The 72,089-nt window shown below is 38.1% G+C and overlaps 2 protein-coding genes and 1 pseudogene across 2 annotated transcripts; 2 read left to right on the top strand and 1 right to left on the bottom strand.

Moving 5' to 3' along the window:
* Positions 1–18,291: 18,291 nt before the first annotated feature.
* On the bottom strand, positions 18,292–20,360 carry LOC149186662 (phospholipase D alpha 1-like). The gene is made up of 3 exons (XM_089409417.1): positions 20,268–20,360; positions 18,541–19,860; positions 18,292–18,456 (listed from the first exon to the last, which is right to left on the bottom strand). The coding sequence occupies exons 1-3, from the start codon at positions 20,358–20,360 to the stop codon at positions 18,292–18,294; spliced, it is 1,578 nt and encodes a 525-aa protein (XP_089265543.1).
* A 4,120-nt stretch (positions 20,361–24,480) lies between these two features.
* LOC149186661 (phospholipase D alpha 1-like) lies at positions 24,481–26,639 on the top strand. Its single transcript, XM_089409416.1, has 3 exons — positions 24,481–24,641; positions 25,049–26,368; positions 26,499–26,639. The coding sequence occupies exons 1-3, from the start codon at positions 24,549–24,551 to the stop codon at positions 26,637–26,639; spliced, it is 1,554 nt and encodes a 517-aa protein (XP_089265542.1). The 5' UTR covers positions 24,481–24,548.
* Positions 26,640–34,417: 7,778 nt separating this feature from the next.
* LOC149186660 (phospholipase D alpha 1-like) lies at positions 34,418–68,257 on the top strand (annotated as a pseudogene).
* Positions 68,258–72,089: the final 3,832 nt, after the last annotated feature.

The following is a 72,089-nucleotide window of genomic DNA, read 5'->3' as shown; positions in this document are numbered from 1 at the left end:
GGCACATCACCTATATCCTAGGTGCACTCCAGAGTTTCATCAATGTGACTTTTGTGCAAGTTTAGACGGAGATCATGAAGCCTGTCTCTGTAATGTTGAGGGTCAGGTTCTTGTTGATCACTGTTAGAATTTCCAGCCTAATACTTGACAGTGCCACAACCATCATCAATAAAAAAAACAAAGAACACGACCTTTAAACCTCGCATAGAAACTGAGAGCTCCCAAGATCCACCTACCTGGGAGAAAATCCACCGCATAGAGACATAAACACCTCTCAACATTACACCAGAGTTACCGATTTCATGTTGGAAGACCTCCAACGCTTCGAACCCTAGTTATTTTCCATCAGACCTCCAACACTTCAAACCCTATTCAGTGCCCATCAGACCTCCAATGCTTCAAACCCTCCTTCTCTCCCTCCAAACCCTCAATAATTATCTCTACTATAGCCCTTAGTGAGGGAGTAGTCCAAGACCATCTCTGGTATCAAATTAATATTTCATAAGCACATTACTATTCATTAAATAATGATCAAAATAAATACATGATTGTAATATCAAGATAGTGAAACTATCTCGGTAACACAATCAACCTGGCTAAGAAATTTTTTCAAACAAACACCAATATAGAAATCTAGTTAGCTGGAGAATATTTCTTAACCTAACAAAATATAACAACCTCCTAAGCACTACGAACAAACTCTTTTACTTAAAAAACATCACATCTCAGATAAGTATGAGTTATAATTATAACATATGGCCCATGATTTTAGGGTTGGAATTAGTTGTCCATTTTAACTTAATTAATTACTCAAAATAACAATCCATGATTAAACATATATATTAGTATATTTATTAATCACCATAGGTTCATCTTAACTCTAGATTTATCAAGCTTTGAGTGTAATCAAATCTCTCACGATGCAAACATATTTTTGGGTGAAAAACCTAAGGAAATGTTTACACCTCTAGAGATGGAATTTCCCTTAGCTCTTTGTAGCTCTGGAGTTAAGATGGATCTATGCTAGTTATTAATAATATTGTTTATATGTATATCAATTTCACATCTTTATATATAGAAAGTTGTTGTCTAACTATTATAAGTTTTGGAGTCTTTGGCTGTAATACAATGAAACAATTTTTTGGTCAAACTATGTTTTTTGTTGTTTAACCCTTGGACACTCTGTTTGTGCAAAGTTCACAATCCAAACTTGCCATTCTAACAAATTCTTACCATATTTTTGACAAATTTGAATGGAAAATATGCCCAACAAACCTTCCATGTGGACTATGACTATATAGAAATGTTCTTATTTGTAATTTTAGCAAAACTTTGATTATATATATATATATATATATATATATATTGATTTTTATATTTATTAGTAAAATTTAAATATAAATTTATTCATATAATGGTTCTGAATATGAATCATTATTTTAATTTATATGGTCAGGTTTATTTAGCCAATCACATCTTTCGATTTTATTCGTCCTCCACCTAATAATTTTTTACCACATGGGTGTCGTCATATTAGGTGTGGTTCACGTTAAAAACTTTGCTTGTGTGGACTCTCTGTAGTTGTTTGGGTAGAATTTCTGAATTAAATATATTGAATCGTGTAAGAGCATATAGTCCACTGTCAGCTGGAAAAAGTTCGAATGTATAGAATTTATGATAAACGGTTGTATTGAAGGCATCACTTGATCCTAATTTCACTTAGAACATCTTAATGTAGATTCTCCCATAGGCCCAAATGTTTTTGGCCTCTATACATATAGCCTTATTGGCCTTTCAAAGTCCTTTCCTTGCATACCATTGATATTGATAAATGCAATATACCTTCCTCTCTTATCCAAATATTTTTACTAAGTTGATGCATTTAGAATCACATACAAAAGGGCATGTAACCATAAAATGCATACATATAACATAATCGAAAATGATAGGAAATCATGAGAATGAAAGCATAATAGATTGATAACAGAGTTCACCTAGTGTGAGCTATGTCTCTAGGCTCTGCTCAAAGTGGGAGGCTTCTTTCATTAATATTCACTAAATATTAAAGTACATGCATGTACAAAAGGCACCTTATACCTCCATTTTTGGGGATGGCTTGAAAATTCACACCTCTGCTGAAGAAATGGATTCCACCATTGAATTCATGGTGCAAAATCGTGTCAAATGACTGTAAACTCGACCCCTTTCTCACACTGCCAAAATATGGACCCTTGGGAATCTCAAATATTCCTTCCTGTTGGTTGGCTAGAGTTCTACTTCTCGGATGACGAATATGGCTTCACCACTGGGCTCCTTGAAAAAAACTGAGTAAAATGACTATAAAGTCTGTCTAGTTTTGAAATTGTCAAAATTTGTCCCTAAGGGAATCTTTTAGATTCTTCATGATTCCACAAAACTTCCTCTATGCAAGTTGGTTGAAGATCTACTACTCAGATATGAAAATTGATTATGCCATTACACTCCTTGAAAAATTCTTGTTCGTTTGAGTATAAAGTTGGGATGATTTTGTCACTGTGAAAATTTGCGCCCAAGTGAATTTTTTAGATTCCTCGTGATTTCACAAAGATTCCTCTACAAGTTGATTGAAGATTTTCTACTCGTATGAGGAAACTAATTACACCATCATATTCCTTGGGGAAAACTGAGAAAAATGAGTATAAAGTTGACATACTTCTGTTACCTTAAAAAATTTCCCACCAAAAGGAATCTAAAGGTTCCTCACATCGCCAAAGAATATTCCCTGAAAATATTTTTCCATAATATTATTGTCTTGGAATTTGTGTCTGATGTGGACCCTTCAGTCCCGGTTCCGCTTCTTGTTGTGGTTCCCCTCTTCCTCGGTCTTTCATCCAATTACATGGAAAGAAAGGGTTCTTATATAAACTCAGCGGTGGATTTTTCAAAGCCCATAGGGCTGGCTTTATGGTTGGCAACATTTCAAGTAAGGCATTTGATTCAAGGGCAGGCTAGGTTCAAAACCCATTTCCGTAATTTTGGGTTCTTTGATTGTTTTGATTTATTCATTGGAGTATGTGTGGGGCCGCCCGTGGGTTGGGCCAACTGAATCGGTCGGGTGAGTTTGATCCCTGCCAACCCCACTTTATTATATACATATGGTCCTTGAAATGACTTGGTAGTATGGCCTTTTATAAAAATGCATATATATACCAACCTATGGGGAGGGTGGCGACCCACCACACCATTTTCTTTATTTATTTTTATATATTAAAACATATTGGTAAAACAAAATTTGATCGAAATTTTGGGGTCACTGGAAAAATTAACGAGGTGACGAATTCGCCCATCGCAGTTGCCAGAATCTGTCCCTTGATAAGTGCCAGATTGTTGCCTCATTAGTGGTTTCCAAGGAGCGTAATTTGACCAAAACTTTAACCAGCCATAACTTTCACATACAAACTTAGATTGAGATTTCGTTTGCACCATTAGAAATATTAGGATGCAATCTTCGACATCGCCCTAGTTTCATTTCAATCAATTTTTGTTTTATTTTTGATATTTTCCAAAGCCACTTCTGAATGCTGAGCATTTCTAGACCCACCTGGATCATTCCTCCCCACTGAGGATATTTTGGTCCTCCAAAAGCATGAACATAATCTACATCTATTGCGTTACACTGTCTGTAAAATATGTGCCCTGACAAGCCACACTTCCTTCTCCTTCACCCTTGTTCTTCGAAGCCATAAGTGATGAACTGACACCTACATCATCTACAAACCTGTAGTACAATATTTTCAAACTACATGTTCAATTACATGACCAAACATAACCCAATCATCCCCATACTTGCCAATAGTTTATAAGGTATACTCTTCTCTCAAGTGTACATCATAATAGACACCAATACCTCAGCTATCAACAAAAAGGCCAAAACATCATTTTTTCTTTAATAAGTGATGGAAAACACATCATCACTTTTATAATTATATTGCAACACATGATTTACAAATTGTGGCCATGACAAGCTACTATATTTAGTAAAACCATCTCTTACTCAACAAAGTGAATGGGTCGACATCTTCCTGTGGTAGATTTTCTTGTTGAACATCTTCACCTGCTGGTTTCTGCAGAAGTTCTTTGAAGGATAATCCATGCCTAGAAGAATCATTTTTTACCTCAATCTTGTTATGTTGTAAATTTTTCAAGGCATCCTCCTTGGCTTATAATTGATGTTGCAATGTTTCCAAGGCCTCATCCTTGGCTTATAACTGATGTTTCAACCTATGTTTCTCCTTCTCTACTTCTTGTAGGAGCCTCTTTAGTTCAACATTCTCCACCTGAATGCTTTGGTTGATCCCTTCAAGTTATTGGATCCAAGTAGCATTTGGTTTCCTCTTCATTTTTGGCACAAAAATTGTTGAAATATTTATCGCATTGCCCGAATCGGAACCCAAGTCAATAGGTCCATCTTCTATAATCCCAAGAGCTACAATCTTCATTTCATCACCTAATTCTAATCCTAGGTCAATTGGTCCAACACCTACAAATCTTGCAGTTGTGTTCTTCTCATCATCCTCAGATTCAGATTCTTGGTCTTGTTGCACAATTGCAGATTTATTTTGCCTCGTTTTTCTTTATTTTCTCTTTCGCCTCAATTCCAGATGCAATTTCTAGAAATTTTCTTCATCATGCTCTTCTTTCTCACAATGAGCACAAGAGGGGGCTTTTCTTCCTTTCTCTTAGTTGTTGTTTTCCACTTTGGGTGATCTTCTTGCTCGTGCTTCCCCCTTCTTTCAAGATGTAAAACATTCACACTAGCTTCATCAAGAGTCATAGGTTCAAATAATAACAATGAATAACACAAATAACTATGCAAAGAGCGAATATATTTCACCAGCATCTCAAATGTGTCTAGTGGAAAATTCAATGCTAATGCTTATTTCCTTAACGCCTCCGTGAAATTTTGAACATTTAAACCTTTACTTTGTTTCAAATGTTTCCATTCCATCATCGATTTATGTCTATATCCCAATTGGTAAATATATCCTCATAAAGTAGAAACAAACTCAGACCAAGATGAAAGATGTTTACAACTACTCTTATCACCTTTTTGCAGTTTGCCTTCCCACCGAATGAGAGCAGTGCCACTCAGTTGAAGGGATTCTAGTTGGATATTGGATTCATCCTCATTGATTCGTTGTATGTGACAATATAGTTCAACATGTCTGATCCAGTTATCTAGTTTTTCTGCGTGATTCCCCACTAAACACATGCAAATCAAACTTGACCTCCAACATAAAAAAATGGATTTTTAGATGCATTCCTATGATTCCTATTAGAATGAAGAGAAGAGGAAGGAGAATAACTTTCACTGGAGGATGGAGAGGGAGGGGGCTCTTCTCCTCCACCATCATGATTTACCGAGGCATGATCATCCAGTTCTTTCTTCTCTTGCTTCATTATCATCTCATATTCTGCAAACAATTTGTCCACTTTTTTTTCTATGGCGTAGAAGGCCTTGCGATCGTTTTCTTCTTCATCCAACCGAGAATTTTAATCTTCCATTTTCCTTCTTCGTTCTACATGTACCGCTTCTAGATCAAGGGACTTAAGTTTTCCTTAACCTCTTTGCATCTTTCCGCTAGTTATCATGCACTTACAATTCACATCAACAGAAGACCCGCTCTGATACCAAACTTGATCCAGATATTTTTACTTCGTTGATGCTTTCATAATCAAATTAAAAAGAGCATGTAATCATAAAATGGATACACCATAACATAATTGGAAATTAAAAGAAATCATGAGAATCAATGCACAACAAATTGATAACGGAGTTCACCTAGTATGGGCTACATCTCTGGGTTCTGCTCAAAGTGGGGAGGGCACTTTCATTAGTCTTTAGCAAAAATCGAAGTACATGCATGTATGAAAGGCACCTTATAACTCCATTTATGGGGATGGCTTGGAAATTCACACCTCTGCTGAAGAAATGGACTACACCGTTGAATTCCTAGTGCACAATCATGTCAAATGACTATAAAATCGATCCATTTCTGACACTGCCGAAATATGGACCCTCGAAAACCTCAAAGATTCGTTCTCATTGGTTGACTGGAGTTCTGCTGCTCAGATGAAAAATATGACTTCACCACTACGCTCCTTTCGAAAAATGAGTAAAATGAGTATAAAGTCTGTCTGGTTCTAAAAATGTAAAAATTTGGCCCTCAAGGAATCTTTTATATTCCTCATTATTCCACAAAGTTTCCTTTTTGCAATGTGAATGAAGATTTGTTGCTAAAATCCAAAAATCGATTACTCCATCAGACTTTTGGTGAAATTGTAGGTTCGATTGAGTATAAAGTTGCCATGATTTTGTCACTGTGAAAATTTTGACTTCAGGGAATCTTTTAGATTCCTCATGATTCCACAAAGATTCCTCTCTACAAGTTGAATGAAGATCTACTGCTCAGAAGAGGAAACTTATTACACTATCATATACCTCATGGAAAACTATGAAAAATGAGTATAAAGTTGACATACTTCTGTTATCTTTAAAAGGTGCCCTCCAAAGGAATCTAAAGATTCCTCATAGTGTCAAAGAATATTCCCTAAAAATCTTTCTGCAAAATACTTTTGGCTCAAAATTTGTGCCCAGGGTGGACCCCTTCGACATGGTTTCACTGGTTGGTGAGGTTCCCCTCAGCCTCGTTCTTCCGTCCCATCACATGGAAATAAAGGGTTGTTATATAAACTCGACGATGAATTCTTCAATGTCCATAGGCTTGGCTTTATGGTTGGGGGCATTTGAAATAATGCATTTGGTTAGGGGGTGGGCTGGGTTCAAAACTCGCCACCCCAATTTTGGGTTGTTTAATTGTTTGGATATATTCATTGGAGTATGTGTGAGGTTGCTCGTAGGGCTGGCTGGCTGGATCAGTTGGGTGGGTTTAGTCCCCGCTAGTCCCATTTTACTATATACATATGGCCGTTGAAATGGCTTGGTCATATGGAGTTTTATAATAATGCATATATGTACTAACCATTGGGCAAAGTGATGGCTTGCCTACCCATTTTTTAATTTTTTATATATTAAAAAATATTTGTCAAAAAAATCCGAATGAACTTTTCGGGTTATCAGAAAAATTAACGAGGTGACAAATTGTTGCCTTGTTAGTGGCTATCAATGGGCCTAGTTTGACCAAAATGTTGACTGCCCATAACATTCCCATACAAACTTGGATTGAGGTGACATTTGTGTCATTGGAAATCTTGTGACGAGATGTTCAATATGACTCTAGTTTCACTTTAATCTAGTGAATGTTGTTTTTGAGCTTTTCCAAAGGAACTTTTGAATTCTGAGCATTTCTAGAGCCACCTTGATCACACTCTCTCTTAAAATTGTTAAATACATCTGTGAAATGACAAGTGAATGAGAGCTTCTTTCCTACTAGGCTTTATATGCTCTTCAATTTGCTTCACGATGGGATCCATTTTGTTCTAAGTCATCACTTTGTTAGTGCAATCTATTATATTATGTGTTGGAAGAGAGTTGTAGCATCGTATGCTCTCATTTCGAAAAGGGTCTTCAGTACTGATTTGTTCAACAAAGGAATGAATTGCAATAAATCATTTTGTAATGAAAATATGAATAATATTGTTGTTATGTACTCGAATTGTCATCTATGATTAGTTCTTTATAACTAGTCATTGGAATGTTATGTATGCATGTTGTATGTTTTCTGCATAATTTAGTTTCATGTCTAGGCCATACAATTTCCAGTCCTTATGTCATTGGTTTTAATGTGAAATTAGGAGGTTAGTAATTTTGGAAAAAATGGTATTGCATTACAGTAATGTATATTGTGTCATATAAATACCAGTTTAGATTCATTTTGAGATTATTTTGAGATATTGTAAAGTATTTATAATAAAGTTTCCTCTTCAAACTGTGAAATAAACTATGTGTGCAAATTCAAGCTTATTTAAAACTGCAAAGTGTTTTGAATTGAAGTTCCACCAGTTATTCTCACCATGTTGAAGACAAGGAAGCCCGAGAAAAGGTTGTGATACTTCGATGTTGAACTACATGTAGACCATGCAAGTGTACAAAAAAGGGGCATCGTCGTGGACATGAGTTGTATACGAGATAATTTCAGCCTCTAATCATACAAAATCAAGTTGTTAATCCGTTGTAACTTTTCTTCGAAGAAGAATTTATTCCAAAAATCATTTCATTCAGTTTGAGGCTACTGATCTTAGTTTTAATAGTTTTTCTATGTTAACGTACTTAAAAGATATTCCCTTTCTAGTTCAACATGTCAAATTTGATCAGGAAATTTTACCCCAATCTTCGATCAATATCTAATGTGGAAAACTAAAATTGTGTAATAGAGAAGTTATTAGTTCTTTCCTTCGAAGATGCATCAAAAGCTTACTCTCCTTGAAGGATATCTCAAGGACTTAATATTTTTCCAATGATAGATTTTTTTTTTTTAATTCTATTTCTTTTCCTATGAAAATGCACACCCTATGATGGAGTTCAATTTGATTTTATTCAATGATATTTTTCTTGGTGTACTTATTACTATTCATATCTGATGCAACCCTCCATAAATTCTATTGTCTTGTGGATTTAACATTTAAGAGGTGGATGAAATGGAATCAACATTGAAAATGCAAGGGCTAGGATATTCTTTTCAGACTGCAATGGGTGGAGAGAAGGAATTCCATGAAAATGCTATCATATTTGCTGATTTGTGCTCTCATCTCTCTTTCCAGAGTGGGGACGTGGGAAACTTAAGTGAGGTAGATGATGGAATAATGGTAAAGGAATTAGAAACAAGGACGAGTTCTAGGACCTTACAGTTGTAGCATATCAAAATGAGCCAATTGAGGCATCACTGAGAAAAAGTGATGCTGGACAGGTTAGAACTGGTAAAGGGAGAGATAGTTTAAATCCATATTGTGAACAAAATCCTGGTGTAGCCACTAAAAGAGAGGACCAATCAGAAAAAGTTCCATATGAGAATAATGTAACAAATTCTAAGATATGTACATTTACTCATCGATGCACATTTCAATTATTTTATAGTATTCAATCAGGGTGATATTACACTATCAACTCATTGTGCTTGTATTGTAGGGAAATGCTCACTTAACATGGTTAAAATCACAAAAATCTGCCACAAAAAGACATGCAAAAGGTCCACATGCATCTTCTCAAGTTCAAAATCCTAGACTTCCTTAGAACTCAATTAATTCATCAAGGGGAGTCTCAAAAGTTGCATCAAAAAATATCTTGGATATGATTTGAAACTAGAATAATAATCACAATCAAGTTTCCCAAATTGAGAGCACACTCATTACATCTCCTACTTCAAATGGTTCACTTCCTTTATAAGCTAACCCTGTGACTGCTGGGACAAATTGCAATGTTTCACAACCCTTTGACCTTGCAATTAATAAGAGATTTTCCACTGGAGTTCAAACATCTGATGATAATGAAACTGGATGCATAAGCACAGCTAGTGCCACATCCTCCTCAACTATAAGAAAGCAACAAGTAAGGTTCTAAAATATATTAGCTCCCTTGAGCTCCAGATTTTTTATAGATATTAAAGTGTAGGGTGGACCCTTATAGGGAACTATGGCCTAGATGATCTTCACTATTTGAGTCATGAAAATTTAAAAGTGTGCCCTTAGGGATTAACTATTTACTATTTTTTGATGTCAACAAAATGTTGTTTTTTAATACTCCTTACTTGATGATGTAGCAAAATTTTATTTTTGCTGCTACGTTCACTTCCACAAACCTTCAATCTGAAGAATAACAAACAAGGATATCATTTTTAGCAGTCACATAACTAATAATCCACAATTTTGTGCTAATTCAATGATCAAAAGTTTATTGGATTGGATTTATATGTCAATCACAAAACATGTTTCCATGATTTCTTCGAAATCAAATAATTAGATCACACTTAACATAGAATTATTAGATTCACAATTATGCATGAAATCTCATTCATTAAAATAGCTTTGTACATACATATGCTTAGAGGCATTCTTTCTCTCTATTCTCTCTTTATGGCCCGATTCATTTGACCATTAGTTTTCCCCTTAGGTTAACAATATTTATAATAACATGTACAAACAAACTAAATTTCCCTAGATCCATAAATTAATCCACAAATCACTCATTCTTTTCAAGTTAGACTCATTTTTTACTGATTGACAAAATCTTGCCTATCCATAAATTTTCTAATGATCCTAAAATCACCCCCAATAGCTTCTAATATTTCTAAACTTTCTCTTATCCTAACAACTTGCTAATTGCTACCAATTTTTTTTCTCCTACAACCTCTCATGATTTATTTCCTAAATTTTTTATGCCTTAAAAGGAATATTTTTTCTTAGAAATCTTATCTCTATCTATAGTACTTTAAGAAATAAAGAAATTAAAATTTTTAACACTAGGGAAATAAAATTCATTTTCCATGTTGAATCTCCAAAAAACTTGATGACTTGGAAGCTCTAATGCTCCTGCATCAAACTCCCAAGGTAGGAAAAAAGATATGGTCTCCTCACCATGAGTTGTTGTTACTAACGTCCTCCTAGATCCCATATATAGTTTTTTTTTTATCATGGACTTTGTCATGTTGTTGTGCTATTGTTTTTGCATCTTGAATTCCACTATAATTAAACTTTTTCCTTCCTTGTGGCAAACCAATTGTTTTCACGATGTTGTTGGTCATTATTTCAAGTGAAAAATTTCCAAACAAAATATACAACATCCAAGCATATTTTTAGCCTCATTCCACACTTTTAAAGTTTCTCTTTGAATTCTCTGTCTCACTTCAATCTATTAATCGACCTATGTCTCCATGCTACTAACAAACACTTCCTCCTTTGACTTTATTGCATCCTCGTTCACAACAACTTTTTCAAGTTGTTCACCCTCGGTTTTTGATCCACTTGCATGATTTTAAAAACTAATAATCACTTTTGCCACAGCTACATGCACTCAATCAGTGTGAATATTGAAAGTTGTCTCTGCCTTTTTCTCAGTATTCCTTATGAGAATCCCATTCAAGTATTGCTCCTCCTCTGTGCTGAGAAAAAAATTGAATTTGGTTCACCTCTATCTTCCTTTATCTCCATGACAATTTCAAAAGATTGTCCATCCTTTACAATAACACCTGCAACCATAAACGAATCATCAGAAAAATGTAAGGCTTTGTAACCCTATTTGACGTCTCAAACATCCAATCTATATCAACCTTGTCACCATCCTCTTCAAGGATTTCTCCTTTGTTAGGTTCACCTTTGTGAGCTGCTTCCTCACACTCAGTATCTTTGAGTTCTTCCTTCAACCTATATCTCAAATTTTGTATCTTCTTCTTGGCTCATAATCTTTCAACAAGCCAGTTAACCCTTTTCCTCAGGTTCAACCCGTACCTCTGGTTATCCTCATTCTGTTGTAGCAACTCTGTAAGAACATTCAACCGTGCTTTTATCTCAACAAGTTCCTGCTCGTATTCTTCATCGCTCATTTTCCTTACACCAAATTCTTTGGCATCTCAGTGGATTCCCTCTTAATTCTTCAAATGACTTCCCATAGTCATCTTTATCTTCTCCTCTTCCTCTATGATATTTCTGCTACCCACTATGAACTGCAAATAACCTTTACATTAACATGTCTCCTTCCTGTTACACATGCCTCACCGAGCTTCCCACTTGTACTTGGTCTTTTGGCATTCCTAGTTCCCTCCTCTAGAACCCCTTTTGACTACTCCTTGCTCTTCAAGTTTCGACAATCAGTCTTTTCCCTCCATCACAACTATGCTAGTTGTTAGAATTCCTTTTCCACACTTCTCATATCATTTTTTGCTACTTGTCATCGATATCCTCAAATTGTAAAAAAACCAAAATTAATTTACCTACCACTCTCTTAATCTCATTCTAATTCTTTCTCCATACTATTGCACACAAGTCTTTTGTTGTCTCCACATCTCCTTCTCTGATACCAATTTGATGTAGGAAAAATTGAATTTTCTTGCTATGTTCACTTCCACAAACTTGCAATCTTAAGAATAACAAAGAATGATATCTTTTTAGTAGTCAGAAAACTAATAATCCACAATTTTGTGCTAATTCAATGATCCAAAGTTTATTGGATTGGATTTATATGTCAATCAAAAATCATGTTTCCATGCTTTCCTTGAAATCAAACAATCAAATCACACTTCACATAGAATTCTTAGATTCACAATTATGCGTGAACTCTCATTCATTAAACTAGCTTTGTACATACATAAGCTCAAAGGCATTCATTCTTTCTATTCACTCTCTATGGCTTGGTTTCACATTCATTTGGCCATTAGTTTTCCCCTTAGGCTTACAATATTTATAATAGCATATACAAACAAAATAAATTTTCTTGGATCCATTAATCAATCCATAAATCACTCATGCTTTTCAAGGTAGACTCGTTTTTTCCTTATTGACAAAATCTTTCCTATCCATAGTTTTTCTAAATCCTAAAAGCACCCCAATAGTTTCTAAGATTTCTAAACTTTTTCTTACCCTAAAAAATTGCTAATTGCTAGAAAGCCTTTTTCTCCCACAACCTCTCATGATTTATTTCCTAAATTTGTGATGTAAGAAAGGCATATTTTCTTCTTAAAAATCTCTATTTATAGTTTTTCAAGAAATAAAGAAATTAAATTTGTTTAGACTAAGGAAATATAATTCCTTTTCCATGTTGAATCTCCACAAAACTTGATGACTTGGAAGCTCTACTTCCTCTGCATCACTTGAGTGGGTGGTCACGAAATCTGCCTCAATATGATCAGATACAAAGTTTTCACCCTCTAATAGCATGAAGTAAGTCAGTCATTAATCTCTTAGTTATTAGCGGTGATATTTATCTAAGAACACAGTTAATATTTCTCAGGGTTGAATATTTTCCTTCCATTGGCTTAAAAAAATGTAGTTATTCTTTAAAGTTGAATTCTTCCAAGCATGAGGAAAACTCATTAATCATCTATTGTAGATCCAATATAAAGAATGAGAAACCTCTCAAGTAAGACAAAATGAAGGAGGTGTATGAAGATATTGGTTCAATTACCTCATCGTATCTATTGACTGGCATGTGATTAATTTACAGGAGCATGAAATAATAGACCAATTTAGTTTAACAAGTATTTCATTGGTGTTACATGATCAATACATTAATTTTTTCTTGTACTCATAATTTTCAGAAGAAATACACTTGAGATCCTTAATTATTCCTAGGACTTCCATTGCCATAGGTTCTAAAGCAAGACGACAGTGCTTCTTCTTCTTTTGGTTTCAATTTTAGATGTAATAAATGAGTTAAGAAGTGAAAAGAGGTCATGCATTTTTCTAGGATTTAGCTTCAATTTTGTCTTTCGAGTATTGTCACTTAAAAAATGATCTATTTGACTGTTAAGTTGTGGAGTACTATGTTGATGGTTGTTCTCAGCACTTGTTGAGTTTTTGTTAAAGGTAGAGGAAAATATTGAAGGAAGGGAGATGGAAAAAATCCATTTCCAAGCCAAGTCAAAGGTCTTCTTAATAATGCATGAGTAAACTCCAAAACAATACAAAAATTCGAGGTAGGAATTACCATGTGATGAAGAAAGTACAGATGACTAGGTGTGACACACCTGAGGCAAGGTCTGTCGACGCTTTGTGCTCATGCATAGGTCGTGAGTAGTGGGCTCGCCTTGTGGTCCTTCCATTAGAGAGTTTTGATAGACCTTATACACATGTATTCAACAATTGACTATGTTCATGGCAAGATAATCTTTCCAAATATTCTATTCCTTTTATGTACCTTTGCACCTTTAGAGGCAATTGCTAATAATTTATAGCTATTATTTATATGTTATAACATATTTCATATTTTTATATTTAAGAACAAATTATTTTTAATTATACATTTTTTAGTTAAATTTATTCATCTTGACACTATAACCCTCTCATTTTGAGTGGAATTTCAATGTTTAGGTTTATTTATGAACACTACATATTGAATTATAAAATATTTCTAAACCAAAAAAATATAATAAATCATTTCTTCAATATTTAAAAATCAATATAATGTTGATCTAATTAACATTTTATGTATCAACTTTGATAATTTTTAAGCAAAATGTTAACCATTTGCATCGAATCACGTTACGACGAATAATTTGCCCATAAAATTCTATCACTTACCCGAATAAAAAACAAGGGTTTCTAAACCCAAAAAAATATTTTAAGTTATTTCTTCAATATTTAAAAATCAATATAATGTTGATCTAATTAACATTTTATGGACCAATTTTGATAATTTTTAAGCAAAATGTTAACCGTTTGCATCAAAACACACTATCGACATACCTACTGGAAGAGTGCCACAACAGAGTGTTTGCCTCCTGAACAGTGAAAGTCGTCCTTCATTTTGAGCACGAATCCGTCGAAGCTTTCGAAAGAAGGGGCCTGGCAGCACAGAGAAAGTGAAAGTCGTCGCGTTCATTTCTGACCGCTGGAGATCAAATACTTCGAACATTTTTACGTTCATATGTGGCAGTATAAAAGGGTAGTGGAAACGCGATATATGCTCACAATTTGGAATACTTTGCCAAACCATTATACATCCCTGTGAGTGTTTTACAAATTTGATATGGTTTTTATTAATTTTTAGAATTACATGTAAATTTATAACATGGTAAAAAAGTATAATACAATTAACTAAATGGTGAATCTATATAGTATAGTATAGTATAATATAGTATAGTTTAGTTTAGTTTAATGTAATGAAAAAAAACTTGTAAGTGAATTTATTTTTGACTCTGGAATATGTTTTAAAATTATTAAGAATTCAGAAATGAGAAAACAAGTTTAAGGCCCAAGACTAAATGATTAATCTGCATTACATTTATTTATATTATATATTTTTTTAATATATGATTTGATTTCAATTTATTGATAAATTGTCTTTGCATTACTCCATATTGATCCTAAAAGTTATAAAAGAATTATTGAATACTGGCAATCACACCGCATAAGGACATAAAATGATGAATGATGGACTGATGGGAGATACAGATCCACGAATAGAGAGAGATTCTAGCTATAGAGAGAGATTTTGAGTGTTAGTAGCCACCACTAATTGCATTCTATTTTATGTAAGAAACACCATGTTTGATGATGCTCATCCTGGTTTAGTAGCTGGACTGTGCGGCGCCTTTATTTCCATAATCCTCAACAAAATTCTTCATGGCATCTCTGTTTTCTGTAAACGTCAACAACTTGTGGAGTCTATGCAGGTAACTCGATGACGCTAACTCCATAACTGTATCATGGTATAATGTTTTTAACCTTCTAAAGCTAAATGAAATAATCAATTCCCCCACTTCAGGCATCCATACTACAATGAAAGTGGCTCAGTTGGTGGCAGCGGAGGCAACATTGCACGCAGCGGAGTCAGCAGTTCACAAAGAGAAGAAATGGGTTTCGGTGCAGCGGGACGGATGATGGGACTGGGAGTGGGTCAATGTCTCGCCTCCGCGCCCGCCCACACCCACGTCGCTCCCGGACTACCCGCCCGCCCCACCTAGTGGTGAGAGAGAGCTGTCAGAGTTGGAGTGGAAATGGGTTGCGGTGCCACGATCGGGAAAGTGGGAATGGCAGTGGACGCGTGTCCTGCGCCGAACCGGGATGAGTGTGGGTGCCAGTCACACTGCCTTTGACACAGAGATGAGAAGGGATGGAGATCAGCCAGCGGCGGCTCGGCCGTAGCGGATGTATCTCCCCGCGGGGGCTCAGCCGGGGCAGATGTATTCTCCCGCGCCGGATCCGTCGGAGTGGATGTATTCTCCCGCGGGGCAACATGGTCGTGGGAAGGAGAAAAAGCAAGAAAAGTCCAGAAAAGGGGAAAAGAATAGGGATAAAGAAGAGAAGGAAAATAAAAAGAACGAAATGGAAAAAGGGGACAGTAAGGACCAGGAGGGGAAAAAAATTAAAGAAGAAGCAAAGACGAAGGAAGAGGAACCATATAAGTGAAAGTCATCACAGGAAAACAAGAAAGAAAGGTGTCAGGAAGAGGAGATGCCGCACCATCAGCACCACTGAGAGGAGGAAGAAGCCCGTACGGAGGAGAATGAAGAGCAGATGGCGCCCTATGAAAAGAAGTGTAAGAATCTCCTCTCATCTTCGGAGGACCCTCTGCATACAATCTCATCCTCTCATCAGGAGGAAATGCATCCACAGGGTCTTCCTCCTCTTAGTTTATCTCATTCTTAGTCTCGGAGGAGCAGGAGGAGGAGGGGCGGCGGCATTGGAGAATATGGGCATGGGAATGAAGCGGATGCTTCCGCCCATCCACATTTCCCTTAGTTGAAACACACAGTTGACATAACGTCGTTTGATATGAGTCGAGTCATTTAGATAACGCTTCATTTACGTCTGGTTACGTTACAATCCAGGGTTCAATAGATTTGGTATTTTTATGGTTGTTTTAATTTTCTATTTTTCTGAATCCAATCGAATCGGTAGAAACCATGTGATACAGTTCCACAACCATGTGATACAGTTCCAGATGGGAATCTACCCTGTAGATTCCCATGTGGAACAACCATGTGATACAGTTCCAGATGGGAATCTACCCTGTAGATTCCCATGTGGAACTGTATCACATGGTTTCTACCGATTCGATTGGATTCAGAAAAATAGAAAATTAAAACAACCATAAAAATACCAAATCTATCGAACCCTGGATTGTAACGTAACCAGACGTAAATGAAGTGTTATCCAAATGACTCGACTCATATCAAACGGCGTTATGTCAACTGTGTGTTCCAACTAAGGGAAATGTGGATGGGCTGAAGCATCCGCTTCATTCCCATGCCCATATTCTCCAATGCCGCCGCCCCTCCTCCTCCTGCTCCTCCGAGACTGAGAATGAGATAAACTAAGAGCAGGAAGACCCTATGGATGCATTTCCTCCTGATGAGAGGATGAGATTGTATGCAGAGGGTCCTCCGAAGATGAGAGGAGATTCTTACACTTCTTTTCATAGGGCGCCATCTGCTCTTCGTTCTCCTCCGTACGGGCTTCTTCCTCCTCTCGGTGGTGCTGATGGTGCGACATCTCCTCTTCCTGACACCTTTCTTTCTTGTTTTCCTGTGATGACTTTCGCTTATATGGTTCCTCTTCCTTCGTCTTTGCTTCTTCTTTAATTCTTTTCCCCTCCTAGTCCTTACTGTCCCCTTTTTCCATTTCGTTCCTTTTATTTTCCTTCTCTTCTTTATCCCTATTCTTTTCCCCTTTTCTGGACTTTTCTTGCTTTTTCTCCTTCCCACGACCATGATGCCCCGCCGGAGAATACATCCGCACCGGCGGAACCGGCGCGGGAGAATACATCCGCACCGGCGGAGCCAGCGCGGCAGAATACATCCGCTCCGGCGGAGCCGGCGCGGGAGAATACATCCGCCTCGGCTGAGCCCCCGCGGGGAGATACATCCGCTCCGGCCGAGCCGCCACTGGCTGATCTCCATCCCTTCTCATCTCTGTGTCAAAGGCAGTGTGACTGGCACCCACACTCATCCCGGTTCGGCGTAGGACACGGGTCCACTGCCATTCCCACTTTCCCGATCGTGGCACCGCAACCCATTTCCACTCGAACTCTGACAGCTCTCTCTCACCAATAGGTGGGGCGGGCAGGTAGTCCGGGAGCGACGTGGGTGTGGGTGAGCGCGGAGGCAAGACATCGACCCACTCCCAGTCCCATCATCCGTCCCGCTGCACCGAAACCCATTTCTTCTCTTTGTGAACTGTTGACTCCGCTGCGTGCAATGCTGCCTCCGCTGCCACCAACTGAGCCACTTTCATTGTAGTATGGATGCCTGAAGTGGGGGAATTGATTATTTCATTTAGCTTTAAAAGGTTAAAAACATTATACCATGATACAGTTATGGAGTTAGCGTCATCGAGTTCTTTAGTCCACGGAATATCTGCATCATATTTCGCCATTTGCCTTAGTACAGGCCGCAATCTGTTATCCAAAACCTGCATAGACTCCACAAGTTGTTGACGTTTATAGAAAACAGAGATGCCATGAAGAATTTTGGTGAGGATTATGGAAATAAAGGCGCCGCACAGTCCAGCTACTAAACCAGGATGAACATCATCAAACATGGTGTTTCTTACATAAAATAGAATGCAATTAATGGTGGCTACTAACACTCAAAATCTCTCTCTATAGCCAAAATCTCTCTCTATTGGCTTAAAAAAATGTAGTTATTCACCGGCCACCGGAAATCTCTCTGCCTTCTGCCACCATCCTCTAGCTGAGCCGCCCTCTTTCTCCGCCACCCTCCCCTGACAGTCCTGACATTCTCTGCCATTCACTGCCATTCCCTGACAAAAAAATAGCCTGACATCCCCTGAGCGGTCAGGGACGAGCTGGAATTCATGCCGCCGAGTTTAGAGTGCCTGACATCCCCTCATCGAGCTGGAATTCATGCCCCCGAGTATTATGGCCGGTACCACTGAAGCATCGTCTATAGACCTAAAGATCTGAACATTCCAGGTCTCCAGACCTTCAAAATTTGTTCCAGGCGGCAATAGGCCCGGTAAATCCTCAAGATTTAGGAGCAGTGTGGGATCGGCCTGTTTTGTCCAGCGCTGAGTAAAATTGGTGACCACATCGTAAGCAGCAGGGCCCTGGATCTTAGAATGGGCATCATGCCATGGCTCCCTAGGGCCTCCGTGCCGAAGATCTGCTCCCTTGTAATTGATCTGATGAAAATCATCCCTGTAAACAGTATCCAGAGTCCTAAACAATGGATGGATCTCGTTATCATACCTTCCATCGCGGAGATCGATTCCTCCAACGAAGCTCACGACCTCGCGATTCTCAGAGCCATGGACGCGGGCATCCAAGCACACAGTCTTCTGGTGATGGGTAAACTCTGCAAAAATCTCCGCGGTTTGGAATGCACTCATCGAACGATCTGCGTATCTGGGACATTGAAAGCAGTAGACGTTGGTGCCCTTGAAATATTCAAATGTCTCGTCACAGTGGGTTTGCATGAGTCCTTGGTAACTGAGAAGCTCCATGGCCGTTATATCCTCCCAGATAAGGACCAGAACTCTTACTCCCTGATCTGCTTTCTTCTTCATAAGTTCACCCAATGTCACAGTTTCTGCACCAGGGATCATCCTTTCCTTGTCCCTCGCAAGCGTAATCTTGGTATTTACAGACCATCCAACAATGTATATAAATTGCTTGGCTCCATCAATGTACTGGTACACTTCCTCCCACAGTCTCGGAGGCCTGTATAAGGCGCGCTCCTCGCCATGACCTAGCTCGATCCTGGGACGATAATTTTCTGATAAGTGAGAATTCTGATACAGATTGACTCTGCATCCTTTCCTCTGCTTGAAATACACATGCTGGACTCCTGGGAAGTTTCGATCTCGAATCCCGGAACCCCAGTATGGATCTTCTGAGACTTGTTTGAACTGGAGGCGGGCATGGATCTGAGATTTCTTCAGCTGTTCGGAAAAGTCTTCATTATATAAGTCATACCAGCCCTCGATGACCTTGCCGCTGAGGATTTCTGAGATTGGGATCTTGGCTCTTCCAACCACTTGTGCAGAGATTTCCAATCCCTTCTTAACGCTGATAACCAGAGAAGGCGATGTGTAGGCGCAGAGTATGTGAAAAGTTTCGTTCCAAATTGGGTTTGTAGGTTCACGGGACAGAACTTTGGTTCTTGCAATTCTAGCAATACCAATATCTATGGTGGAATATAATCCAATGTGCTCATCTAGATGGAGAAGCTCCTTAACTTCCTCCCCCACCTGCTCAACAAAAAATCATTAGTCCTACTTCAAAATTTTTACAAAATGATATGCATTCTTAAACAAAAGACCAAACCTGGGCTTCAGCAAGGTCCTCACAATCATTAGTCCTACTTCAAAATTTTTACAAAACGATATGAATTCTTAAACAAAAGACCAAACCTGGGCTTCAGCAAGGTCCTCACAATCATTAGTCCTACTTCAAAATTTTTACAAAATGATATGCATTCTTAAACAAAAGATCAAACCTGGGCTTCAGCAAGGTCCTCACCTTGTAGAGAAACAAGAATCAATAAACCAAAACCATGATCTTGGAAAATTCTCCACCTTGTTTCTCAACAAGATGTACTACTGTTCAGTAAACATCAAATACAAGATCCATAATCAAAGGTGGTTGACGTCATTACCTTTCTTAGCAACCTGGGTAAGCCTCCATGACTGAGGTGCCTAGCTTCAAATATAGTGGCAGTAAGTGTACCATGAACTACTTGGGATGCCATTGGAGACCTGTATTAGAAATATGTAAATCACAAAAGTAATGCAATCCACTGACTATGGAGATGTTTCAAGCTACACAAATTTATAAGAGTACAGGGAATTTGAAGACCAACAGGTTTTTAGACCACTGTTCATTGGAACATCTTTTTCTTGAACACTTTAGGTCTGTGAACATTCTGTCATATGGTATTGATACATGAAAACTAACTCTACTTTGGTAAGGAAAAAAATTATTTTGAATGATGTATTCCACACATCTTGTGGATCAAGAGGTATCTAGTGATAAATGGACTTCAAGTAGATTCTTTTGATTAGTTTCACTCCCTCCAATGTGTCGTGAATATCATCAATTGAGGGCTTGGGTACCTTCTGTTGTTTCTAGTCATTGCAAACAGATTTTGGATAAAAAATTATGCCAAGGAAAAAAAATATGGGAATTTTGTTTTATAAAGGAGGTGGTGGCCTTTAGATTCAATAAAATTTGGAACCTTGTTTTTAAGCTTAATCAAAAGGGAAGGCCTTTGATTATGGCAGATCTCTTAGCTTAAGAGAATTGAAATAAGATACTAAGATTGTACTGAATAAATAATTTACTCAACTTGAATAAACTTTACTAATACAATACATGTAGAAAACGTTATTGCAATACTCCCAAAAGGTTTAACAAAACGAATTTATGAATAACCAGAATCATAGACAGTAATTCAAATACTTTGAGGAATGAAATTAGCAAATAGTAGAAATCAAATACTCATAAATATCATAACTCTATCATGGAAATAAGGGAGATTTATCCTCAATCTTTCCTCTCTAATAATTCTAGACAATCCTGCTTTGTACTGAAGAATAGAAAAGAATGACAGAAAACTACTCACAGATAAACACACACTGCCATGAACCAGTATGTGAAACCTTTGATTAAATCTCAAAATTGAGGCCTACAAAAAATATATATGAAAGTATTTTCTGATTACAAAATCCAACCCCTCTCTCGATTTGCTTCTTAAAATTTGAAAGTTTCCATAACAACAATTTGTTATGAAAAATTATAAAAATAGAATTAACCAATAGAAAATAAATAGTTTGTTACAAATTAAATCAAAAGCTCCGGTTATGTTTCTTTATTTGGAATTTTCTGTTGTAGTTAATAAATTTTAGGAAGGATTGCAACTATTTGTCGCAATTTTCACCAACTGGATAACTGAAAGATGTCATCTTCCTATACGCTACATCCAAATCTGAGCATTTCTTGTAAGTAAGAGAAACTGGAAACAGGTATTTGATCTAGCAATGGATGTAGAAATCATTCATTAACTTACTGATGAGTGTTTTACCATCTATCTCCTCTTTCAAATTTACAAATTTACTGTGATCCCCTTTTCATTCAATCAATATTTTTTAGTGGGCCTACCGGGAAATCAATTTATTTGGTGTTGTCCAGGATGTAGGTAGTCCTAATTCTCTCAAGATGTTAAATTTGGTGTGAAAATGATCCAAATCACTTTGAACTTCTCTGCATTTTTCTTATACATTCTTATGAAAATTATTTTTCTTTTTGGACTTTCTTAATCTTTATAATTAAACCAGTTCTATCTCTGATGCCTACTACCCTTAATTGCTCCTTGCCTCTAGAATTTAAAAATTTTACAATCTTGTTGCCTAAGGTTGGCTTGTGTCTTAATTCTTCATGGATTTGTTGTGCAACTATTGTATTTAAGTGGAATAATTTTTCCTCTTCCCTAATTACCTTGAAACATAAGAAATAATGTCATCCCATAAACTTTTTCTTGCATCAACTAGAGACGGAGCACCTACTAATTGCTTTTTAAACCATTCAATATGATCTGAAAATGCGTTCTTCTCTTTAGATGCAATATTAAGAGAGGTTTATTTATCCTTTAATTCTTTCTTCAAATTATCAATGTATTGATCATTTGGTTTGAGTGATTACATTACCTTAGTCAACTTTTCAGTTTCTAACTGTTGTGTTTCAATAGGAGTATCAGAGATAGTTTGACTAGCTCTTTCTTTCAGCAATTGTTCTACTTGTTTTTCTAGTTGATACAATTGTTTATTCTGCTCAATCATCAATGAGAAGAATATCTCTTTTTCCTTAGTGATAGAATCTAACTCCTTTGTTTGAACATGTTCAATTTTCTCCTAAGGACATTTATAGCAGTATCCCTTACATCCATGAGGGATTGGATGGCATTGATATTGTTTGGGTCAGGTTCCAATTTAATAATCATGCTTTCTATTTTCCTTAGCTTCAGTGGATGTCTTCTCCTGTCTCAACTGATTAGTGATTTTCTTCAAAGATTTCTCCAATTTTTCCACAGTAGCCACTGAGTTGTTATAAGAATGGCACAACATTTCACCTGTTTGCCTAGGAAGGTCCATCTAGTCCATTGGATGTATCTGTTCCAAGTTAACAGTGAGCCTACTTGCTTTGTAGTCATAAGGAGTTTTAACATTTTGTGTCTTCAGCTCTAAAACTGCCAGTTGTAGTTGCTTCTTTCCAAAATCCATTGTTGTTAATAATCTAGTGCTTGTAGAAGGACCTTGTTTTCATAACTCATTGAAAGCAATCTTTTTAAGCTCTACATTCTTACTTTTGATTTCCATGAATTTGGAAAATAAATCATTTTTTGGAGCTAGAGTTGCAGAGGATGAAGGGACCTCGGTGACAGCCAAGGGAAAAGACTTCATGTTGAAAGAAAGCTTGCTTGTTGTATTTGTTTCACTGAGTGTTTCAATTTCATTATAAGTTGCTTCAATTGTTGATTATCCATGTCTCTATCCTTGTTCTTCCACGCTCTGCCTTTTCATTATTTTGAATTGTACCTATGATTCTAAAGTTCGCTATGACTATCTTGGCTACTCCTTTTCAGCTCTTTCTCTTTGGGTGGTTATGTATCCAAGGTTCTAGGTTCAGTTAATTTGAAATCCCCTCCCTCGCCTATAATATCCATTAATTTTTTCTCTTCCCAAACATATTTGTTAGCATATATTTCAATTAATGTTTTTGCTACATGTTGATATGCATATTATGCTTGTTCAACCCTTAGATTGGAAATGTTTCCCTGAGTTCCTATTTCCAAACTTCTCTTAGAGACAAGCTCATTTCCTATAACATTTTTTCAACTTCCTATGTTGCCACTCTATCAGTTACCTGAAAAGGGCCCACTTCAACTTTCAATTTAAATAGAACTGGGTATTTCTAGGTAAAAAGTGAATTTGATCAATGTTCAAATTCTATCTGATATACTCTGGTGAAAATATTCTGAGAGGAAGGAAAGTTGGGAGCATATAAGGAGCTGGCTCGCACCCATATACTCTAATTTCAATTAAATCCTTGTACAAATACCAGTCGCCCATCCTTATATTATACTTCAGTTGTATCCATCTTCTAACCTCTCGAAGTATTCTAGGAGGTGGATTGAGGTCATGAATTATTCCATATGCAATAGAGAAGAACTAATTAACATAATCTACAAATGTAAATTGTCAAGCATACTTTCTGAGAAGAGAGGTCCAGAAAATCACTGAAAATGCTCCTCCATTTGAATCCTGCTTTCTGATATTAATATTGTGAAACGTTTCCTCCTGAAAGTAGATGAACAAGTGAACCAACGCTGACTGATATCTAAAATATATAAACATATCGAAATCTTCCAGTTGGTAATTTATAGCATTTGAAAGATACTGATTAAATTGGAATATTGCAGAAGATCTTTTGATGGGAGAAACATAAGATAGGAACCCTAGAATACATTAATCAACTTCTAGTCATGGTCATAACATAACTGTGAGAAAATCATAGAAATAATTTGTCTGGATAGCTCTAGAAAAATACTTGATAAATATTGGGGGATTTTACTAGGGATTTCGTCTCTAGGGGTAAAGATAATTCTAAATTTTACTTTCTTTCATCATGAGAGAGATTGTGATATGTGGAATTTAGGATTTCATTAGTAAGAACCTAAACTTGTTTTCACTTTAGGTCTGTGAACAGCTGCAGTAACCTCCATGTAATTTTCAAGAAAAACATGTTCCAATGAACAGTGGTCTAAAAACCTGTTGGTCTTCAAATTCCCTGTACTCTTATAAATTTGTGTAGCTTGAAACATCTCCATAGTCAGTGGATTGCATTACTTTTGTGATTTACAGATTTCTAATACAGGTCTCCAATGGCATCCCAAGTAGTTCATGGTACACTTACTGCCACTATATTTGAAGCTAGGCACCTCAGTCATGGAGGCTTACCCAGGTTGCTGAGAAAGGTAATGACGTCAACCACCTTTGATTATGGATCTTGTATTTGATGTTTACTGAACAGTAGTACATCTTGTTGAGAAACAAGGTGGAGAATTTTCCAAGATCCTGGTTTTGGTTTATTGATTCTTGTTTCTCTACAAGGTGAGGACCTTGCTGAAGCCCAGGTTTGATCTTTTGTTTAATAATGCATATCATTTTGTAAAAATTTTGAAGTAGGACTAATGATTGTGAGGACCTTGCTGAAGCCCAGGTTTGGTCTTTTGTTTAAGAATGCATATCGTTTTGTAAAAATTTTGAAGTAGGACTAATGATTGTGAGGACCTTGCTGAAGCCCAGGTTTGGTCTTTTGTTTAAGAATGCATATCATTTTGTAAAAATTTTGAAGTAGGAATAATGATTTTTTGTTGAGCAGGTGGGGGAGGAAGTTAAGGAGCTTCTCCATCTAGATGAGAACATTGGATTATATGCCACCATAGATATTGGTATTGCTAGAATTGCAAGAACCAAAGTTCTGTCCCGTGAACCTACAAACCCAATTTGGAACGAAACTTTTCACATACTCTGCGCCTACACATCGCCTTCTCTGGTTATCAGTGTTAAGAAGGGATTGGAAATCTCTGCACAAGTGGTTGGAAGAGCCAAGATCCCAATCTCAGAAATCCTCAGCAGCAAGGTCATTGAGGGCTGGTATGACTTATATAATGAAGACTTTTCCGAACAGCTGAAGAAATCTCAGATCCATGCCCGCCTCCAGTTCAAACAAGTCTCAGAAGATCCATACTGGGGTTCCAAGATTCGAGATCGAAACTTCCCAGGAGTCCAGCATGTGTATTTCAAGCAGAGGAAAGGATGCAGAGTCAATCTGTATCAAAATTCTCACTTATCAGAAAATTATCGTCCCAGGATCGAGCTGGGTCATGGCGAGGAGCGCGCCTTATACAGGCCCCCGAGACTGTGGGAGGAAGTGTACCAGTACATTGATGGAGCCGAGCAATTTATATACATTGCTGGATGGTCTGTAAATACCAAGATTACGCTTGTGAGGGACAAGGAAAGGATGATCCCTAGTGCAGAAACTGTGACATTGGGTGAACTTTTGAAGAAGAAAGTGGATCAGGGAGTAAGAGTTCTGGTCCTTATCTGGGAGGATATAACGGCCATGGAGCTTCTCAGTTACCAGGGACTCATGCAAACCCACTGTGATGAGACATCTGAATATTTCAAGGGCACCAATGTCTACTGCTTTCAATGTCCCAGATACGCAGATCGTTCGATGAGTGCATTCCAAACCGCGGAGATTTTTGCAGAGTTTACCCATCACCAGAAGACTGTGTGCTTGGATACCCGTGTCCATGGCTCTGAGAATCGCGAGGTCATGAGCTTCGTTGGAGGAATCGATCTCTGCGATGGAAGGTATGATAACGAGATCCATCCATTGTTTAGGACTCTGGATACTGTTTACAGGGATGATTTTCATCAGATCAATTATAAGGGAGCGGATCTTCGGCACGGAGGCCCTAGGGAGCCATGGCATGATGCCCATTCTAAGATCCAGGGCCCTGCTGCTTACGATGTGGTCACCAATTTTACTCAGCGCTGGACAAAACAGGCCGATCCCACACTGCTCCTAAATCTTGAGGATTTACCGGGCCTATTGCCGCCTGGAACAAATTTTGAAGGTCCGGAGACCTGGAATGTTCAGATCTTTAGGTCTATAGACGATGCTTCAGTGGTACTGGCCATAATACTTGGGGGCATGAATTCCAGCTCGATGAGGGGATGTCAGGCGCTCTAAACTCGGCCGCATGAATTCCAGCTCGTCCCTGAACGCTCAGGGGATGTCAGGCTATTTTTTTTCTCAGGGAATGGCAGAGAATGTCAAGACTGTCAGGGGAGGGTGGCAGAGAAAAAGGGCGGCTCAGCTAGAGGATGGTGGCAGAGGGCAGAGAGATTTCCGGTGGCCGGAACCGGACATTTTCCGGCCTGTCCAGAATATTTTATAATTTTATATTCTACACCACAACTACACTGTAAGCCTTAAATATGGAATCAAATAGGGTTGACACAGAAGTGGGGCTTGACAATGAAGTGGCCTTGTGATCTCTAGATGCATTTAATGTTTCCTATTTAATTTCATTTTCACATAATTTCTTGCTAAATTGTTAGTAATAGAAAATCCTTTAAGTAGAGGAAGTAAATCATTTGTATTGATTACAAATGTTGATCCCTTCAAGACAATTGAACCCATGATCTCTCCAATTTCATGGGAAAGATGTTACATATAGCTCATGAAATCTTGAGCTAACCCTTATGACTAAATAATTAGGAATTATATCAAATACTTTTAAGAATTTCACAGCAAAGTTAAATGTCGTTTGTGAAAAAAAACACAAAATATACTATATAATTTTATTATTCTAATAAATTAAATAATTTTCCTTCCATGAATGTTCATAAAAAATTTCAAACACCATAGTCATATCAACATTAATAATAGCCTAGATCCATCTTAGCCTTGGATATATCAATCAATGAGAGCGATCAAATATCTCAAGGTGCAAACCACTTTTTTGAGTGCAAAACTTGAGGAAAGGTTTGCACCTCGAGAGATTTTATCCCTCTTGACGCTTATCGATCAACGGTTAATATGGATCTAGGCTTTGTTTAGTCTTGTGCGGTTACATTAAATTTGTTGAACATCTAATTATTTCATTCATTCTAAATATGCTAAATATGTATAATATTAATTTGGTCATTTCAATTTTAAATTTTCTTAGTTACCTGGGTTTGATGAGAAGATAAAGATTATTAATAACTTGAATGATGAAATAAAAATTATGAATGTAAAGTAACAATGTAACAGTGTTGAATGATAAAAAATGTGAATAATGTAACAGTGTTGAATCATAAAAAATGTGAATAATAAGAATCTAGTCAGTTACAAATAGTCTTCGTTGTGATCAATCTCAAACTATTTTCTTCCACAATTTTTACTGTCACACCTACTAGTTTTACAATCTTTTCATATTCATCATATGAAAAGGGTAGTTGAATTTCAGACCATCCAAATATTTAACTCAAGTTATTGTAGCAAATGCCGTAACTTGTTTATCTTGCTCTCAAATATTAATAGTAGCTTTCTCCAAAGTCAATCATTGTGACTTATGGAGTGCTAAACTCCAATTAAGTTTCAATAGTATTTGTTTTATATTACCTTGTTTTCATGCAAAATGTAACAATGTTGAATTATGGAAAACGGGAATAATAAGAATGCAATCAATCAAAAATAATTTATATTTTCAAAAAGCAAACATTTCAGGTAAGTTAACATTTTATTTAAGATGAAAATTTAAGGGTTTTATTTATGGTTGAATTACTATAATACAAAAATCAATGCAAGTCATCAAGAATTATTTTGTGCTTACACTGAAATCAATGCACATTATTAATCTAATTACCTTGAAATTAATGTACAACATACATCTAGTTGCATGAAATTGGAAATCGACATGTTCATTCAAATCAATGTATTTAGTGTAAGAAATCAAATAGGATTAGAAGTCAAGGAGTACAATGAAATCAATGCATCTAGTGCAAGCAATCAAATATGATTAAAAATAAGCATCTATGCTGAAATCAATGCATTTAGTGCTAACCATCAAATAAGATTAGAAATCAATAACTACACTGAAATCAATGCATCTAGTGCAACCAATCAAATAGGATTAGGAATCAACAACTACACTAAAATCAATGCATATATTCTAGTAACCAAAAAATTCATGGCTTTCTAGATACAACTTCTTTTACTTTTTATAAAATTCTTACTTCCTCTTCCTCAATGGTTAGTAAAGTTCAATAATAAATTATACTATATAATATCCATATTCGTCTCTATGCATGTATTTATTCTTCATTCTCTTTCCCCCCTTCATATCTATGTCTATATCCCTCCCTCTCTCTTTCTCTCTCTCAAGTCCTCTCTCTCCCTTTTTCTCCCACCTCCCTCTGTCTCTCGCCCACCATGACTCTCTCCACCCCCCAACTTTATCACTATCTTCCTCCCACTCTCCTTCTCTGCCCCCTCCTACTCTCCTCTCCTCCTCAATCTCTTTCCATCACTCCCTTGTCAATCCCTCTCTCTCTTCAACTTTATCTCTCTATGTCTTTCATATTTTGCTGGGATGGGGTCCCCTGGGTCAATTTTGGGGTTAAAAACCCACGTTTTGATGTAAATCTTGTAAAAAAATGGAAAGTCTCCGCAATTTGTGGATGTGGAGCTTGTAGGTGGTTAGGAGTCACAAAGGGGTTTTTAACCCTTGTTTATGTAAAAATTTATAAATAGGTGTGTCTTAGAAATTCTAAGGAAATACATCTGTGGGGAGGAAAAGATGAAGTCTTAGAGAAATAGCGTGGAGAAGAAAGTCTTAGAAGTGGAAAACGCTTTGCAATTCAGTGCATAGCGGGCTAGAATAATGTCTGCAGCTGAGTGCGCGGAACCTACAGCTGAGTGCGCAGGGAAGTTTTGAGTCTGTAACCTTAGATTGAAGATCAATAAAGAAGGTCATTGAATAAATTCCTGAGTTTTACCTGTTTACTTCTATTATTTATGTTTGCGCTATATGCTGTGATAAAACAATGTCTTTATGAAATAATGATGTATTGATGCATGAATCTATTGGATAAGCGTTATTAACTAAACACAATACATATTAAGTATTTACACGAAGATAATAATATATTATGTTACTTTTATTAAGCACTTGGGTAAATCTATGTGGATTTTGATCTGAGGCTAATTTATGGTGCACGTAAATAGATAATTCGTCTGTTGAGGGTCCGCAAACTCCAGTCGTAGACCTACGCGAAGGTCTAGAGGTCGAGTGGAGGAAGTTACAACACCGAGACCTAAGGGCTTGTAGATCTGTGCGAAGGCAAATGTAGGGCATAAAGGGACATCATATTGATCTCTGGATGTGGAGACTTGGTTCCATCATCCCCCCATAATTCTTCGGGTCAGACTTCAGTCTGTGCTACACAGGCTAATGCGGAAAGGGATAGTAGTGTAGGGTTTTGTTTGGGACAATTAATGTTTAACCTGGCTCTGGACCACCTAAGCCAACAAATGATTCCATTGTTGGGACGAAGGTCCTCTTAAGAAGATGTGTGATGTCACATCATTGGAATCCAACTAAAAGGAAATTTAGAAGTGGTTGGATAGGAAGATTCATGAATTTGTGACACAGGAAAATAGGAATCCATGCTTGTCGAAAAAACAGTGGTTGGACATATATTTGTATACTGAAATACACTAAATTTTCTTCTGCACCTTCCCGATTGAGCTATATGAGTGGATAGCTAAGTTGGAAGAGGGGCAAGGAAGGTAGAAGCTTGACGGTCCAATAGTGTGGACTCCAGAGCTAGTGTGAAGATTGGAAGCTTCTGAAGATAAGATTGTGCGCACTGTGGATCACTGGACTGATCATGTCATAAGAGGATTTGTGACAGAATCTGCCACTGATACCTTAGTTAGCTACAGTGAAACAAAGCAGCTCTTTTTCAAGGGACCGCAAGGTAAGTACCTAAGATCTATGAATACCTAGATTAAGATGCTCTTGTGTGAAAAAAGGTTATGTCATTCCCTTGATGTTTGGAACTACGTGAAGTGGAAAGCTCTTCAGAGATTGAGAGAAAACACGTTCTAAATATAGCCTATTGATACGACCTCCTTCAAGTGACGATGAAGGAGTGGTACAAGCTTCACCGTGATGGATTGTCCAGCTGACAACCCAAGGTTTTTTGTAGATACCTCAGCTGCCCACTCCACCTCCACATCTGCCTCCGCCACATACACCTTCACCGACATCTCCGCCACCACCACCACCATTCAACATGTCGAAGACAATGAAGTTGCTAGTTTGCAAAGGCATAGGGAGTGAGGATGCATATCAATTTTGGTTTGTTGCAAATTTTGTGTGGACAACACAACACATTACAGATGATAGTATAAAGAAGGCGTAGTTGGTTACCACTCTGCAGGATTGCGCGCTAATGTGGTACATTAAGTACTGTACCGATAACCCTTTGGCATCATTAGTAGACACTAAGGCCACTTTGAAAAAATAATTTAGTAAGCCTAAGTGTACCTTGAAGTCAGTAATTGGATTCAAGGAAATCACAATGATGGCTCGTGAGATGCCATGGGAGTTAGATCAAAGGCTAAAATATGTAATCTGTGAAGCTAATATTTAGCTCACATATGGTGAACACCGTGAATGGTTTATAACCTCTCTTCTGCCTCACTTAAGGATTTCTTTGTCACAGCAAAAGATAAGAACCTAGGTGAATGCAATTGAAATCACTATGAGATTGCATGAGACACCTATTCAAGATGCAACTTTGGGAGTTCAACAAATTCACTCGTAGTTGCAGAACCTCTGCTTGGAATTGCAGAGCTTGAAAAAAGAGAAGGAGGCTAGGCTAGAGGTGCACGAAGAAGTCTGGTGCCTCAAATGTAAGAGCCAGGGGCATGATAAAGACCAATGCATCATCTTCACTAATTCTATCACAGGGGGAGGATCAATTCCCCTGAGGTAGGAATCTCCAGCAGGACCGAGTGCGGGGCCCGCGCTATGGTGCACTATTTTTCAGGTGACTAGAAAACATGTGACAGATAGTTTTCATCTGCTGCAAAAGTTCGTTCAGACACCACAACCATTGTTCTACAATTTCTGCAAATCAATAGGCCATGATGAGCACCACTATCGCAGTTACGAGCTGATGATGGAGAGAATTCCTATGTACCAGATGTAGGCGGAAACTCTGCCTCTAGACCAGGGAGCAGGGGTAGCACATGGAGGATATCATGGAAGAGGAGAAGGTTGAATAGGAGGAGGGCCTAGTAGAGTCTGCAGTTAAGTTATTTTTTATATCTGTGGGACACCAGAACACTGCACGTGTGAATGTGAAAATCTGACGTGCCCATCATGCCAATACTATAGTTAATTTGACCACTCCATAGAGGAGTGTCCTATGTTGATAGCCAAGATGTATGAAAAGAAGGCACAACCTTAGAAACCTACGCAGAACTTACAGATGATAAGGGTTGAACCCCGCGAAGAAGATCCAAATGCGAATATCATGCTAAGGAGCGGTATAAAGACTGGCGTTGACAAGGGAAAATAGCCTCAAGAGCATGAATGGGTTCGCAAGGCCCCAGAAAAGGAGGTGGGTTTTGATCTGGAGTGCACAAAGAAAATGTTTATGGAAGCCAAGAAAATCTTCGCTGAGGTATCTACCTCAGGAAGTCAGAACAAAGTATCAGAGACTAGTGCACCTATAGAGGTTGATCCCTCTATGCTTACCACGTTCTTGGAAACCTACATAAAGCTTATACACGATAGAAAGGTTGTGAAAGGCCTGTAGGAGTTGATAAACAAGTGTGCTAGCAAGGATAATGGATTGGATGGAGACCGTGTGGTTAGGAAAATTGGCAAACATAAGGCAAGAATAGGGCGCAAGATGAGGCTCACTATGCAGGTAGGAGATTATGAGATGGACCAGGTCATTCTGGACCTAAGGTTTGACACGAACGTTTTGCCTAAACAAACATGGGAAATAATGGGGATACTTGCATAGCAGTGGTCTTCGATCCAGCTTAGAATGGAAAACCAGTAGAAGATCATCCCTATGGGGCTATTGCATGGAGTAACAATGGATATCAAGGATGTAAGCGTGCTCGCCAATTTTGAAGTGATAGAAATCATTGATGATAGTAACTCGTACCCCTCTCTCCTCGGAATTCATTAGGCCATTGACATGAATGGGGTGATCAACTTGAAGAAGCGGACAATGTCATTTGAAAGGAAATCGCTTCGGGTTGTAGTACCATTGGACCTTGCAGAAGGACTGCCCTATACTGAACCAGTTCACGACTATGCAGAAAGTGGTGATGACCTAGATCAGATCGAAAAAATCACCATGCGAGATCAAGATTGGATTAATCCAATAGTTGATGGATGGATTGTGTGGGAACGAGAAAGCTGTTATACCTTAGATTCAGATGAAGAGTTGGAGCACTGTCAAATTAGGCTACATGAAGTATCTAAGTTGCGCTACAACATGATGACTAAATCATTACGCTATGTATCATTAAAGGTAATAAAGTTACCCTATTACGATGGTTTAATTGACATAGATAAGTTTTTGGATGCCTTTGAAAGAGAGGTCCCTCAGGATCATTTCTTCCAAGCGTTGGATTTGGCATTGCGCACTACACCCGCACAATGGTGGCGTATGCACAAACATAGCTTTGATGAATGGCGCAAGTATCGAAGGATGATGAGGTTGCAGTTTGGTCATCCTAAGGTTCGGCTGACTGAGAAATATGATGGGAAAAATGACATGCGTGATCATTTAGCGAAGTGGTCTAAATCTTATGGAACAGAGCCACAACTAGAGAGGGTGCACTTATTCTGTCATACTTTAGAAACGATTCCTATGAACTCATATTTAGAGACAAAGCTCCACCATGGCACCGTAGAGTGGGACATACTAAGGGAGGGATTCTTAACGACCTTCAGTTTTTAAAATGGGTTCAATTTCATTGATGAAGCTTTGCAGGCGGTTAAGGCAGTGATCTTTAGAATTCCATAGGATCCTTTAGAGTTTCTTCAACCATATTGGAGCACCCATCTGCGCCATGAGCTGGAATGCTATAATGTGACCGCTGAGGGGGAGGATGAAGATCCAATAAATATCAATATTCTGGAGGTAGAAGGCCATCGCGAAGTTGAAGGTCCACATATAAAAAACCCAGATATCACCATGCCATTGAAAACCAAGCAAGTAAACATTGGAACTAAAGCAGAGCTGAAGTTTTCTAAGATTGGAGACTATTGGGACGATGCCATAGTGGACAAAGTTACTGAGTTACTCCGTGAGTACGAGGATATTTTTTCCTACAAAATTTTCAGACCTGAAGGGCATCATAGGTGACTTGAGTGTGATGAAGATCACTTTGAAACTGGACGCAAAGCATATTAAGAAGAGGTCATATTGCCTTAATCCCAAGTACAAGGAAAATGTCCTCTTGGAGTTGGATAAGATGCTAGAAGCAGGAATAATTGAGCATGTGGAAGAATCTGATTGGGTGAGCCCAATGGTGGTTCAAGAAAAGAAACAGAAGGGAGAAATAAGGATTTTCGTAGATCTAAGGAAGCTTAACGATGCCTACTTCCATGATCCTTTTGTGACACCATTTACTCATGAGGTATTGGACAATGTTGGAGGGAAAGAGGCCTACTCGTTCACTGATGGACAGGAGGCCAAGAAGAATTACTGAACAATAGAGCGCGAAGGATTGGCTATGGTGTATGTGCTTCAAAAATTCAGGCACTATTTATTGAGCGAACATTTCAAGATGTATGTAGACCATTCTGACTTGAAATACCTAGTCAATAAACCTGTGTTGAGGGGGGAAGATATGTATATGGTTGTTGCTATTTCAAGAATATGACTTTCAGGTCATTGTGAAGACAGGGAGGTTGAATGCTGGACTGGACCATCTGTCACGAATTGAATCAAGGGAGGACGTACTAATCCATAGGAAGGGTTTCCCAACGCGCAGCTCTTCGTGGTGCACATAGCAAATAATCATTTTGCAGACATCATCCACTTTTCAATAGCAGGAACAGCTCTAGAAGGATACACCAGTTAGCAAAAGAAGGAATTGGTGGTGCGCGCCACATATTTTTCGGTGATCGATGGACATTTGTATAAGATGGGTGTTGTCGAGATCTTGCGAAACCTGATTATGAGAGAAATAGCATCCTCTTGGAAGCTCATGGAGGGGATGCAGGAGGAAATTATGCCAGAAAAGAAACAACGCAAAAGATATTTCACGCAGGTTTGTGGTGGCTTATGCTGGATAAAGATTCTAAAACATATTGTAGGGCATGCAAGGCATGTCAAAGGACGGGCAGACCATCATGGAGGGAGGAGTTGCCATTAGATCTTTAAATATCCTTACAGCCATTTGAAAAATGGGCAATTGATTTGGTTGGGCCAATTCGTCCCCCAGGAAAGAATGCAGGTGTGTGCTATATCATCATCGCGACGGCGTATCCAACCATATGGGCAGAGGCACATCCTATGAAGGATTGTACAAGGGCTAAAACAGCCAAATTCTTGTTCAAGTATGTGTTAACCAGATTTGGTTGCCCAAAAATATTGATGAGTGATCGGGGTACACACTTCCTCAATGAAAAAATCAGTGCATTGACTGACGAGTTCCAAGTTTATCATCAGAAGAGCACGTGGTATCAGCCTTAGGCTAATGGAACAGTTGAAGCCTTTAATAAGATCTTGGAGAACGCCTTGATGAAGATTTTCAACGCACAACGAAATGATTGGGATGACTGCGTACCTACAGTGATGTGGGTGTATCTGACTACTTGCAAAAAACTGACCAGGCAAACACTTTTTCGACTGGTCTATGGCATAGAAGTTGTGATGCCTATGGAATACATCATGCCTAGTCTACGCATAGCAGTTTTCATGGGGATGGAAGATCATGAAACCTTGGAAGAACAGCTTGCGCAACTCGTGGAGCTTGAATAAGATAGATTCTTGGTTGGATTCCATCAACAAGTACAAAAGGAACATGAAAAGGCCTCGCATGATCGACATATCAATTTGCACTCGTTCAAGGTAAATAATTTGGTCTTTTTTTATAATAGCAATTTCACTAAGTTTCCAGGGAAATTTCAAATGCATTGGCTGGGGCCATATGTTATCAAACAGATTACAGATGGAGGCGCAATTCAGCTCACGAAGATGAATGGAGAACCTTTTCTGGGAAGGGTGAATGGCAGTCGATTGAAGCCATAAAAAATAGACCCGACTCAATGACCATATGAAGGTAGAATAGTATTAGTGCCCCAATAAGTTGTAAGGGAGCGCAGGAGTATAAACTACATTGCAAGGGTTGAAGGACTACGTGGTACATTGGCTATGCAGAAACTGGTGACATTGCAGTATAAGACGTGACATGAAGTTAGCAGTGCCATGGGGACAGGTGTCATGCAACACAATAGGAAAATGAACATTGACATCATTGGTCATGATTTGACAGCCAGAAAATGGGTATGAAGAGTGGGCTGGCGACATTTAAGGCTAAAATCTTGGAAGACCTACTGAAAAGATTGCATTGATGATCAAATTTTCAATGGAATGGTTGGAATTGAATCCAAAAACCCTAATAAATTACATGTGTCGATACAAACATGAAAATTTTGCACACTTGGAACTCTGTCTAAAAGTCATTGTCTGTTGATGGGCTGAGCCTTTTGGAAAGGGTTCTCTACTTGCACAGTCATGTCTATTGACGATCGTGAACTATTTATGGAGAAGATGAGTATGGACGCAATAGTATCTAACACCGTGAGGCTTGAAATATCTAATGGTGAAGCCACGCCTGCAATTCTCACGGTGCCAAAGTCACCAAGGATAAGTCAATTCATGGCCGGAGAAAAGTTGAAGTTGGTACAGACATGCGCTTCCCTGAGGGGTCACACAGCGACCCTAACCCAGAAAAAGGACAAACAGTCAGCAAAAGGCAAAGAAAAATTGTTAACCTGGACATAGAAGACAACCTGGGGTCCGAATATGTCAGTGCTGAAGGAGAGGAACCCATCACAAAGCTTCCTCAGTATGTCCCTCCATGGAAGGTTAAGGCCAAGATTCCGAAAAGACCTAGATTCCAACAAATTCCTCATTTCCACACCCCTGCTACCCGAGTAGGTGCCGTTTGAAGGTTTGTGGCTTGCTTGCATCCTACTACTGAAGATGGAGGATTGGGACCTACCGGATCTCACAAAATTCCCACACTTTTCAACAAATAAGTTCATGAAGTGTGTAGTCTATGAAGACACGGGTGTGACAACACTAGAAATAGAGAAATGGGCCCGCGACGTTGAGAAATCTGGACTGCTTAACCTTCTTTGGGTGCCACACTACCACCACACCCCAATTAACACAACGTGTATACACCAACTGCTCAAGCTAGTACATGATGGTTATTTATGGATAGGAGGGCCTATTCCCATCACTGATATGTTGATTCACAAGCTTACGCACTTGATGCATGATGGGTTGAATACGGCCAAGGCATTGGGCAGAAAAACAGGGGAAAGGAACCAGGCTGAGCACATGAAAAGCACTTATAAGCTGGTGAAGGAGGCGTTAGGATACTCCATCGTGTCCATATCTGACCCTGCAGTTTGTTTGGCTATGCAGATATTGGTAGGCAATGTAATGAGGAAGTGTCACGTAGACGAAGTTCGAGCGCCTGTCATTTCTCTAGTAGCCCAGTGCGTGGAAGGTGTCCTATTCAATTGGTCCAAATATCTCTGCTAAGAGTTCCTCGCAAATTTCTGCGTAGTACAGGATGAGACCAAGTTGTTCCATTACACTTGGCTATTGTTATCTATTGTTCTGGTTGCGTGGGACTTGCCAAAGGACAGCTAGTTTTCTCCATTGGAAAAAGGGTTGCCAGAGGTAGCACAGTTTTCCTCCCTTGGGGCTATGAAAAACCCCGTGCGTGTCACGAAGACAAAAAAAAATTGGGTCTTGATGGAAGCTAATGTAGGAGCACCGAGCACCCTTAATAAGAATTTAAAACCAAAGCTATGAAAGAGGAAACATGGATAATCATTGTAAATCGGGGCAATTATGTTTAAAACAAAGCTAAATTGATGAAATTGATAAGTCTCTAGAAGGCTTAATTAAATTTAATTATCTACCATGTAGGCGTATAGAGAGATTTAGGGGATTTGATTTAGCAATTGAGGGAGGAAATCGTAGATCCTAGATGATCTATGCTTTTGTAATTTTCTATATAAAGAGTGTGTGTTGTGATGAGGGAGAGGGAGGATACAATGTAGTCACAGGAGAATTTGTGACTAAGGCTGAGATGCCTTAGACTGTAATCTTGTTATGTATATAATTGAAATATTGTGTGTTGTCTGGATTTTGTGTATATATATATTGTTTACCTATAGTTTAGATGTATGCATTGAAAGAGTTAAATCCCATGTTCAGGTTTATTGATCGACCATCGATCACTATAAGGATCGATGGCGATCCAGAGATAATAAGATATCATAGAGTGAGTGTTGTATGGAGTAATGTGAGTGCCTTAGATAAATTAAGGTATATCTATGTTATAATGTGAATTCCACCAATAAGCGAACGAGATCAGGTCAATGGAGGAGATTGAATAAACACAGCGGAAACCGTCGGATCGTCTAGATTGATGGATAATATTTGTGGAACGTGAGAAACCTGACAAGTTCATGGAGAAATCCCGGAGTAGATTTGGATCATCCGATCAACGGATCCATAGATCTAATGGTCATCGCGTGGCTACAAGCGTTGAAGTTTAACTCTAAAAACGTACCCGATAAAATCATTAAACCGAGTTTATGGTTCCAAAGGATCGGGTCATCCGTTGAATAGCTGATCAGACGCATATCGCGTCGGAAGATGAACAACAGTTAATTTCAAAATCAGACGCAATGAGGTTTTATACAATGGGGTCATTATAGGGAAAAGTGTCTATTTAGAACTGCTCTATCCCACTAAGGTGTGACAGCTTCCTTAGAAACAAATAGAGAAAAAACTACTTTTGTATTTCCTTTATGAATTATAGATAGAGAGGAATAGAAAGAACCAACCTGTGTCTTGCGCTAATCCTTTGATCCAATCCCTCTCTTCTTTGATAGTCTCCAGCTACCTGCTCCCTTGCATGCCCAACTTCACAAAGTACCTGTAAGATCACAGAGGAAGAGCACTATACAAAGACATGGATCTATATTCATAAACAACTTAGGATCATATTTAAGTTAACCATACAAATGTAACAAGCATCAATGATACAAAAGCATGGAGGAGAACTCAAATAGTTTTTATTGATAAACAAGAAAAGATCCATGAGGAGTTACAACCAGTGGTTCCGACCCAGCATCAACCTCCCAGCAAAGAAGCCCCTCTTCACCTCAAACAAAGCATAAATCACCCAACAATCTGATGTTCGTCTCTAGAAACCAACAACAATTCCTTACAATATGCAAAATTCCAGCCCCTGGATCTCTGGGATGAGGGATCCATATATAGATATCTGTAAGGAGGATGAGTCAGCTTGTGATTTGATTAGTGTCTTCTCTCTTTCAGTTCTTGCTTCCACTTGGAGACTGAGGGCCTCTTACTCATCCTTGGTCGAATTCAGTGAGGCAAGTGTCACAGGAGAAGAATTCTGGAAGCTTCCATTGCCTCTCCACCTCACGGAATGACACTGCCATTTGTCATTTCTCACCCATCGCACCCTACAGAAGGGAGTTTTGAAATGCAATGCAGCCTCATAGTGCATTTGGGTAAGATGCAACGCACCTAGCCAGTGGAGCAGCTGCAATGATCCTGTTTTGACCAATTCTGAGCAGTTTCTGGTGGAGAACTTCTGGGAGAAGCTGTAATTTGTTGACCTTGTTCCTTTAGGGGTTAGAGCAACACTTTTAGGGACTTAGGAGCCCTTGGTTTATGGATATTTCATTCTTGGAGTTGTAGGGCACAAAAATTTCTATAACAGTTGCCCCCTAAAGTATGAGGTCGTTAACCTTTTGGTGTCGGGTGAAATGCTTTATTATGAGGATCCGAAGTTCTTTCAATGCTGGGGGGGACCTGTAATAAGATACAATACAATACATTATCTTCATAATATTTTCATGATCTAGCTGAGGCGGGAATTCCCATTCTCAGCTTTATAAATTCATTTTCATGTACATAGGACAGACAATCGTCTGAGTGTAGACTGATGATTCTGATAGAGCCATCATCCTTTTGGTAGGATGATTATCTGTGCTGCAATGTTGTACATTTAATGTCTTCATTTCCCTGAATATATATCGCATCCCGAATGGATGAAACTAGATCCGGGGTCTTCAATCTCATCCGATCTTCACTCGAAGTACAAGTCGATCCATGTGAGAAATGTTCTGAAGTCAAACATGGAAAGACATCGCTTGATTACCAGTCAATGATGTAAATTGTTAACAAGCGTGAGAGGAATCACCGATAATGATAATGACCCCCAAGGTACTGCAATACAATTCACGTGGTGTGAAAAAAGGACTTGGCGATGAACACCACGCAAAATCTTTCGGTCGAAGGCCATTGATGTAAACCTGTCGCCGGAAGTGAGAAACTTGCCATTGAGGCATGCAAGCTTCAAAGTACTGAATGGAGTGTTCCTAGATCAACTTCTTGGATAATGAGCTGATGTCGACAAGAAGTGATCCATCACAGGAGGGCCTTAATGAATCCCACATCAATGACACAGAACGGAGCAAATGATTTTGATGGAGGTGAAAACGATCTGATGATATAAGGTTCAGGGTGGCGGTCATGAAAGAATGGAGTATAATGTATGGTAGTGGGTGAGACACAAATGACTTCTCTGGATGACTTCTCTTGAACATATCGGTGACACTGATGTGATGGATTGGTAGCATTAAGCCCAAATGTGGATGGTATGGCGTGACCATGGTGATGTGACTGGTGAATGAAACAACCCAACCTGACTCAGACATGTAGTGGAAGTGTCATGTTCAAGAGCGACTTGCTACCAACAAAGTTTCTTTGAGTTTTCTTCCCAATTTTTCCCCAGTCATTGCTGACCAGTACCTCTTTATTTTTGTCAAGCTTGAGGAGGATAACATATGCTTGTTCTATAATTTTCCCTTCGGGAAAACCCATCGCTATGTTTTAACGAGCCTAGCGATAGTGAAACTCGTTCTCGTCTAAAGACAAGTTTGTCGCTATTAATCTTTTTAACGAGTTTAACGACAAAGATAACTCGGTCCTTTTCAATTTTAGAGAGTCTGAAAAGGAACGTAAAGGTAACTCCAAAATTCCTTTTTCGTCATCTAATCCCTTAAGTCCGAAAAAGTATAAAAAAATACAAAAGGGATGAATTTTTGATAGTTTTAACGAGCCGAACAAAACAAGTGCTCGATCTTTTTGGGTAATAATCCCTCAGGTCCAAAAAGATTAAAATCTAGAGGAGGGATAGCACTTCCTGTCCCTTTAACGAGCTAGAGAGGCCAATGGCTCGGCAATCTTTTCATATTTTACGAGTCAGTTGAAAAGAGCTTAAAGGAGACTCATCTTCTGAGGAACGAGTGATAAAACGGGTAACAGCTGATTCCAGGTAAGGTTTGGAATTTTCCAATCATGGCAGTGTCACAAGGATGGCTAGTGAAATCACTCTTTGCAGATGTTCCTCAAAACGGGTAAACAATCAAATGGAGGTGAATGATCGGCCAATGAAAAGTGGAGGTGATGGTGCAAACACGACCAAGGCTTTAATGGTTGAAGTACTACATTCACGATGGTTATTTACTGGGGGAATAGTTCATTTTTTCACAAGCTTAAACGCGAGTGGAAACATTTGCTCATGTCTTATGTTTATTTTTTAACGAGCTTGAACTATGTGTTAAAACTGCTCGATTAGATAGTCTTGTTTTGATTTTACCATAAATAGCTTTGTCCTTTCAAAGATTGTCCTGTGTTTTCAACTCTCATTTTACCATTTCATTTGAACTTGGTTTGTTGGAGCTTTGGAGGTGCTTTTCCCCCTCGATTTTCATCAGTGATTTCAGGAGATTCTATGGACAATTCCCGGCGCCGTCTGGACCAGGTAGGAGCTAAACCTGAGCTCTTTCATTTCATGGTTTCCATTTTGCATTTTGAGCTTGATTCCTAGCTTTTCTGAGTCCTTGGGGTTTAAAGAACTCGTTCTGCCACCAGCGCACCCTCAGTGTATCGAACTGCATTGAATGTTGGCCTGTCTAAAGGCTATCTGACATTCAATGCACCTAGAACACTGCTGCAGGTGCGTTGGGCGTAAAAAGGGAATTTGATGCACAATTTTTGATGGAAATTTTGCATGTTTCTTACCAAAATCAGGATCTAACTCCTCTCTTGTTTTTTTTCAGAGATCTTTGGAGTAAGATGACCATTACATGGTGAGAACGTGAGCATGAAGAAGAGGACATGCTTGCCCTACATGATCCAGTTACAGTGAACGCGCTGCGGAACTGTGGCTTGCTGAAGTTCTTCCGCATTTCTAGCATGACACAGCAGATCAACTTACTGCATTATTTGCTCGATGCTTGGGATCCTACCAATCAGGTTTTCCAGATCAGGGGAAAATCTATCCCCCTGACTGTAGTAGACATCTATTTCTTGACTGGCTTGTCGAGGCGGGGTGCCCCCATCTCTTTGTCAGGTTCGGCCCGAGGAGGCGATTCTGTGAGAGATTATGTCCGCCGGTACTGCAGAGAAGGATCTCAGCCGAGTAAAGACGGCAAGATCATTATCCGTGATGTCACTGACAGGTCCCTCAGGACTATTCTGTTTACTTTTGGTAGGATGGCCGGTGGTGCGGCTCTTCATGTAGCCAACCGATCTTACATGTAGCATGCCTTGGAATGCCTCCAACCGAAGGTGTTCAACTGGTGCGACGCAGTACTTCTTGTGATGAAAGAACAGTTGACCAAGATAAAGAGCAGGAGGTTGAAGAACTTTGGGTATGGTTCTATTTTGACCACCTTTGCCTTGGAGAAGATACCACTGATGCGGCCGCAGTACATTGCACTCGATTTACCTTCTCCTATTGAACCACGTATGCAGAGATGGGTTGACCATATGTCTAGGCATGCTGGCCAGTCTCAGATTTCATTTTCTGATACCTTCTTCAGGTGGTTTGATCTTCAGGAGATGGTTTATTCTGAGTATCCATATGCTGGCATGGACTTCCGGGGTGATCCAGATTTAGTACTGCCGGATGGCGAGCAGTGGGGTGCCATTGGTAAAATCTTTGACCATATTCTTGTTTATCATTTTTTTTTGTTTATAATGTCCTTGTACTTTATTCTATCAAGACTTTAATCAAACTCACATGTACATGCAGATGTTGGTCCTGTTCGTCCAGTAGTTCGCCTGAGAGTACCAGCTGCTGCCCCAGCAGGAGAGGCTGTCGAAAGGGCTATTCTTCGTGACCTCGATGTGGCCGAGACTCTCACAGCATTACAGGAGCAGGTTGAGGGCCTCACTCTCGGTATTCCAGATGTGAGGACTGACGAGCTACCTTTGCGGTTACAGCGACATACTACTGGTGTGCCCAGACGATGGACTCGTCTCTTACGCATGATCGCACAGGCTGTGACTTGCTATCACGAGCATCATTAGACTAGGGTGCCCCCTAGTATTTTGAGTTTTTGGGTCATTTTACCGATTTTGTCTTGGTTACAGAACATTATGTGTAAACCATAAACAGTTATATATATTTTTGATTTTCGGAGTTTTATTTTGGTTGAGCTACATGATCCACATGTAAAACATTGATGATGTGTTTCTTTTTATAAATGTTGCAAATGTCTATCTAACACATAGTTTGCTAACGAGTCAGTTAATGTGTTTAAGTTTCTGGAAATATGTTGATATTGAATAAGATCAAATTGTCTTTCCAAAATCTTAACCCTTAGGAACATGCGATAAATAGCTAGGTTTCGGACGGAATATATACCATTGAGTTGTAGTATTATGAGTTGTGAGTCTAGCCTGACAATTAGTCAGCGTATACCATGTGTGATGGCATCAGAGAGAAGTTCTATCAACGCGCTATATTCAACGATGTTATTCATTGATCGACCAATACATACACCTCTGAAACTTACTAAGTCGCCGCTTGGATAAAAAATGGCCCAGGCTGCGGAGGATAGGTTCCGCGAACTACGACTCGCTCCGTCGGCATATCCAACACATGACTCCAATAGGTTTGACATCTGCAACAAATGTAAGAAGTGGATTACTTGGCCAAAATAAACACTTTAGCGAAAAAAAAAATATAACAAAATCACACAGGTTACCATTACGCATAGTAACGCTTGAGGTACAACCCATTACGAGGCTGTGCCAGCGGAATTCCATCATAATCCATTAACTCGTAGGCTCCTTTTGCTAACACTCGTTTAACAATATAGGGGCCCATCCATAGAGACTTAAATTTACTTGCTCCCAATTTATCGGATTCTTGGTCGTAAAGCAAGACTAAGTCACCTTCTGAGAAGACATGGGGTTTGACATTTTTGTTGAACTGCGCCTTGACTCGTTTCTTATGGGCTTCATTAGCCAAAGCGGCATCACGACGGGTTTCATCCAATTGGATTAATTCCAAGAAACGAGCTTCTTCTTCTGAAGTTCCGGGGAGGAGATCAATTGCGAGTTTGAGAGATGAGATTTCACATTGGATTTGTAAGACTGCTTCTAGGTCATATACCAGTTGGAAAGGTGTGAACCCGGTTGCATTCCTTACCGATGTTCAGTAAGCCCACAAAGCTGAGTACAAGATTAGGTGCCATCTTCTTTTGTGAACTCCAATCATCCTTTGCAGCATACATTTGAGGACCTTGTTGATTGCTTCAACTTGTCCGTTGGCTTGCGGATAATATGGAGTAGAGCTGTCGTGAGACAACCCTAGTTTGGCAGCTAATTCGACCATCATGTGATTGCGAAAATGTGATCCATGATCTGTGACTATAGCCTGCGGCACGCCGAATCTGGCGACTACATGATTAAAAAAGAATAGGGCAGCTTTTTCACCAGTATTATCTAATGTAGGCATCGCCTCGGCCCATTTGGTAAAATAGTCAACTGCGACTATGATGTACCCATGCCCCCCGGTCGAGGTGGGGTTACATGTCATGAAATCAATGCCCCATTTGGCGAATGGCCCAACAACAACTATTGGTTGCAGAGGTGCGGGTGGTCTTCTGGTTTTGCTATCGAAAATTTGACAAGCATGGCAACTTCTGACTGCGGTTATGCAATCTTTGAAAATTGTTGGCTAGAAGTATCCTTCTCGTAAGCTTTTTTGTTCCGTAGCATATCCAGATTGATGTCCCCCACACACGCCTGAATGACAATCATTCAGGACTTTTTCGGCCTCCTCATGGGTGAGGCACCTTCTCAGAACTGTATCGATACCACGATGGTAGAGTGTATCACCGATGATCATGTAGTCTTTTGCTTGGTATCGAATACGTTTTTGTTCGGAGTGGGAGGTGTTTGGCTTGTATTTTTGAGTTTGGAGATAAATGATTATATCTCCATACCACTCATTGCTTGCAGATATCAGAAAAAAACTTTCATCCACGATTGTTTCTTCTGATGTGTCATCGTTGGACGACGATGGTAGATCGCACAATAATTCTGCGAAAACTAGAGCTTTCTTTGACTTGGATTTTACAAATTCCAGATCAAACTCTTGTAGGATTGCTATCCATTTTGAATATTTGCCCCCTAGCAACTGTCGCGACAGTATATAAGTCGTGGGGTTACAATCTGACAGAATGGTAGTTTTCCGAAAGAGGATATAGTGTCGAAATCTCTGTATCGCTTGAACAGCTTCGAGTGCTAGCTTTTCAACGTAAGAATATTTGCTTTCTGTATCATTTAAGTTTTTACTTAAATAATATATAGGATGTTCAATTCCATCTACTTCTTGAACTAAAACCATTGCGATGGTCGTATCCACTGCAGCCAGATACAGGTTAAAATATTTTTGATAATCAGGGGCATACATTAATGATGCTTTCATTATGGAATCTTTTAAAGCATCAAAGAAAGCTTGCGCAACCTGATCCCAGACAAAGGGTACCTCCTTTTTCAAAAGACGTGTATAACCTTTAGCAAGTTCGACGTAATTTTGAATGAACCTCCTCAGAAAGTTCGCTTTCCCTTGGAGTTTCTGAATCTGAAGCAAATTCGAAGGTGGAGGCAAATTTATGATTGCCTGGACCTTACATGGGTCGAGACGAATCCCGTCCTTCGAGACTAAACGACTAGAACTGACGCAAAATACACATTTGTGTGGATTGAGTCGTATCTTGTAGTGTCGGCAATGTAGAAATATCGCTCTTAAATGCTGCGGGTGATCAGTCCACTTTCGCGAATGAGCCAGAAGGTCGTTGAGGTATGGTTGAACGATGTTTTTGATGTCATGGAAGGCATAATTCATTTCCCTCTGAAATGTCGCCCCTGCGTTCCTTAAACCAAAGGGTAATTTTCGATATGCGAATGTGCCCCATGGACAAATAAATGCAGTCTTTGACTGGTCTTGTGGGCGGATATTTATTTGATTATACCCGGAGAATCCATCCATGAATGAAAAGATTTCGCATCCGGCGCATTCATCAATTATCTGGTCAATGAAGGGTGTAGGGTAGTTGTCCTTTGGACAAGCTTGATTTACATCCCTATAATCGACACACACTCTAATTGTTCCTTGTTTTTTCATAACAGGGACAATATTCGATACCCAATCGGTTAGGGTAACCGGGTAGATGAAACCAACATGGAGAAGTTTTTCAACTTCTGCCTTAATGGCAGCAGCTTTCTTGGGGTGCACCTGCCGTAGCCGTTGTCGTACTGGTTTGACATCTGGATACATCTTAATTTCGTGTTCAACGATACTCGAGTCAATGCCTGGCATTTCATCATATGACCAAGCAAAGACATCTCTGAATTCGCGAAAAAGAGCGTTATATATCTCTAGTTCTGAAGGAGAACAACATTTGCCGACATGAATATTCTCTACAACATCTGTTTTAGTCGAGATATTTATGGCGATAGTCTCTTCAATATTGGACAAGTTTCGCTCGGAATCCACCGTGTTTACAGTATTTGATAGGAATTCAAAAACTGAAGGATGATACAGGTCATCTTGATTATCTTCTCCACAATCCGGAAGAAGGGAACGATGGTGGGAATCATTCCATGGTGTCCCTTCAATTACCATAGATTGGACAATTCCTTCGTCGGTGACATGCACTTGCGACCAAGGATCTGAAGGGGTACCATATTCTCTGGACCTATCTATCCAAACACTTGATGAGCGTTGATTTGGGTTTGCCTCCCATGCTAGGAACATTGATTGCTACAATATTTCCGTTGGGCTTGGGGGCAAAACCACTGCATGATCCATGTCGATATCATTTTCTGAGATCTTTTTAGAAGATATCATGTTGCAGGTTCCTATCGACGCTACTTCCGCCAGATTGATTGGAGGTGGAAGAGCGAAAGTTCCCATTAGTATAGGATCTTTTAATAGGCCTACTCCGATATTCTGAAGCGAATGGGGGCTTCCATGGATCATGGGAATGCTTCCAGTAACTTGAGAACCATTGGGGAGGAAGTTTTTTTGATCGACGATTGTAATCCCTCCTTGAAATGGAAATGCAATCTTTCTAAAATAGGTCGACACAACAACTGCCATGGCATATATCCATGGTCTTCCTAGTAGTATGTTGTAATCAAGATTCCCATCGATGACTTCAACATCTACTTCTACCGTTTTCCCTCCTAGTTCGACTTTCAAGTTACTTAGGATACTATATGGGGTATATGTCCTTCCGTCGAATGCTTTTAATGTCGTCGAAGATCGTGACAAGGTTGGAGATCCCAAAGTCTTCCAACAACTCATCGACATAATGCATGTAGATGCCCCCTCATCAATAATCGTTCGATGAACAGTTTTGTTGAGGGCTTTCACTTGAACAAGGAAAGCTAGTTGAGCTGGTAATTGAGGATCGTATCCTTTATGATCGAAGGATACAAGATTGGAATCCTTTGGGTCAATCCCACCAATGGCTGATAATAAAGCCTGCCTTTGGGATGGGAAATTTTGTAGTACTTCAAGAGTCGACATAGCAGATGGCGATTGGGCCAAATCTTCCACTATGTTATAATGTTGTGTCGCTCTAGCGTGGGGATTAAATGTCGACTTGTGTACTACTCCCTTTGGCGGTTTTATCGTCAATTCAGGAATGGTGGGTGGCACAACTTCTGTCGAAGTTGTTGTCCAACTACTTGGTTGATCTTTATCCTTGTTGTTCGACAGTTGTGGATTCCCATAATCCTTGTTCCTTGTCGATATCAAAGCATCATTTTGTTGTTTTGAAACCGACAACATTAGCACTTGAGATGGGGAAGCATTTTCCCTTTCAACCAAATTTGTTCCTGGATTTGGAAATGGATCAGTTAACACTGCGGAGGTTTTCGAATTCTTAAAGAATTTTTTAACCTCAGCTCTGTGTGGACAACTTGTGGTCCAATTATCCTCAACGCATATCAAGCATGGATTTTTTGGTTTCCTATCTCCAAGAGGGTTTGAAGAAGATTTTTCAGGTGATGTTTCCTCCTGTTTCTTCTTCTTCCCTTCGCCTTTCTTCTTGCTTCCTGGTTGTTTGGTTTCTTTGCCTTTATCTGTCGATACGGCATTTACTTTCGAAGCAAGAAGTTCATCTTTTGCATTTTGACTTGAAATCTTACGGGCCTTTTTGGATGTAGCCTTTGTCGATTTTGTGTCTGTTGTGCCAATCACGCCATCGCCGGCATGAGAGTCATTGTTTGATTTAGGAGGAGGAGGAATTGAGAATTCCGGTCTAGGGGCGTCAGGTATTTTATCACAGAGTGTGCCGGAATGAGTGTAAATCAAGTCCAGGTATTGTGCTCGAGCGATAACTTGCTCTTCTATTACGACTCCCCCCTTTGCCACATCTTCTGTGATGGAAGGTAGTAATGAATTGATAAACCATTCAGCTAAGAGCTGATCGGGGACATACGTTTTTACCATTCTACGACGACGTCACCATTCATGTATATGATCAGATATGTGAGTGGCCGTCATCTGTTTGAAATTGGTAAGAAGTTCTGTTCCCGTTCGTACCTTATTGGTAACTAAAAATGGGTTAAAAAGGTTGTGACTAAGGTGCTGAAATTGTCAAATGAAGCTCTAGGCAATTCGATGTACCATTTTGCCGCCAGACCCGTCAATGTCCTCTGAAAGAGGCGAACTCTTATCGAATCATCATTTAGGGTGTTTGATGAACACCACAGATGAAAGTTCATCACGTGATTCGATGGATCTTCACCCGAATTTCCATTAAATTTAGGAATATCTGATGGAAGTTTATGCGGAATCGCTGGCCACCAAGGGGCGTAAGCAATTGGATCATTAGTTAACCGGTTTAAATCAGGTAACTCCAAAGTTGCCACAAAGGGTAACTATTGGTTCAGGTTAGGTGAAGCATACCCAGGATAGGATGGGATTGCCTGAGAAGTTGGTCTTTGCATACCAGCATAATGCATTTGATGTTGGTAACTTTGGTAAGGTTGGTGGGCATGACCATTGTAAAATGGTTGATTTTGATCGTTTTGAATGTACGGCTGCCCACTATTAGAAAAGATTTGTTTCTCAGAACCTTGGTATACTTGTTGGAATTGCGGTTGTTGGTATTATACTAGCCATGGTTGTGAAGCCATGTGCTGTTGACCTATACTAACAGTTTGACCAAGATGAGGGGTAATTGTACCCGTCTGAACCTGTGTCATTCCACCAGTCGGCAATTGTGGTTGAGTTGCAGGGTCAAGGGGCTGTTGCATTACAACCTGAGAAACCTGAGGTTGGCATACGACAGGCAGTGTTTGAACTTGCGACACCGTCACAATAGCTGGCGTATTCGGTATGTTTGACATAGGTAAGCATTGTTGCATCGAATATACAACTCTTGGTTGTTGAGGTAGTATAGGTACCCAACCGATTGAGGTAATTCTAGTATAACCTGAATGTTGTTGTGAACTCATGTACGGATATCCTCTCGGAGGGGATAATGAAAGGGCATACTGCCCCCCATATGGTGGTAATTCAGAACTCAAGGGAATGTTTTGCCCTTGGGGGCCGGACTGCCCAAATTGACTTCCAAATGGATCAATTTGTTGAGACTCAACATAAGAGTTTCCGGATATTATTCTGGATGAACAAACAGGAACAGACCATACTGTCGAAATAGCCCCTGAGTGGGCTCCTTCTAGCGGCTGAGAGCTAGTCGGGACAGATGGTATACCGGCGAACGTTGTCGGAGTGATAGCAAGGAGTTCTGTCGTCGCTGTGTCAGACGACATAGTCCTAGATGTTGATGGTTGTTCAGACATTTGTAGTCTATCCAAAAGATTACCTAGCGATTCTACAGGAGCTTCCGCTGGTGGTAGACTAACTTCCGACGAAGAAGGATATAGAATGATCCCGACTCCAAATTGCGTTGGAGTACTTGTTTGAGGATCTTCTACAATTTCTTCTATGGCAATCAGACCAGGTGGAAGGGGAAGACCGTCAGGTCCGTAAAATATTTCTGGTGCCGAAGAAGGTGTGAAATTGGTTGCGACAGATGTTTGAAGAGTAAGACTCTCTGAACCGGTTGTAGATGGAACTGGTTCGGTAACACAAGTGTTTACTCTCAGACTAGGATCAGTATCACTGTCCTTCTGTGGCTGTTGAACTTCTTCTGTAGAGGCAGGGATTCCAGAAATGTTTGGAGTAACCGGAGTCTCTGATGTCGTTGGAACACTTGTTCTAACTTTAATAGGAGATTTGGAACCGGTTAAACGAGTTCGCTTTGTCTGTACTGGTTTCGATTCCGGAGACAAATACGGTTGACTCGTAAGCCTCCGCGAACGACGGGGTTTCAATTGACTTTCTTCCACAATTGTGGATTACTCGATCAACTAAAATAAAGGGGAAGTATGTTTCCGAATTAAATGAATTTTAGACGCTTTGACACAACTTGTTTTTTCAGTTTTTAAGAGTCGAGAAAAAACAAAAGATGACTATAGTCGCCTTCGATTTTTAATGAGCCTAAAGTGAAAAGTGCTCAGATGGACCTTTTCCGTTAAGGAGTCTGAAAAGGAACGAAAGGGACTACTCTGGAGATCTAGGTAGAGGGAGTACCAAACCATTCGCAAAACTGCAGAATAATTTTTACGGTACGGCAATCAATCTTCCCGAATGTTGTGTTCAGTGCATTGCGATCGATAGGGCGGCAGACACGGCTTCCTAAGGATAAGGATTTAAGCCTATAGGGGTCTCCCAAAATATACTCGACGGTACGTGGGAGCACAAGTCCGTACTGGCACTTATCGTCTCAAAGTGGAGGAATCACCCAACCATCAGTGAGGACAACAGTTACCAGGCTTTACGACGCCAGAATACGTCTCTAGCCTAGACCTCTAAATGTTGTGCGTTAAGTTCCAAAGTGTTGTTAGATTCATTGAATTTATTTTAAGTTGATCTTGCTTATGAAGTTTGCCTTTCGGGTTCACCACGAGATGTAGATGTAATTCCTAAAATGCAATCTAAAGATGATAAACAAACTTTTATCTCTTTTGTGCAATGAAAATCCTAGCTACTAGGGGAAAAGAAAGACAGAATCTTTTCACAAAGAGCAAAGAGCACATTGTAAATGCACTTTCCTAAATCAAGCCAAACAGACTGTCCATATGCAAATGCACATGCATGTATTTGTTTTCGACTTTCTTAGTATTGATGCTAAAAAGAAAGTTGATGTACAAATCTGAATTTCTTTTCAAGCGACAAATATAAACAAGCTCTTTTTCGAAATAAAAAACAGAGATGATTACGACACCTTACGATTTTGAAATGAACACTCGTTCTTGACACTAGAAAATTACAAATTCAGACCAAAGGCAATAGTAACAATATAATCGACCATCAACAAAAATCCAACTTCCTCCTATGATCGAAATCGACACTTGCGATAAATTCAAATCAAAGGAGGACAGTACGACTATTCTACTTTTGCAATGGAAAACTGTAAACGACTCAACAAAAACACAAAAACATCTACAATTCTTTTGTACAAAGGAGGCAGAATAACAGCAAGGAAAAGAGGTTTCAAACAGACATATACTGATCACTGGCAGCAAAATTCAAGGATAGAACTGGAAAGAATGAAGCACAAGAACCACAACTGCACAGAGCTAGTCTGATCAGCGCACCTGTAACACAGAGAATCTGAAATGCAGCGCAGGTTACCCCTTCAGGAAGTGCGCTGAAATTCAGGATCTCTGAACAGTACCTGCGCTGGGCCAGAAACGAGACTCTGTCCGAGTTCCAGGTCACAGTTTGGAGTTCAGTCCTTGGTTTTTGGCCGAGTAAAAGGCAATCAGTAATGCAACAATCAAGGGTAGATCTAAGGAGAATCTAAGAGCTATCTTAAGGGCAATCAGATAGTTTGTGAATCAGCTGTTTAAATCATAAACAGATCCAGTGAATGGATTGAAGCAGCAGTTATCTACTTTGTATTTGTTATGGCAAATGTAGTTCGAAAGCTACTTATAAGTTTATGAAAAAAACAACAAAGAATGATACACAAACAAACTAGTTAGACAGTCCCCAGTGGAGTCGCCATTTTGTTACAGGGAAAAGTGTCTATTTAGAACTTCTCTATCCCACTAAGGTGTGACAGCTGCCTTAGAAACAAACAGAGAAAAAACTACTTTTGTATTTCCTTTATGAATTATAGATAGAGAGGAATAGAAAGAACCAACCTGTGTCTTGCGCTAATCCTTTGATCCAATCCCTCTCTTCTTTGATAGTCTCCAGCTACCTGCTCCCTTGCATGCCCAGCTTCACAAAGTACTTGTGAGATCACAGAGGAAGAGCACTATAAAAATACATGGATCTATATTCATAAACAACTTAGGATCATATTTAAGTTAACCATACAAGTGTAACAAGCATCAATGATACAAAAGCATGGAGGAGAACTCAAATAGTTTTTATTGATAAACAAGAAAAGATCCAGGAGGAGTTACAACCAGTGGTTCCGACCTAGCATCAACCTCCCAGCAAAGAAGCCCCTCTTCACCTCAAACAAAGCATAAATCACCCAACAATCTCATTTTCGTCTCTAGAAATCAACAACAATTCCTTACAATATGCAAAATTCCAGCCCCTGGATCTCTGGGATGAGGGATCCATATATAGATATCTGTAAGGCGGATGAGTCAGCTTGTGATTTGATTGGTGTCTTCTCTCTGTCAGTTCTTGCTTCCACTTGGAGACTGAGGGCCTCTTACTCATCCTTGGTCGAATTCAGTGAGGCAAGTGTCACAGGAAAAGATTCTGGAAGCTTCCATTGCCTCTCCACCTCACGGAATGACACTGCCATTTGTCATTTCTCACCCATCGCACCCTGCAGAAGGGAGTTTTGAAATGCAACGCACCCTCACAGTGAATTTGGGTGAGATGCAACGCACCTAGCCAGTGGATCAGCTGTAATGATCCTGTTTTGACCAATTCTGAGCAGTTTCTGGTGGAGAACTTCTGGGAGAAGCTGTAATCTGTTGACCTTGTTCCTTTAGGGGTTAGAACAACACTTTTAGGGACTTAGGAGCCCTTGGTTTTTGGACATTTCATGCTTGGAGTTGTAGGGCACAAAAATGTCTATAACAGGGGTTAAAACCTCGTTGAGTTCCGATAATCGCGACCGTCCATTGGTTGATTGATCGAACAGTAATCGTGCTCGAATGTGGACATGGGTTAATGCACCAAGCGGACCCGATGTGTTATCAACACAGTTTTATTTCCTTTTGAGTTCTGGGTCTTAAACGTTAAAGTGGGATCGGCGTTCGTTGTTCGAGTTTTGTTGTATTGCGTTATTTGTTGACCGACCTGTGATTGGATGGGTTCTATGTAGACTCCACCAATTGAAAGGCTTATGATATATATGTGGGCCCATAACCCATAGATCCATGTAAAAATATTGTAAAGATACATCTTTACTGTGTAAAATTGATTGAGTTGTCATCAAAAGCAAGTCTCTGCATGACCATCCACCAGCGCACAAGGTTGTCCCCAACGTTGTACACGCAGATGTTCGCCTATGCCACATTTAAAGTTGAATTTCGTAGAGTTTATATCCAGACCTAGAGGGATCCCGCACATAAATGGTATGACCTGCCCTATTTGGTATCGGATTTTGATGTGGAGGAAGTAGTGTCATGTTGGTTGGCCGAGTGGCACACCCCTTCTGATTTGGCTGTCGGGCCAAGCACCTTTGCAGACAGTGCGACCACGAGGAAAAGAAAGGAGGCAGCCAAGAAGGCTGCACAGAACTTGGTTGCACAAAAAGAGAAAGACGCTGCAAAAAAACGTGGGTCGAGGAGGAACGCGCTGCCAAGGAAGAGGTCGAGCACGAGTAGCACGAGGCCCGCAAAGACCGCACATCACCTCCAATAGAAACAGAGATGGAAACGGGACAAGGCGGTGAGACAAGGCAGCACACCCCCTCCGAGCAGAAAAAACGAGATTTGGAACAGCAGGGAGGCTTGAGGAAGAAGGAGAAGGCCCATAAAATGTAGGTTGACCCACTAATGATTACATAAAGTGACCTGGACGTAATAGGTGATAAAGTCAGAGATATCACCATGAACATATTGCAGTAGTTGGAGCAGTAGTACATACAAACTTTCGGGGGATTCCAGAAGCACCTTTCTGAGTTGTGCCTTTAGGCAACTAAGATCTAGGCAGAGGTAGGTAAAATGAGTGGCGCAGCAAGTAGCTCACCGCAAGAACAACCTATCAGCATGGAGTTAGTTCTCTCACCAACAATGGATATATGGGTCTTTCCCTTACCTATAGGGTCTGTCTGTGATGAAACTGAGGAACAACGCACTCAACTAGATAACATATCGAAAATGGGCCTAAACCTGGTCGCGATCAAACTAGAGACACTAAATGAATTACTACATGCAACCACTAGAGAGCATCACCTTTGGGAACAACGCGCCATTAGTGTTGTTAGCGAAATCCAGGTGAATAACTGGCAGCTGTTCGCCGAGAAGACTCCGGTTTTAGAAGAAAAGGTAGTGCTTTAGGCACACAACTCACAATTGGGGTCCATGATCGTGGAGGCATGCCGAACCATACCTGAGCTCCATATTTCAGAGGATGCATAGACAGAGGTAAAGGTTAGAAAATTGGTTGTTGATGTGTGCGAGGCACATGCTAAGGTTAGTCGAGTTCAATTTGAACTCAACATGAAGATAACCGAGCTGTAATTGGTCGTGCCGCCATCGAATCTAACGGAGGTCCGAGAGCAGCGCAGAGCCATGATCAAGGAAGGACTGGCCATTCTCTATGCCACTGTTGTAGAGTGTACATCATTATTCGAGCAAACGATGGAACTGGTAACTACCCTGCAGGAGGACCCAAACTAGCATAAACTGAACATAAAAGCTAGGGAGTTGTAGAAGAAGTATGAGTGAGTCAGCATAATGGCGCATTCTATTTCTCTAACACAGTGCCAAGCCAAGTTGCAAGAAGGGAAGAAACTCCTTGTGCAGGTTGAGGAACCACAGAAGAAGGAGGCCTTGCTTAAGGCCAGATCGGAACCCTCATTGGATGAAGCCTACCAGGTCACGAACAACATTCAGGAAAAGATGACAGGCTTATAGCAAGCACATCAAAAGATCAATCTGGGCGCGGAAGGACCAACTACAGGACAACTCATCAAGGAGGCTAAGCAGGTAGTTATGCAGAGTGTTGTCGAGGTCGCAGTAGTACAACTGGAGTTGGGGAATCTTCACAGCAAGATCGTTGCACAAGCTGAGTGACTTGAGGGCGAGTCACGACCTTTGTGTTGCGGGCCTATTAGGATGGGGTCCCCAGGGTCAGTTTTGGGGTTAAAAACCCATGTCTTGATGTGAATCTTGTAAAAAGATGTAAAGTCCCTGCGATTTGTGGATGCGGAGCGCGTAGGTGGTTAGGAGTCAAAAATGGGTTTTTAATCCTCATTTATGTAAATTTAACTCAGTTTGGAGATCCACCCATGGTACACAAACCATGGGACTATATGTAAAATTGTATAAATAGGTGTTTCTTAGAATGTCTAAGGAAAGACATCTGTGGGGACGAAAAGATGAAGTCTTAGAGAAATAGCGCAGAGAAGAAAGTCTCAGAGGAGGGAAATGATCTGCAGCTGAGTGCACAGAGGCCTAGAATAATGTCTACAATTGAGTGTGCGAACCCCTACAGTTGAGTGCGCAGGGAAGTTTCAAGTCTGTAACCTTATATTGAAGATCAATAAAGAAGATCATTCAAGAAATTTCTAAGTTTTCCATGTTTACTTCTGTTATTTATGTTTGTGATATATGTTGTCATAAAATGATGTCTTTATCAAATAATGATGTATTGATGCGTGAATCTATTGGATAAGCCTTATTAACTGAACGTAATATATGTTAAGTATTTACGTGAAGATCATAATATATTTTGTTACGTTTATTAAGCACTTGGGTAGACCTATGTGGATTCTAATTTGAGGCTAATTTATGGTGCGCGTAAATAGATAATTCATCTGTTGAGGGTTCAAAAAAGCCAGTCGTAGACCTACGCAGAGGTCTAGAGGCCGGGTGGAGGAAGTTATAGCACCAAGTCCTAAGGACTTGTAGATCTACGCGAAAGAAGATATAAGGCCTAAATGGACATCACACTAATCTCTGGATGCAGAAACTTGGTTCCAGCATCCCCCCATACTACTTTGGGTGAGACTTCAGTCCGCGCTACGCAGGTTGATGCCGAAAGAGCCAGTAGTGTAGGGTTTTGCTTGGAACAATCAACGATGAACCTTGATCAAGACCCCCTAAACCAACATCTTCATTGCATCTCTCTCCACCTCTAACTATTTGCATTTTCTTTAAATACAAGATTCTAAAATATTAATTTACATGGATAGACATATCTCTAGTATGTAATCCAATAAATATTCATATATAACTTTAATTGTTATCACTCTCCTTAAATACAAAAATTCTAAAATATTAAAAAGTCTAATGACATTTTCTATTAAATTTAGATATGAATACCTATAATTCTAATATTTTTGTTATTTTTATTTTTATACATAAAAATTTAAAATAATATATTTTTATTGTTATATATATATATATATATATATATATATATATATATTAATTCTAACTTTGAGTCTACCTTCTGTTATATCCAATGAATCCATACATATGAATTCTAATATTTTAATATTGTATTTAAATGAATTTAATACAAAATTTTGGAATATGCATGAAGTTGAGCCTCATTTCTTTTATTGAATTTTATTGAGATCAAAAATTGTCACTAAAGATCCAAGTGGAATACTAAGCATTGATTCATCATCTCTGATTTGCGACCAACTTTTGTCTAAAAGTTATGATGATTTCTTACTCAATTGGAAAAAAAACCACTTAAAACTTTAAATCTAGGTAGTTAAAGATTGATCGAAGTTCGGAAGTTGATACGCTCACGACAGCCTCATGAAAGAAGTTGACCTAAATCCTAATCATGATTGGATGCATATAAGTTCCGTCTTTTTTAACTTTTTAATTCTTTTCCTAAATCCTAATAATGATTTGATGAATATAAGTTTCCTTTTTTTAACCTTTTAATTCTTGTAATAAAAAGGTTGTTGATTTTTAAAATCTACTAAGTTACAAACCCTATATATATGTATATTACTTCATCTAAAGAAAACATGAAATAAATGTCGAGTGATGTAAGTTAATTTTTCATCATTGTTTACTGGTTTTTGAAAAATGTTGAAATAGGGAGTTTCTTTCACTGTGTAGTTGTCTTTGAAATTGTTACAAAAGAAATAACATTCTAAAGTGAGTAAATAGAGCCTTTTATGAATAGATTTTAAAATATGAAGTCTAACATTGTCTTCTATAGACTCGAGATCAAACTTTAAAATTATTGGATTTGAGAATAAACTAAGAGATCTTTTAGTTGAGGAGAGGCTTATTCGAAAACCCAGTGTGAAGGCGATGTGTAAGTATGTTCATCCTCAACTTGGAAATGACGCAGTAAATAGAAAACATAGATTTTAACATAGAAGAATACTTTTATTAATTCAGGCCTAAGCCTCCTCACACTTGCTCACTGCAAATACACCACAATGTGTCCCATTATATAACTATGGGATCACTAGACTCGATGGACATAACAATATGGGAGATACACACTCTAACTCAACTACAACTCAGTTACATTGGAAAACAATTAGTTCTAGAACAACCCCTCGTAACTTACATAGATCTAGATCATTTGGTGACAACTAAAATAACAACTCAACAAACCTATTAGATTTCTAGACTCTTCCATTTCTACATTATTCTAACATCCCCCCTTAATGGATAAATGGATATGCTACAATACATAACAAGGCCTATTGGTCTAAGTCTCAGCTAGCCTTACAAATATGACTCAAATATTTCATTTTGACTTTCTTTGTTGTTAAATGATAATAACACTTCTTCCTTAATGTATTCCTCTTTAATTGCATGATATGATTGTGCACTAGTACTTCATCACTTCATCAGATTCTTGTGGCTTGAATTTTTCTTCAATGCTTTCAAATGCATAAGTAGCGAGTTGTATTTTATCATTGAGGTTGTGCTTTGTCATTACTTTCATTTATACCTTGTTCGGTGGATTGTTGCCACATTACCCTATAATAATGCCTATTTTTTTCAAAGCTCTACTGCATCAAAATCCCATGGACTTCTTTACATATATCAACTGTTGTTTGAATTTCCATGTCCCCTGCATCATTCATCGATTCTTCATTCTGTTCTTCACCATGCCAGATTCTTCTTTCAAACCTACATAAATATGTTCAAAATATTTCTCAAGCCATCACTCAATTAGCTTTATCTTTTCATCATAATCAAGCTTATTACAATTTCCTAGTCATTTTTTTCTTCTTCTGATATTGTAATAAAGTTCTCATCAACCACTTGATCATCAAAAACAAACAAAAATTTATAAATCAACTTCTTTTATGTGATAACTTGCAATTTATTTTCATAAACAAATATCCATTATCAAATATTATTGCAAATTTCTCTTCCTTCAATTCATCAGTTGTTGTTGCTGAGTCATCGACAACTTTTTTTGTGCAATCTCTACACCTAGATGCAGATTTGTTACAAAATATTGACCTTCTTATTCATGAGTTTTCTCATTGTACTTTGTTTCAAGAATGTACCAAAATACGTTTTCATTGTTTACTTCACCATATTCATGCAAAATACTATACAAGATTCACCATATTCATGCAAAATACTATACAAGAGGTTATCATCCAGCATTAATATAATGAGCAGCAATGTTACTACACTTCTACTCTTATCTTGGGGATTTATAGAAGTTTCTTGAACAAATTCCCATAAATCTACTGAACCAAGAAGTCCCTCCATTTTAATTGTCCAAAGCTTAAAATTTTTACCAGCATTAATCATTTCAAAATTTCACTAGTTTCTTCAAATTCTTCATTGATCTAGTCTAGTTCTACATTCCAATTCTCAAATATGGGTTCTTCCACTAGAAACATTCCATATTTTTCTGTAGCTTCTAATTCTTCATTGATCTAGTCTAGTTCTACATTCCAATTCTCAAATATGGGTTCTTCCACTAGAAACATTCCATATTTTTCTGTAGCTTCTGCTCTTTGTGTAGATTCTTTATCCTTAGATATTTTAGTTTTCTGTGGAAGTGCTTAATTCTCCTTGGTTAAACCCATCACTGATATGCATGCTCCTTTTTATTTTTACAATTTATTTGCCCACAATCAACTGCCAATTCATAAACAACTCATCGAATCAATTCTTCCAATTCATAAACAACTCATCGAATCAATTCTTCCTCCATAACACCCTAATGTAAATCTACACTTTTACACCACACTTACAATTGTTTCATTAAACTGCTCTTTCATTTCTTTTGATTAAAAAACAAAAAATATCCAGACCTCTTTTCCTAAAAAAAATAAAAAAATAAAAAAAAAATAAATTATATCTCATAACAAATACTTTTTACCATATATTTTTACGACATCATAAAAAAGCTTGTACAAAAAACTCTCTATCTTTTCAAAAAGCCTTCATACATGAATTTTTTTTTTTTAAATACCTTTTAAAAAGGATATAATAATATTGTTGTATTCTAATTTAATTGAAATATTCGAGAGAGGATCAAGAAAATAATCAAAGCTTTTAAAGAGAGCTTGTGTTGGGAAAACTCCACATAACCTTCCAAACAAAATAGTGATGTCATCACACGTTTCAAGCCTCGACTTTAATAGTTGTTCAGCGGTCACAGCTCTCAAAACTCAAAACCTCATTTGGATAACTTAGCATATCAACTTCTTTCTATTGCTCTCAACACTGTCATTTGATCTACTCCCAGAACTTTGACGACAACAAAAAAAAATAAAACAAGGAACAAGATGAAAACAGCAGTGTAGATCCACTCGGCTAATATCCAATTTGTGTACATCTATTTATGTGAATATTAATTTAGTCTATATATTTATATATAGAAAAATAAAAAAAAAATGTTAAAAGAAAATATTTTAATGTTGTATATAATAAAATATCCCATGTAGATTATGAATAAAATATTTTAGGTTAAATTAATATTAATCTTTACGTAAAAATATATAGCACTCAATAATATAATTTAAACAATGAAAAATTATACATTATTTTTTTCACTTTAAAATAAGTTTGTACTTAAAAAAATTTGATTCTTCTAGTTCATGTTAGATCTCTGTTCAAGATGGATCTATGTTGGTTTATTTTTTTCACTTTAAAATAAGTTTGCACTTGAAAAAAATTAATCTTTTTGACTCATGTTAGATCTGTGTTTAAGATGGATCTATATTGATTTATATAAACACTGTGAGCGCTCATAATTATGTTTCTTATCTTTTTCATAATCTTCATAATAGATGTAACTTGTCTCCAAATTAAAACTTTTTTTTTATAACTGATTTGCAGAAGTGTTTAGCTCCCTATAAATGTGGAAAAAAATAATATCTTGATTTTGTTTTCCTTATATTCTCAATTTTGGATTTCAAGTCAGCGAAATTCAAAGCTTCCATGATATTATTGTCTTAATTTAAATTCTACTCATGAAAATTGCATACAAGTGAATAGCATTTTGGATAGGACAAAAGGATAACGATATGCAAGCCATGGTGAACAAAGTTTCGCAACAATATCGCAATAAGAATTCAAATGATGCGCAACAATAGTAATAAAAAAGAGTATCTGACCAAGTCTGTGACATATTACCTCTGTACCACGCAATGGACTGGAGGACGGGATGATTTTTACAGCCGATATATGAATATTAGAATTATAGGTATTTATATATAAATTCATTTAAGTTTATCTATATTATATATAGTCTATACTTAAAATATTACATTACATATTTTCTTAAAATTGTTATTACTAGTAGTAATAATGCTATAGTTGATATTAAAAAATGTTCATTTATAAAAATTTTAACGTTACCTGTAAAGTTTATATATCTCTCTTATATTCAATTCCAGATCGTTTCTTAGGACAAACATTTTAATTTCATTCAATTATTTATGAACAATGATTTCATCATCCATGGTCCATGAATTTAAAGGGAAATAATATTATAGTAGTTATGAAATAAGTCTTTAATGAGGGAATGATGAATAATTCGTTAATTATATGCATTAACACAGTTACAAATAATTTATTTCTGACTCATTCTGTATTTGACAACATCGATTCCATGCTAGAATATGGTGTGTTTATGTTTCCTCAGGATGAATTTTTCTAGGATGAGTTTTGGAGAGCAAGTTCTTTATTCCTTGCCCCCTCAACCTTTGGCTTTGAAAGGGGTGAGGCAATGGCCTTAGATGTGGTGGGGAGTAGATTAGGGAATGGGTAAGATTACTTGGAGAGTTGCAATGTCCTAGAACTAGGCAGTCGGAACACTTTCATCACAATTGCTAGATATAGATATAAGAGATCTTGCATATAGAGATTTTATTAAAGGTGGTAGCTTTCATAATGAGCAATGAGAAATTTAGAAAAGAAATTGCATTTTAAAATTATTTGTGAAAGAAAAAAAATGTTCCATAGCCTTTGAATTTTTTTTAAGGATTTGTGAACATTTATTAATAAGGAAAATAAAATGAAAAATGAAACCACATGCACCATAGCTATTAAGTCTACTTAATTTGTTATATGAAAATATAAATAAAAACAAAAAATTAAAATTTTAGAAAATGAGAAAAGAATTTTTGAAAATTTTAGTAATGTAAGATCTAAATCGGGTAGTTAATACATGGTCAAAACATTATGAACACCGAATCCATATTAATATTAGTTCTAGATCAACCAACCCCTGAGAGATCAAATCTCTTTTCACTTTAAAAAGAGGTTTTCGTCTCAATAAATTTTTAAGAGGGATCTAGATTGGTTTAATTTCCCTCTTTAACTGGTTATATTCCACATAACTACCATAGGTCAATACAATGAGTTCTCACAAACTTACAGCTCAAAAACTAATGATAACTCAACCAAGTCAAAATTACTTTAACCAATAAACAAAAACTAGTTAAAAAAATAATAAGATAGGTTATTTTTATTTCTTTTTAACTAATTAAATTTTTTACAAAACATAATATTATATTACAACATGGCTATATCTATTTTACTAGATTGTAAAACACTTTTCAACACAGTAATAAAACTAATACATAACCAAAACATTTTCTTACTAATACATGACCAAAACCTTTTGAGTAAAAAAATAAATGAAAAATATAAAGTAGAAATTCATCAATGGTCACTGGTATCATGCAGATTTAGATTTAGTGTCCATAAATGTGCAAATATATATGAATTTTGAGGAAATGGTCAAATGAATGGTTACGCATTTTAGATTATTATATCTCAAAGCATTTTAGATTATTAAATCCCAGTTCAATCTTAAAAACATTAATGAATTCGCTAGTGTAGTGTGGTTGTTAAAAAATGATAAATTAAAAATATTATAATTATATATATATATATAAAAGCATATGTATATGCATTTATAGAATGTAATTTCTTTCTTTAATGAAATTAAGATTTTGATGATATCCAAGCCAATATTAAATTAGTATATATGATTTTTTTTTATATAAAAATGGAATCGGTGTACAAAAATACTTTTAGTGAATGAGATAAGACATCTACCTAGGTAATGGTTTAATTGTTAAAATTCACCAAAAACATATATATCTATCCCTCTAAATTTAAATCTGTAAACTGTATCTTTTATTTAGATATAATTATAATAGTTTAGAAAACATTATTTCAAATTAAAAAATTTATAATTTATGAATATAAAAATAAATCCATATAATTTAACACGAAAACACATAGTAAATACAAAACATGAAAACGCACAGGAATGTAAAACGAATTTTAGAAAACGATCCCCAAACAACAGAGATCTATAAAGCCATTCATAGAAAAATACAATTTATTTACATGTGAACAATACTAGAATGTCTTGGAGCTCTGGGCCGGCCTCGGAGAAATCGGCAGAAGGACGTGTCCCAGATATTCGACTCGGCAAGGAGAGCGGATTTACTCCGTTTCCTTGCACAGTGGAATAAAGAACACATTACTGTATTTTTGGCGAGTCGTCCTAAAATTAAAACTTCATTAAAAATGCTGAATCTATTAAACCCTGGAAATTCCCATCTGGAACTGTATCACATGGTTTCTACCGATTTGATTGGATTCGGAAAAATAGAAAATTAAAACAACCATAGAAATACCAAATCTATTGAACCCTGGATTGTAACATAACCAGACGTAAATTTTAGTAATGTAAAATAATTAGTGCAATAAGAGATCCACCTCTGTGTAATAAATTTACAAAAATATACATATCTATCCCTCTAAATTTATATCTAAATCTGTAAACTATATCCAAATAATAGATATAATTATAATAATTTAGAAAACATTATTTCAAATTAAAAAAATTAATATTTATCAATATAAACATAAATCCATATAATTGAACACGAAAACACAAATAGTAAATACAAAACATGAAAACGCACAGGAATGTAAAACGAAATTTACAAAACCATCCCCAAACAACAGAGATCTATAAAGGTATTCATAGAAAAATACAATTTCTTTACATACGAACAATACTATAATGTCCTGGAGAAATCAACCGAAGGACGCGTCCCAGATATTCGGGTCGCCAAGGAGAGCAGATTTACTCAGTTTCCTTGCACAGTGGAATAAAGAACACATTACTGTATTTTTGGCGAGTCGTCCTCCTAAAATTAAAACTTCATTAAAAATGCTGAATCTATTAAACCCTGGACATTCCCATCTGGAACTGTATCACATGGTTTCAGAAAAATAGAAAATTAAAACAACCATAAAAATACCAAATCTATTGAACCCTGGATTGTAACGTAACTAGCATTTGCACCAGATGTTGCGAAAGAAATGCCCTAAGGCATAAATTGAAAAAAGCAAATAGAACAAAAAAATACTTTGATAAAGAATAAAAATATATTGAACACTGAAATCAATGCCCCATTAACTGAAACCACTTAGTAGACGTTCCATATGAAATGGGCATATGATCCAAGAGTCCCATCCCCAAACTGCTTCCTCTCTATGTAAAATTGTTTGGGTTATATTGTGATTCCATGGGATTGATGCAGACCTCGCAGGCAATGCCCATCCCTAGTGAGTATAGAGGTATTTTGGGTGGCATGATTGGAGGAACAGTGCTGCAGACTCTAATTCTTATGTTTATCACGTATACGAGTCAGTGGGACAGAGAGTTATTTACCTGTAATTCCAAATCTACTCTTTACTAACATTCTTCCTGGGCTTCGTAATTTAGTATATCGCTGGTTTTACCCATAAATTGCAGGCTTCACAAGCTAAAGATCGGATTAAACTTTGGGGAGGTTCAGTAAATTCAGTTTAACGAAGGTAGATAAAGCAAACCCTTTATGATTTACTATGCGATATATTGTATTATACAGAGATGTTTATTGTTTAGAAGATTAATCCTCTCATGTTATATAGAGATTTTTATTCACAAGATTAATCTTGTGGCACGATAGTGAAAGAGATGACAGGGAGTAGTTATCTTCTGAAGTATGAAATGAGGATTGCTACACTGTTACTCTGAAGTGATGCATGTACTCTAATCCATCCACATCACCAGTTTCAGCAGATAATAGACATTTTTAAGTGTATTTGAAGAGGACAGTGACTTCATGGTGAATTTGATTATGGTGTCTTCTTCCACAATCAAGAACAAGGAAAGCCATTTTGTCAAGCTGCATTCAATTGTCTAGACAAATTTTTAATTCCCTCATTCGTTGTTTTCGTGGAATCACCCTGTTCTTTTATTGTAGGCTTTGACTTTTACAAATGTTGATTAATGGTATTCTATTTTCCATAACATCATGTGACTATGAGGTGATGTTGAAAAATATACAATCTTCTGCCACATTTAAGGGCAGGGAGAGTCATTTTGTCAAGCTGCATTGACTTGTCTAAACAATTGTTTAGTTCCCTCATTCATTATCTTCATGGAACCACCCTGTTCTTTTATTGCAGACGACTTTTACAAATGTTGATTAATGGTTTTCTAATGCTGATTAATAATTTTCTATTTTCCCTAGCATTACGTGACTATCAAGTGATGTTGAAAAATATACAAATAAAAGGAAAACTTCACCATGTCTATGTGAATTTAAAACACATGACATATTTAAATGTGAAAATTATTTTTGTTTGTTTGTAGGGTTTAATCTTTATCAAGCTCTAGGTTTAAATTTCTTGGTGAAGAGTTGAGGATTGAAACTCTCCTATGGAACATCCAGACTTGATCAAACATTAGATACTTTTAATGACAACATCACACAATTGAATAGATTATTCTTCCATCCAACATAAAGCTGAACCTGACATGAAACCAGCCCAACCTAGACTCAACCTTCAACTTATAAAAATATAAATAACAAAATTCAAATAGCTAAGAAGAAAAGGACTACTATAGAGTGTATAAATAAAAAGGTATTAAAACTCTATAAATTCTATTCAAATAGAAATAGCAAAGTAGCATAATTAATATGTTCACTTACCTTGGTATCGTTTCTTGCCTCTTGGTTGATTCTTCAGCTTTTACATTGTGTGGGGGCACATTCGTTGACGTTGTTCACCACATCTACTCTCCTTTCTACTTGACTCGAACCTATGTCTGATGACATCTTTCTCTACTGGCGTTTTATCTTCTTGAAACATCTTAGTTATCTTGTTTTTCCCCTAGGGCTTGAATTGCTGGACAAATCTTTTCCAAACGAATCCAATCTCATATTTCTTCCCAAATTGTTGGACAGATCTTCTTCGGATATAATCAATGTCATGTTTTTTTTGCTAAATTGTATTCTAATATCGTCTTCGAGACTAGAAACAACAGAAGGTACCCAAGCCCTCAATTGATGATATCCACGACTAGAAACAACAGAAGGTACCCAAGCCCTCAATTGATGATATTCACTACACATTGGAGGGAGTGAAACTAATCAAAAGAATCTACTTGAAGTCCATTTATCACTAGATACCTGTTGATCCACAAGATGTGTGGAAGACATCATTCAAAATAATTTTTTTCCTTACCAAAGTAGAGTTAGTTTTCATGTATCAATACCATATGACAGAATGTTCACAGACCTAAAGTGTTCAAGAAAAACATGTTCCAATGAACAGTGGTCTAAAAACCTGCTGGTCTTCAAATTCCCTGTACTCTTATAAATTTGTGTAGCTTGAAACATCTCCATAGTCAGTGGATTGCATTACTTTTGTGATTTACAGATTTCTAATACAGGTCTCCAATGGCATCCCAAGTAGTTCATGGTACACTTACTGCCACTATATTTGAAGCTAGGCACCTCAGTCATGGAGGCTTACCCAGGTTGCTGAGAAAGGTAATGACGTCAACCACCTTTGATTATGGATCTTGTATTTGATGTTTACTGAACAGTAGTACATCTTGTTGAGAAACAAGGTGGAGAACTTTCCAAGATCCTGGTTTTGGTTTATTGATTCTTGTTTCTCTACAAGGTGAGGACCTTGCTGAAGCCCAGGTTTGATCTTTTGTTTAAGAATGCATATCATTTTGTAAAAATTTTGAAGTAGGACTAATGATTGTGAGGACCTTGCTGAAGCCCAGGTTTGGTCTTTTGTTTAAGAATGCATATCGTTTTGTAAAAATTTTGAAGTAGGACTAATGATTGTGAGGACCTTGCTGAAGCCCTGGTTTTGTCTTTTGTTTAAGAATGCATATCATTTTGTAAAAATTTTGAAGTAGGACTAATGATTTTTTATTGAGCAGGTGGGGGAGGAAGTTAAGGAGCTTCTCCATCTAGATGAGCACATTAGATTATATGCCACCATAGATATTGGTATTGCTAGAATTGCAAGAACCAGAGTTCTGTCCCGTGAACCTACAAACCCAATTTGGAACGAAACTTTTCACATACTCTGCGCCTACACATCGCCTTCTCTGGTTATCAACGTTAAGAAGGGATTGGAAATCTCTGCCCAAGTGGTTGGAAGAGCCAAGATCCCAATCTCAGAAATCCTCAGCGGCAAGGTCATCGAGGGCTGGTATGACTTATATAATGAATACTTTTCCGAACAGCTGAAGAAATCTCAGATCCATGCCCGCCTCTAGTTCAAACAAGTCTCAGAAGATCCATACTGGGGTTCCGAGATTCGAGATCGAAACTTCCCAGGAGTCCAGCATGTGTATTTCAAGCAGAGGAAAGGATGCAGAGTCAATTTGTATCAGAATTCTCACTTATCAGAAAATTATCGTCCCAGGATCGAGCTGGGTCATGGCGAGGAGCGCGCCTTATACAGGCCTCCGAGACTGTGGGAGGAAGTGTACCAGTACATTGATGGAGCCGAGCAATTTATATACATTGCTGGATGGTCTGTAAATACCAAGATTACGTTTGTGAGGGACAAGGAAAGGATGATCCCTAGTGCAGAAACTGTGACATTGGGTGAACTTTTGAAGAAGAAAGCGGATCAGGGAGTAAGAGTTTTGGTCCTTATCTGGGAGGATATAACGACCATGGAGCTTCTCAGTTACCAGGGACTCATGCAAACCCACTATGACGAGACATCTGAATATTTCAAGGGCACCAACGTCTACTGCTTTCAATGTCCCAGATACGCAAATCGTTCGATGAGTGCATTCCAAACCGTGGAGATTTTTGCAGAGTTTACCCATCACCAGAAGAATGTGTGCTTGGATGCCCGCGTCCATGGCTCTGAGAATCGCGAGGTCGTGAGCTTCGTTGGAGGAATCGATCTCTGCGATGGAAGGTATGATAACGAGATCCATCCATTGTTTAGGACTTTGGATACTGTTTACAGGGATGATTTTCATCAGATCAATTACAAGGGAGCGGATCTTCGGCACGGAGGCCCCAGGGATCCATGGCATGATGCCCATTCTAAGATCCAGGGCCCTGCTGCTTACGATGTGGTCACCAATTTTACTCAGCGCTGGACAAAATAGGCAAATCCCACACTGCTCCTAAATCTTGAGGATTTACCGGGCCTATTGCCGCCTGGAACAAATTTTGAAGGTCCGGAGACCTGGAATGTTCAGATCTTTAGGTCTATAGACGATGCTTCAGTGGTACCGGCCATAATACTCGGGGGCATGAATTCCAGCTCGATGAGGGGATGTCAGGCACTCTAAACTCGGCGGCATGAATTCCAGCTCGTCCCTGACCGCTCAGGGGATGTCAGGCTATTTTTTTGTCAGGGAATGGCAGTGAATGGCAGAGAATGTCAGGACTGTCAGGGGAGGGTGGCGGAGAAAGAGGGCGGCTCAGCTAGAGGATGGTGGCAGAAGGCAGAGAGATTTCCGGTGGCCGGAACCGGACGATTTTCCGGCCGGTGCCGGAAAACGGGCCATTCTACAGCCTAGGTAGACTACTCCTTTATTGAATAGTGATGTATACCTCCATATATATATATAATGTTGTTAATAAATTAGCACATGGAAAAAAACAATGTATTACAACCATACAATGTTTATATATATAAAATAAACATTATAATGGTTGCCATACATTGCTGTTTTCCATTTTCCTTGTAATACAAAAGCTAAGTGATTAGAAAGAGTGGAAAATTGTTAATAAGGTACTTATAGAGGGTCGATAAGACTTTTGGAATGGTAAAGAGTAAAACAAGTCAGATTTAACAAAAAATAGCATCAATTCTATGCCACATTAAACACAAATCTGTTCTCCTGATTGTTATTGTTACCTCATACTACATAAGCATAAATGGAAGGATAAATCAAGTTCTTGATTATATTTTTAAATATTCATTAAGCATGCAACATTATTAGGTAGTTGCATACACTCTTTGTTGAACTAAGTATGCCTTATTTTTTCACTTTAAAGACTATTCTCTTTCCCCACTAAAATATTTCTTGCAAAGGAGAACGCCTTATTACAAAGACTTTTAGAGAACCTTCATGAAAATTTTATCATTTCTCCATTTGTAGTGGAGGTTACTAACAGAGGTAGATGATTGACGGTTTTTGTGGAGGCTTTTCCTTTAGTCAACCTCACTCGTTGTGATAACCTGGTGCACCCCAATATATAAATATATTATTATATAATAATAAATATCATTTTTTATATTTAAGATAAAAAATGCATATCAACACTCTACATGAATATAAAAGCATCGCCGCACATGTTAAGGACACATCAGATCAAGTTAGAAAATTGATATTCAACAAAAACATTTAATTAAGGAAACTAAAACACTTTAGCGGTGCATATGAAAATACGCTAAGCATCAATGCAAAAGGATATGATTTGACGAGACAATTTTCCATCAAATGGGTGATTTACTCTTCAAATATGGTGAAATTTTGTACCAAATTGTTAGCCTCTTTTCTTAGATCTTTGAAAAATGGGTAGCGGAGAAGATAAACGGTGAGATTTGATGGGTAGTGTAATTTAGAAATTCCTACCGTGATGGTGCATATCTATAATGCATTGTCACCCAGGTCTTATAAAATATTGTTTCATGGTTAAAGTAAACATAGAGAACCATTGTGCTCTCATGACTCAAACACCTTAGTGTAACACCTCTTCTCACATTTACCCTTTTATTCCAGCTCTCTAGGGTAAACATGAGTTGAATGCTACTATGACATGATTCGATCTCCAATTTCTAGTTATGGAAGTGGGTCCTACTAGCGAGAAACATAGTACCATCCCTCAGGGACCCGAGATCACCGATGTGTCTAACAATCACCCTTGTTAATCAATCCTTGAGTTGGAATTTTCTTTTCTTAAGGATTAGATCCCAATCGCATCCTTAACACGATGTGCATGTGGTTGGAATGCTCGAATCACACCCTTGACATGTTTTTCATGCAATTGCAAGGCTCCAATTGCACCCACAAGCCTTCATGCATGCAGTTATGATCAAAATATTCTAGTTTTGTGCATGGAGTAATGATATATATGCCACTATTTTAGGGTTGGCCTACAAGGCACTTCCCATAATTTCTCATAATTTTCCAGAATTAGGTCTGAGATGATAACACGACTAAAAGATCAATAATAGGGCTAGATCCTATCCAAGACATTCATGATACATGATAAGAATTTCGTCATATAGATAGTGAACAAATAAGCTACATGTCATGAATGCATATATGATCATAAAATTTTGAACTTCATGAGAGAATTATCAAGAAGGTCTAATTCCCTCTCAAGGTAGCTGCAACAACACGTTTTAGCCAATACATTCATCAACAATTCAATAACTTATCAATCATATAACCATGCATATAACCAACATATAACCAAAATAAAATCCATGACAAACCAACCATAAGATCAACATAATAACGTATACAAGTGCTCATCAATCATAATAAGAAAACAAATTATATTAACATATGCAAAAGACAACCAAGTTAGGGACTTCTTCATACCACCTAACCATAGATTGGATCAAACCAAATCTCTCTTTCAACCAATCACCCCCATGCCATATTCCAAGCATGAATGTGGGATCATATGGGTTAGCCCAAAATAGAACCGACCAGGGCTTATAGAGGCCCAACCACCTCAACCCTAAACCATAGTGATTTAACTTAAATGGTCCAGAAATCACTAATACCAAACCAAATTGGTCTATTCCCAAGATTTTCAGGGCTCCAGGGATTACTATGTCAACCCATAACCTCCATGGAACCCATTCTGTTATAGGGCTCTAGAGAAATACCATCTCAAAACACATCCTCTAGGGAGCCCAAGTTGTTCCAGGGCTCCACAGATTCCATCCCAACCCACAACCACTAAGGAACCTAAGAAGTAATAAAAAATATAGATAGATAATCCACTACATCATGGCTATCTAGGAAATGGACTGGGAAGGTTGAAACCACTGTCAAATTAGCAAAATCCCATGCCAATGAAAACAAACATAAACAAGCAACCAATGCATGCACCATGCATTCGAATCCTAACATGCTAAATCTCACATGCACGTTGTTACTTACAATCCATAGCTAACTTATGTCTTGACCTTCTGTTGTCCAAAATTCCTCTTGTGCACCCTTGATTTCCTTGCTTTCTTTCTCCCTTGCTTGTCCTCTCTCCTTTACTGAAACTAATCAAAAGTTGAGCCAAAAGCTATGAATTTATTCTCTTATTCCTTTTTATCATACATGTCTCATTTTTCTTTAATTTTCCTCATTTTCTCTCTAATTTCCCTTGCATGCATATTATGTCTCTTCACCTTCGTTTTGTCCGATTTTTCTTTATTTATTATATTAAATTCCCATTTATTTCCTCTTTTGATTTGAACATTCCTTTGCAAATTTCTATAGTTGTTAATAAACCACAAGTGATTCCCTTTATAACGTTTTCCCACCATTCAACTTAGAATACATGTCCCATGACCTTGGTCTTATTTTATCTATATGGAAAGTCAACCAGGGGTTATTACACTTAGTGCGTCTCTTTGTCGAGAACACCACAAATAGTAAAATAAAAATAAAATTATCAACTTGAATTTCATTATCACATTCCTTTTTGTGCTTCCAACCTCTCACACAAACATTGGTTTTATATCTCATTGTATGATTACTCCATTTTCAATACTCTATAATGTTTCTTTATTAGTTCAATAACTTTACTAATTGATTCAATTCCTTTCAACTTTTCAAAAATAGTGCACATTTTATTTTTTCTCTCTTAGGAAAACAAAACATCCTTGAGTGGGAAGGGTCCATGTAAATTGTTTTTTACCTCCTCCTTTCTAATTTCACCATATTAAAATGTGTGATTGCCCTTAAACTTTGTCATTTTTTCATTCTTTTCTTAAATTTTACATGGTGAAATTCATGGGCATGACTCACAACAAACCCTCTCTATTGACTTGAATTAATGGGATGCATTAATAGTGGTGCATCTTGACAAACACCATGTTAAAAATATGTTATAAAAAAATGCACTACAATGATGTAGAAAGAAAATATTCCACATTCAGTC

This window comes from Pinus tabuliformis, chromosome 3_1 (assembly GCF_031772625.1).
Source record: "Pinus tabuliformis cultivar Carrire ecotype Pingquan chromosome 3_1, CPIR1, whole genome shotgun sequence".
Taxonomy (NCBI): Eukaryota; Viridiplantae; Streptophyta; class Pinopsida; order Pinales; family Pinaceae; genus Pinus; species Pinus tabuliformis.
The sequence above is the reverse complement of the archived record's forward strand: the minus strand, read 5'-3'. Positions and strand labels throughout refer to the sequence as shown.

Bases quoted from the DNA above. Each gene is read 5' to 3' on its own strand.
- LOC149186662 (XM_089409417.1), bottom strand. From the start codon at position 20,360: ATGGCATCCCAAGTAGTTCATGGTACACTTACTGCCACTATATTTGAA. The intron at 19,861-20,267 runs GTAATGACGTCA...TTTGTTGAGCAG, and splicing joins TACCCAGGTTGCTAAGAAAG to GTGGGGGAGGAAGTTAAGGA. The intron at 18,457-18,540 runs GTACCGGCCATA...CATGAATTCCAG, and splicing joins CTATAGACGATGCTTCAGTG to CTCGTCCCTGACCGCTCAGG.
- LOC149186661 (XM_089409416.1), top strand. From the start codon at position 24,549: ATGGCATCCCAAGTAGTTCATGGTACACTTACTGCCACTATATTTGAA. The intron at 24,642-25,048 runs GTAATGACGTCA...TTTGTTGAGCAG, and splicing joins TACCCAGGTTGCTGAGAAAG to GTGGGGGAGGAAGTTAAGGA. The intron at 26,369-26,498 runs GTACTGGCCATA...TTTTTTTCTCAG, and splicing joins CTATAGACGATGCTTCAGTG to GGAATGGCAGAGAATGTCAA.